The sequence below is a fragment of the Manis javanica genome, chromosome 10 (genome assembly GCF_040802235.1).
Source record: "Manis javanica isolate MJ-LG chromosome 10, MJ_LKY, whole genome shotgun sequence".
Classification (NCBI taxonomy): Eukaryota; Metazoa; Chordata; class Mammalia; order Pholidota; family Manidae; genus Manis; species Manis javanica.
In genome coordinates this window covers 88,992,796-89,064,884 of record NC_133165.1, presented here as the reverse complement: position 1 = coordinate 89,064,884, position 72,089 = coordinate 88,992,796, and the positions used below count along the sequence as shown (strand labels likewise).

General features: G+C 40.5%; 3 protein-coding genes and 1 pseudogene across 3 annotated transcripts; 3 read left to right on the top strand and 1 right to left on the bottom strand.

The window, feature by feature from the left end:
* Positions 1–35,766: 35,766 nt before the first annotated feature.
* Positions 35,767–38,749, top strand: LOC118969326 (olfactory receptor 5BS1-like). The gene is made up of 2 exons (XM_037003516.2): positions 35,767–36,539; positions 38,587–38,749. The coding sequence occupies exons 1-2, from the start codon at positions 35,767–35,769 to the stop codon at positions 38,747–38,749; spliced, it is 936 nt and encodes a 311-aa protein (XP_036859411.2).
* Positions 38,750–41,371: 2,622 nt separating this feature from the next.
* Positions 41,372–43,428, bottom strand: LALBA (lactalbumin alpha). The gene is made up of 4 exons (XM_017646542.3): positions 43,252–43,428; positions 42,755–42,913; positions 42,189–42,264; positions 41,372–41,672 (listed from the first exon to the last, which is right to left on the bottom strand). The coding sequence occupies exons 1-4, from the start codon at positions 43,382–43,384 to the stop codon at positions 41,612–41,614; spliced, it is 429 nt and encodes a 142-aa protein (XP_017502031.1). The 5' UTR covers positions 43,385–43,428; the 3' UTR covers positions 41,372–41,611.
* An 8,178-nt stretch (positions 43,429–51,606) lies between these two features.
* Positions 51,607–55,007, top strand: LOC108388125 (olfactory receptor 11A1-like; annotated as a pseudogene).
* Positions 55,008–67,789: 12,782 nt separating this feature from the next.
* LOC108383336 (lysozyme C, milk isozyme-like) lies at positions 67,790–70,226 on the top strand. The gene is made up of 4 exons (XM_073214227.1): positions 67,790–67,928; positions 68,974–69,135; positions 69,724–69,802; positions 70,160–70,226. The coding sequence occupies exons 1-4, from the start codon at positions 67,790–67,792 to the stop codon at positions 70,224–70,226; spliced, it is 447 nt and encodes a 148-aa protein (XP_073070328.1).
* Positions 70,227–72,089: the final 1,863 nt, after the last annotated feature.

Genomic DNA, 72,089 nt, shown 5'->3' with positions numbered 1-72,089 from the left:
ACATCCGTTTCTCTCTGCTGCCCTGGATGGACTTGTCTTGGGCCACTAATTCTTCACACATAAGATACTCAGTTCTTCTAAGAACAGCACAGAATATATTCTTCTCACAGAAAGTCAAAAATAGGCAAGAAAACACCATGGCCAGACTCTGGGTCTACTCAGGGAACTCTCCCTCCTCCTCATCCTCGCAAACCTCTCCACAGGCCAGTGTCCACCCTGGGAGTGCAGATTCCTCTCACCTGATCCCAGATCCTGCCTCGCAGACATCTCTGCATTTAATTCTCACTGTGAATCTAAGCACAGTACCGCAGCTCTCTGCAAATGGGTGACTTGGGATCTGGTCTTCTGGGATGGCATCTCTGTTTAGGATACCATGTGTTGGCCACTGGAGCCTGGCAGTTTCAAAGACACCTGGCCAGTGACCTTTATTCCCTAAAGTCACAGCCTGAAGCCAGATTTTAACTCGTTGCCTGAGTAAAGTTAACTTTCTAAGCCACAGGGAATTCTTTGGCATGAAGGAGTTTTGGAACTTTTGAGTTGACATCACATTTTTAACCTTGGGTAAATGCCTATTGCCCCCCAGAGAGGAGTCAGGGCTGGAAGAATTTCCCTGCGATACAGTATTTCATAGTTAGTAGCCGGACGCCTCATGTGTGAATTCCCTAGGAGCTGGCTGTGCACCCTCCTCGCATCCATACTACTGTCCTGTGGTCACACAAGCTGCATTTCTGAATATAAACAGCCTGATGCTGGAATGATGGAAGTAACTGAAACACAAAAATTTGTGTGTAGAGATTTTATGGGAGAAGTCTGTGAACCCCCAACTTACACTCTGGTGCTGAAAAGGGCTGGTGCAAAAATCACTCGTAAAGCTTACTCAACATTTCAGGTGACAGGCTTTATCTCTAGGAAAGAATTATCAACTATAAAATGCATGTACATGGACAGCGTAAGTTACATTTTTAGATTTTTTTTTACATGACTGCTTTGGCAGAAATGTCAAATATATTTTATATGATCCAAATATAATAATTAACACACATAGGACTAGGTGGTTGTATTGCTTAGGAAAGCAATGGAAGATTAATTTTAAAAACGTTATCAAAAGAAGAATATATTTCCTTCCCAATATATTCTTAGTACTGAGAAATAAATTGGAAATTCTCAGTAAAATAGATATCCTTGCACCTGGAAAATTTACATCTAGGCAGGGGGATTACTCACAGCACTAAAATGTTATTCTTCAGGAGAATAAATTCTGTCCCATTCATCCATTTTAATGTCAGACTTTATCTCTGGATTGACTGAATGAATTACTTCAAACATTTTGTATAGGTGGTCTTTCAAAAACTGCTACCTTGATATCAATTTATGTTATATGGTGAATATTAAGCTTTGAAGATAGGTACTACCATTGTTGGCTGCTATGCAAACAGGCTCTTTAACAATTTTGGAATCTTTCAAATGATTGAACTTGGTGATAGGGTTGTCCTAGTCTGGTTGAGCCTGGTGAGAGAAGCACTGGCTTATAGGACGTGTGAGGGATGTTCTGGAAAACTGATCCAATCACCTTCTGAGATGAGCCCATCCCACTTCCTGCTCAGGTCATTCAAACAAATATTGTGGACTAAGACAGAAAAAATTACTTATATAGTAATTTATGACCAAGCCAGGACAGCATTTTCTTACATGATTTTTCTAATTCTCATTATGTTCCCTATGTGTGAAGAGCCAGGTACAATTCCTAGCTGCCTCCAAGTATTTAGATGTATAAATCTCTAATACATTTACATTAGAAGCTAGTTGTCAAAAATTTATGTTTTATTTTTATTGGCAAATATCATACTGATTGACAATAGAGGAAAGAGGGAAATAGTAGGTAAATATTTGAAATAGAATAAAGAAACAACATGTATAAGATATATATAGATAGATATATACAGAAACATTTTTCAGTATATATATTACCTTCCTCACACAAAAGATTATCTTCATCACAATTAAGATACTAAATATTTATTGGAGCTGAAGAGTAAGAATAGAATGTGTGAAGTCTCTCTTAGAAAGTAGGTTTTTACAAAACTGTTTGATTCGGGGATTGAATAAGCTCCCAAGAAGCACAAAGTCTTCATGGTTTATAAGTATGCTAATGAGAATTTAGTCAGGGGCCATAAGTAAATATTTGGGACTACAGTTTTGTATTATAATAAAATGTTAAAATACTATATTAAAATAATCAAATTTTGATTATAGATGGCTTAACACTTTGCTTTAATAGCACTTGTTTTTAAAAGCATTTCTTAATTGCTATGCAATTTGTTTTAAAATTATAGAGTTTAACTTTAATTTAGAAACATAAGGAGTTATTTTCTGATACATCTATATAGCAAAGGGTATTTTAAGTATCCAAAATGAGCTACAAACATAATTATGACAATGATTAGGAAAGAGTCCCTGTCCTACAGAGATTGTGACAGTTCAGTGAGGATCATATGTGTGACAGGGCAGTAGTGGAGAAGCATGCTATGCACTGAAATGGCAGTGTGCAAAAGGCAGTGCTAATATAGACAGAGACACTGCTTTTCCAGCATGTTGAACATGAGTGGCCACGTGGGCAATTTTAACAAAGTTTAAATAGATGAAGAATAACATGGTTCATGAGTTTAGTGATTTAAAACTAAATCAATTAGAGAAGAGACTCTACAGGTAGATAGAGGTTGATTATCTTTGGTTTTATACGTCATGCTGTTAGAAATGGCCTAAAATTAAATGTGATGTATTCCCAGAGGAATTAACATTTAAACAAAAGTCTATTAACAAGAAGCCTACATGTCAGAATGTGTACCAGTCACTCCGGCTGAGAGGAGGAGGGACATTAAGAAAGAGCAGAACCTGCGTGACTTCAGAAAAAAAACGCAGAAAAGGTTTTAAACCAGACAATAAAATTAAGACAAATGTAAAAAAAAGCTTAATATAGATGATATAACTTGCTTAGACAGCGTCTGGGAAAGAATGTAAACCCTGTAGTTCTCAGCCAATGAGGAACCAGGGGAGGGACTTGCAGGCTAAGGAATAAACTGCTTGTTGTAACCACCCTGAGTGTTATCTACTCACCAGACACCCGATCTTGCAAGACGGCCATTAAAACCTTATTCCACTGTTCTGTTTGACTAAGTTCAGACCAGTGAGCACGTTTCTCACTATGCTAAATAAAGAAACCTGGTATTTTACTTCTCCAGCACTGGGCATAAGTTTTTAGGCTTTGAAGAACATGAGCATATAAGCATCTTTCTAGGAAATATTGTAACACAGTCATGGAAAATGGATTTGAGGGGAGCAGAGCTGTGGACAAGGAGATCGATTAGGAGGATGCCTATAATTTAATTCCGAAATAATGAAGCTCTGAACTAGGGCTTTGAAAAAAGAAGAGAAGACTAAAGGGTTGAGTTCTACTCATTTTTGGATGCTTATGGTAAATGAGAGACAGGAAAGGGTCCTATCCCAGTTTTAAACTGGAGGGATCTGATGGAGGCTAGAGTCACTGTGTGTTACAAAGATTGTGTCCAGCAACCTGGTGAACTTCAATCCCAAAACACTACTGCTACATAATTTCTAAATCTGCTCAATCAAATTAAAGCTGAAAAAGAAGATCTTAAATGAATTGTGTTAAAAAACAAAGTTCAACCAAGTACATTTAAAGATCTAACTGGCTTTATTAAGTGATTCATGAATGCGGCGGCATCCCATCCGGCAAATAGAGACAAGCTCTGAGGAGCTGAACAAAATGGAAGATTTTTACAGGAAGGTAGCTAGGGCAAGGCATTATTAGCAAAAGAAAAGAAGGTCTCGGGCAAGGTCACCTTCCCTTAGAAGAAACTGTGTAGATCGTGCGGATTACCTCATCTTTGTGGGGGTGGGGAATGCAGAGGGCCATATAACAGATTAACTTTATTGGTGCCAAAACTTCCTGAAAATAAATCAAAGATCTTAAACAAATTGATAAGGAAAGTGAAAGAAGTAATCTGAGGTCACAATTAATGTAAAAGGATCTATCCAGGGTGATAAGTGTGCAAAAGGCATCTGATATCCTGGCGCATCTATGGATCTGGATGGTTAGGGAGACACTGGCAGACTATGGCCATGGACCAAATCCAGGTCATTGCCTGTGGTTTGCGAATAAAGTTTTATAAGAATGCAGCCAAGCTCATTCATTTACCTATTGTCTGTGGTTGCTTTGGTGGAAAAATGGCAGAGCTGAGTAGTTGCAACAGGGCTGGTAAGACTCTCAAACTCTAAAATAGTTACTATATGGCCCTTTACAGAAGAAGTTTACCAACCTCTGGGCTTGAGCTGCATTGCCCAGTATGGTAGCTACTAGCCTCATGTTCACTTAATGAAAAATAATTAAAATTAAATAAAATGAAAAGTTCAACTCATTTGCATTAGATATACTTCAAATGCTCAGTAGGATGACAACTGGCTGTGACTTTACTGTACAGGCCTCAGGTAGAACACCTCCATGATTACAGAAAGTTCTACGGGATGACACTGGTCCAAAACTTAGATGGTCAAGTAGCACTGAGCACAGAACCTTGGGTCCACACAGGGAGACACGCAGGTGCCTTCTCCTCCCCTTTCTTGATGCCCCTTTTCCCCCCATGCACCCAGTACCCTTAAACCACGTTCTAGAGAATTAATTCCCTTTCCACCACCTCCTCGAATTTTCAGAAGGTGAACAAATCATCTAAGAACAATTCAACAAGGGGACATTTATGAAAGAAGAAAAGTTTTCTTAATGATCAGTTCCTTTAGTGACATTGATTTCCATAGCATACACACAGCCTCAGTTATGTGCACAGACCTATGAATGTGCATGAACTTCTAGAATCCAAGCAATACGTTGGGGCTTTTCAAAGCCCACTCTGGACATCTCCTTCCTCATCTCTTCTCTTCAGCTTTTTGATTAACCTATTGTTTTCCCCAGCTGTTATCTATTGTCTTAGGCAGCTGTGATGTTTCATAACTGACTGACTTTTATCAACAGACATTCCTGAGGAAAATACTGTTCACACTTGACCACAAAATGTTGCGAGTGGGGTCTTCCAGGGAATCACCAGTTATTATAATGACTATTCTCCAGAAGTGAATAGTCATTACTGTTCATTACATTACACTGATTCATCTTTCTAAGTTTCTTGGAAATAGCTTTAAATAAACAAAAAATTAATATAACCACACAGAGTTTCTGTGTACCACTCACCCAGCTTTCCCTAATGTAGACATATAACCATGGAACATTTCTCAAGAAGATAATATTAAAACAATATTATGACTATAATTCATACAGTCTTCATTCAGAATCACCAGTTTTTCCTACTAACATCCTTTTTTGTTCCAGTAAACGATTCAGGATACCAAATTTTATTGAGCCATCATGTCTCTTCAGCCTTCTCCAATCACGAGTGTTTCTCAGTCTTTCCTTGTTTTTCATCACTTTGATAGTTTCCAAGAGTACTGTTCGGGCATTTTGAGAATGTCCCACAATTGTGATTTGTCCAATGTTTTCTTGTGACTAGATTGAGGTGATGGGTTTGGGAAGAAAACCGCAGATGTGCAATACCCTTCAATCACATCATACAGGGAGTATTTGAAAAAAGCATGATTTATCACTGATAATGTTATTGATCACTGGATTAAAGTGGTATCTGCCAGGATTGCGCCCTGTAAAGTTATTGTTTTCCCTTTTCCATTCTCTGTTCTTTGGAAGTGAGTCACTACGTCCCACCCATGCTTAAATGGGGAGAATTAATCATCACCTCCTGGAAGTAAGATTATTTACATCTATTTGGAATTCTGTGAAAATTTGTCCCTACAATCTTTCTTTAAAAAATAGGTGAAATAGGGGGGGGAACCAAGATGGTGGTGTGAGTAGAGCAGCAGAAATCTCCTCCCAAAACCACATTTATCTATGAAAATTTAACAAAGACAACTCTTCCTAAAATAGAGACCAGAGGACACAGGACAACATCCAGACCACATCCACACCTGTGAGAACCCAGTGCTTCGCGAAGGGGGTGAGATACAAGCCCCGACCCGGCGGGTCCCAAGCGCCCTTCCCCCCAGCTCCCAGTGGGAGGAGAGAGGTCTGAGCGGGAGGGAGAAGGAACCCAGGACTGCTGAACACCCAGCCGCAGCCATCCAGACCAGAGTGCAGACACAGTGCATGCGTGGGGTCCTGGATACAAGGGAACAGGGCAGCAGGAAAACTGAGCGGGTGCCTGAGGCCGATGCCCGAGGACAGAGAAAATCGTGCGTTTTTCTTCTTTTTTTTTTTAAATTATTTATTTAATTTTTTTTTCCTCCTTTGTTGTTGCTGTTGTTGTTTTGGTTTGGAGAGTGCTTTTTGGAAGTCTTAAAGGGGCACGGCAGGACACTTAGTCCAGACGCAGGGAATCTGGGGATCTCTGGGCATTCTAACCCCCTGGGCAGCAGGGAGCACAGAGGCCCCTTACAGAGATAAACAGCCTCCCGGCCGCTCCCCCTCCAATGGGGCTCCACCATTTTGGAGCAGCAGCCTGAACCTAGGCCATGCCCACAGCAACAGCAGAGATAAACGCCATAGCAGCTGGGCAGGAAGCAGAAGCCCTGTCTGCACACAACTGCCCAACACAAGCCACTAGAGGTCGCTATTCTCCCAGGAGAGGAAGGCCACAAACCAACAGGAAGGAAAGCTCTTCCAGCTGTCACTCGTACCAGCTCTGCAAACTATCTCTATCACCATGAAAAGGCAAAACTACAGGCAGACAAAGATCACAGAGACAACACCTGAGAAGGAGACAGACCTAACCAGTCTTCCTGAAAAAGAATTCAAAATAAAAATCATGAACATGCTGACAGAGATGCAGAGAAAAATGCAAGAGCAATGGGATGAGATGCAGAGAAAAATGCAAGAGCAATGGGATGAAGTCCAGACGGAGATCACAGATGTCAGGAAGGAGATTACAGAGGTGAAACAAAACCTGGAAGGATTTATAAGCAGAATGGATAAGATGCAAGAGGCCATTGAAGGAATAGAAACCAGAGAACAGGAACGAATAGAAGCTGACAGAGAGAGATAAAAGGATCTCCAGGAACGAAACAATACTAAGAGAACTATGTGACCAATCCACAAGGAACAATATCCGCATTATAGGGGTAACAGAAGAAGAAATAAGAAAAGGGATAGAAAGTCTCTTTGAAGAAATAATTGCTGAAAACTTCCCCAAACTGGGGGAGGAAATAATCAAACAGACCACGGAATTACACAGAACCCCCAACAGAAAGGATCCAAGGAGGACAACACCAATACACATAATAATTAAAATGGCAAAGATCAAGGACAAGGAAAGAGTTTTAAAGGCAGCTAGAGAGAAAAAGGTCACCTATAAAAGAAAACCCATCAGGCTAACATCAGACTTCTTGACAGAAACCCTACAGGCCAGAAGAGAATGGCATGATATACTTAATGCAATGAAACAGAAGGGCCTTGAACCTAGGATACTGTATCCAGCACGACTATCATTTAAATATAATGGCAGGATTAAACAATTCCCAGACAAGCAAAAGCTGAGGGAATTTGCTTCCCACAAACCACCTCTACAGGGCATCCTACAGGGACTGCTCTAGATGGGAGCACTCCTAAAAAGAGCACAGAACAAAACACACAACATATGAAGAATAGAGGAGGAGGAATAAGAAGGGAGAGAAGAAAAGAATCTCCAGACAGTGTATATAACAGCTCAATAAGCGAGCTAAGTTAGGCAGTAAGATACTAAAGAAGCTAACCTTGAACCTTTGGTAACCATGAATCTAAAGCCTGCAATAGCAATAAGCACATATCTCTCAATACTCACCCTACATGTAAATGGACTTAATGCACCAATCAGAAGACACAGAGTAATACAATGGATAAAAAAGCCAGACCCATCTATATGCGGCTTACAAGAAACTCACCTTAAACCCAAAGACAAGCACAGACTAAAAGTCAAGGGATGGAAAAACATAATTCAGGCAAACAACAGTGAGAAGAAAGCAGGGGTTGCAGTACTAGAATCAGACAAAATAGACTTCAAAACAAAGAAACTAACAAGAGATAAAGAAGGACACTACATAATGATAAAGGGCTCAGTCCAACAAGAGGATATAACCATTCTAAATATATATGCACCCAATACAGGAGCACCAGCATATGTGAAGCAAATACTAACAGAACTAAAGAGGGAAATAGACTGCAATGCATTCATTGTAGGAGACTTCAACACACAACTAACCCCAAAGGATAGATCCACTGGGCAGAAAATAAGTAAGGACACACAGGCACTGAACAACACACTAGAACAGATGGACCTAATAGACATCTATAGAACTCTACATCCAAAAGCAACAGGATATACATTCTTCTCAAGTGCACATGGAACATTCTCCAGAATAGACCACATACTAGCTCACAAAAAGAGCCTCAGTAAATTCCAAAATATTGAAATTCTACCAACCAATTTTTCAGACTACAAAGGTATAAAAGTAGAAATAAATTCTACAAAGAAAACAAAAAGGCTCACAAACACATGGAGGCATAACAACATGCTACTAAATAATCAATGGATCAATGAAAAATCAAAATAGAGATCAAGGAATATATAGAAACAAATGACAACAACAACACAAAGCCCCAACTTCCGTGGGACGCAGCGAAAGCAGTCTTAAGAGGAACGTATATAGCGATACGGGCACACTTGAAGAAGGAAGAACAATCCCAAATGAATAGCCTAACATCACAATTATCGAAACTGGAAAAAGAAGAACAAATGAGGCCTAAAGATCAGAGAAAAAATAAACAAAATTGAGAATAATAAAACAACAGAAAAAATCAACGAAACCAAGAGCTGGTTCTTTGAGAAAATAAACAAAATAGATAAGCCCCTAGCCAAACTTATTAAGAGAAAAAGAGAATCAACACAAATCAACATAATCAGAAATGAGAATGGAAAAATCACGACAGACTCCACAGAAATACAAAGAATTATTAAAGACTACTATGAAAACCTATATGCCAACAAGCTGGAAAACCTAGAAGAAATGGACAACTTCCTAGAAAAATACAACCTCCCAAGACTGACCCAGAAAGAAACAGAAAATCTAAACAGACCAATTACAAGCAAAGAAATTGAAATGGTAATAAAAAAAACTACCCAAGAACAAAACCCCGGGACCGGACAGATTTACCTCGGAATTTTATCAGACACACAGAGAAGACATAAAACCCATTCTCCTTAAAGTGTTCTAAAAAATAGAAGAAGAGGGAATACTCCCAAACTCATTCTATGAAGTCAACATCACCCTAATACCAAAACCAGGCAAAAACCCCACCAAAAAAGAAAATTACAGACCAATATCCCTGATGAATGTAGATGCAAAAATACTCAATAAAATATTAGCAAACAGAATTCAACAGTATATCAAAAGGATCATACACCATGACCAAGTGGGATTCATCCCAGGGATGCAAGGATGGTACAACATTTGAAAATCCATCAACATCATCCACCACATCAACAAAAAGAAAGACAAAAACCACATGATCATCTCCATAGAAGCTGAAAAAGAATTTGACAAAATTCAACATCCATTCATGATAAAAACTCTCAGCAAAATGGGAATACAGGGCAAGTACCTCAACATAATAAAGGCCATATATGATAAACCCACAGCCAGCATTATACTGAACAGCGAGAAGCTGAAAGCATTTCCTCTGAGATCAAGAACCAGACAGGGATGCCCACTCTCCCCACTGTTATTTAACATAGTACTGGAGGTCCTAGCCACGGCAATCAGACAAAACAAAGAAATACAAGGAATCCAGATTGGTAAAGAAGAAGTTAAACTGTCACTATTTGCAGATGATATGATACTGTACATAAAAATCCTTAAAGACTCCACTCCAAAACTACTAGAACTGATATCGGAATACAGCAAAGTTGCAGGATACAAAATTAACACACAGAAATCTGTAGCTTTCCTATACACTAATAATGAACCAATAGAAAGAGAAATCAGGAAAACAATTCCATTCACCATTGCATCAAAAAGAATAAAATACCTAGGAATAAACCTAACCAAAGAAGTGAAAGACTTATACTCTGAAAACTACAAGTCACTCTTAAGAGAAATTAAAGGGGACACTATTAAATGGAAACTCATCCCATGCTCATGGCTAGGAAGAATTAATATCGTCAAAATGGCCATCCTCCCCAAAGCAATATACAGATTTGATGCAATCCCTCTCAAATTACCAGCAACATTCTTCAATGAATTGGAACAAATAATTCAAAAATTCATATGGAAACACCAAAGACCCCGAATAGCCAAAGCAATCCTGAAAAAGAAGAATAAAGTAGGGGGGATCTCACTCCCCAACTTCAAGCTCTACTACAAAGCCATAGTAATCAAGACAATTTGGTACTGGCACAAGAACAGAGCCACAGTCCAGTGGAACAGATTAGAGACTCCAGAAATTAACCCAAACGTATATGGTCAATTAATATTTGATAAAGGAGCCATGAACATACAATGGCAAAATGACAGTTCCTTCAACAGATGGTGCTGGCAAAACTGGACAGCTACATGTAGGAGAATGAAACTGGACCATTGTTTAACCCCATATACAAAGGTAAACTCAAAATGGATCAAAGACCTGAATGTAAGTCATGAAACCATTAAACTCTTGGGAAAAAACTTAGGCAAAAACCTCTTAGACATAAACATGAGTGACCTCTTTTTGAACATATCTCCCCGGGCAAGGAAAATAACAGCAAAAATGAGCAAGTGGGACTACATTAAGCTGAAAAGCTTCTGTACAGCGAAAGACACCATCAATAGAACAAAAAGGAACCCTACAGTATGGGAGAATATATTTGAAAATGACAGATCCGATAAAGGCTTGACGTTCAGAATTATAAAGAGCTCACATGCCTCAACAAACAAAAAACAAATAACCCAATTAAAAAATGGGCAGAGAAACTGAACAGACAGTTCTCTAAAAAAGAAATACAGATGGCCAACAGACACATGAAAAGATGCTCCACATCGCTAATTATCAGAGAAATGCAAATTAAAACTACAATGAGGTATCACCTCACACCAGTAAGGATAGCTGCCATCCAAAAGACAAACAACAACAAATGTTGGTGAGGCTGTGGAGAAAGGGGAACCCTCCTACACTGCTGGTGGGAATGTAAATTAGTTCAACCATTGTGGAAAGCAGTATGGGGGTTCATCAAAATGCTCAAAACACACCTACCATTTGACCCAGGAATTCCACTCCTAGGAGTTTACCCTAAGAACGCAGCAATCAAGTTTGAAAAAGACAGATGCACCCCTGTGTTTATCGCTGCATTATTTACAATAGCCAAGAATTGGAAGCAACCTAAATGTCCATCGGTAAATGAATGGATAAAGAAGATGTGGTACATATACACAATGGAATACTACTCAGCCATAAGAAGTGGAAAAATCCAACCATTTGCAGCAACATGGATGGAGCTGGAGAGTATTATGCTCAGTGAAATAAGCCAAGTGGAGAAAGAGAAATACCAAATAATTTCACTCATCTGAGGAGTATAAGAACAAAGGAAAAACTGAAGGAACAAAACAGCAGCGGAATTACAGAACCCAAAAATGGACTAACAGGTACCAAAGGGAAAGGAACTGGGGAGGATGGGTGGGCAGGGAGGGATAAGGTGGGGAAGAAGAAGGGGAGTATTAAGATTAGCATGCATAGGGGGGGAGGTAGAAAGGGGAGGACTGTGCAAGACAGAGAAGACAAGTAGTGATTCTACATTTTGCTATGCTGATGGACAGTGACTGTAAAGGGGTTTGTAGGGGGGACCTGGTATAGGGGAGAGCCTAGTAAATATAATATTCTTCATGTAAGTATAGATTAAAGATTAAAAAAAAGAAAGAAAGAAAAGGGGGATTACTCCTTGGTAGTATAAAACTAATGGTAAATCAACGATTAACGCATGCTTTAAATATCCTTAATTTTGATCACTTAAAGGGTGTCAGATGATCAGCTATGGAGGTACACTTTTCTAATAATATTCCTTTCTCTTAAAAAAAAAAAAGCAGTTCCTTTGTGGTGACCTCCAATGAGTTCTACACAATGGTATAAAGGGTATATCAAAGTGTGGGCAAAGGGTCTGTTTGTGTTTATACAGAGGATCAAAGCCTAATTTGGCTACCCAGAAAATGAACTAAGATACGATATGAAGAAGAACTTCCAACATCAGCACTCTCTGGAAGACTTATACCAGAAGATGATCATCAAAAAACCTCCACAAAGATCCAGGCGATGCTGCAGTTGTAGCTGCATCCATCCCACCATTTCCTGGACTTGCCATTGGAATGAAGAAGGAGATATCTAAACTGGCCTGTGCATACAGTAAAACAAATTTGACTGGATCTATACTGTTGGAACTCAACCAAGAATTAGGAGAAGTGCAAGTTGTAGCGCTTCAAAATCTTTTGACTACAGACTATCTATGGTTAAAAGAACATATGGGATGTGAACAGTTCCCAGAAATGGGTTGTTTTAATTTGTCTGATTTCTCTCAGACTGTTCAAGTACAGTTGGACAATATCCATCATATCATAGACAAATTTTCACAAATGCCTAGGGTGCCTAACTGGTTTTCTTGGCTTCACTGGAGATGGCTGGTAATTATAGATCTGCTTTGGTTATGTAACTATATTCCTATTATGTTAATGTGTGTGCGCAATTTAGTTAGTAGTTTAAAACCTATACATGGTTAAGTTACTCTACAAGAAGATATGTCAAAGAAATAATTTATCCTCCCATGTTTTCTTCCATCTGCTACCTCTATAGCTTTCCTTCTTCCTTCCTAATTACAACCCTTAAATAGAATTCATGCCTCATATCGAAATTACCAAGTATCATAATTCCTCCAAGTGGTAAAGATACCTCAAGACAAATGCTGGGCATAGAAGCCACAGGACATAAATCTGCAAAGTAAAAAGCTAACCTTTTCAAACAATATGGCTTCTCTCTCACTTACCAACTTTACATCTCCCTGTATGGCCCTGGAAGATGACTGGTTAGCCAGAGATGGGTAAGATTCCTCAGGGGAGGAACAACCTAAGACAGGCACAGTCGCAGGGGGGCCATCAGGTGAGAAATTGGGGATCAACAGTGGTGAAGCTTAGAACCTCACCCCCCCCCTGTTTTGAGAGAAATCTTCTGCATCCGTGGATGTTTTAATGCCCTTGTCTAGCTTGGATTAACACATAGTCTACAGGCATACACCTGATCATCTACAATTGCTCTCTTACAACACTAAACTATGTTTTCTACCTTTATCTTGCATCTACCTACCACTTCAGCATTTTATTAAAAATAAAAATAATAATAATAATAAAGGGAGAAATGTGGGATCCACATATAAATCAAGTATAAAAATCAAACGAATATTCATATTTGACCTGATTGTTTATAGTTCATAATGCGTGATCAAAACCGAAAGTTTCTGTGAAGACTGCCCTTGTACTGTTCACCATGTAAGAACTTATTCACTATGTAAGAATTTGTTCACCATGTAAGAACTTGTTCGTTATGCGTCAGAAGATTGGAGACTGATGAGAATAAGGCTTGAGATGGATTAATGATTGTGCATTGAGCATTGACTCCCCTATACAGAATTTTATTGTTGTTAACAACCATTTGATCAATAAATATGAGAGATGCCCTCTCAAAAAAAAAAAAGGTGAAATAGAGGTATGTGGGGGGGACTTGGTGATGGGGGAAGTCTAGTAAACATAATGTTCCTCATGTAATTGTAGATTAATGATACCAAAATAAAAATACATTTTAAAAAATAGGTGAAATAAAGTGATATTCCAGGTAAATTATCTGAACAATAATTGAGGACTGTTCATCACTAACTTCTGTCTCAGGATTCCTAAGACATCTGTGAAATTCAAGGTGTTACTCTTTTTAGGTGTGAGATGAACTGCACATACCATAAATTAACCATGTTAAAGTGAACAACTCAGCGGCATTTAACACATTCACATTGTTGTATAGCCACCACCTCTATCTAGAGCCAAATATTTTCATCACCTCAAAGAAAACCGCATGCACAGTAAGTGGTGGCCCTCTCCTCACGTGAGTGATGCGGTGCCTGAGACCAGCACACCATGGGCCCCCCGAACAGCGGCCAGTTGTATGACAGCTGAAAGATGAGAGACAAAGATGATTTCAGGTTCTAGTGGTGATGAGGCCAAACCAGATTATCTGTCTAGAGCACATAGCCCACACTCTGCAAGGAAAACAATACTGATAAAAATAGGCCAACTGGAGAATATTAGTGTGAAGTGAAGATCATTGTGTCTAGAGCCACAGAGCCTCCTTGCAGCCTCTCACACTGGAAATCTGGCCCCCACACTGCACATCCTGAGAAGGCCTTGGAAATTTTACATATCTGAACTCTGCCTCAATATGTTCATTGTCTCTCTGCAAAAATTGTGGCTTTTTATACCTGCCTTCATTAGCCACCCAGTTGGAATTCCTTATCTTTTCCCCTACCTACCCTTCTCTATGACTTCTCTCACTTACAGATCCAGGATGCACATTCTTATCAAATGCATGGCTTTTAGTGTATTCCCCAAAGCCAATAAAAAGTAATGATAGGTTCACAAAACTAATGATTTTGCTAAATGCAAAGCTAAAGGAGAATGTTTTAGAATGAGAAAAAGAATGAAACATTATGTTTCAAACAAAACTTTCTAGATTAAGGTGTTCCTATAATAATAAGATTTGCATTTTAAAATAATTAAAGTGAATTATCCCTCTTTTAATAACATTATGCCATGTTCTCATGCATTTCTAAATTAGGTTTCAGCCTCTGACTTTGTAAGTGGTCAGAAGCGCTCCTTACCACTGTAAACACACCAATGTCCTTTGAATGCAGATTTATCCCCATTCAACATCCTGTTTTTATTTCAGCACCTGACATGTCGCAAACTTCTCCAAAGTTCTTCTCAGAGCTGCCTTCACCTCCTTGTTTATCAGGCTGTAAATGAGGGTATTCGGCATGGGAATGACTACAGTACACTGCACAGAAATGATCAGCTCCCTGGGGGAGCCTGAATTTGGCATGAGATGGTGGCGCAGACCTGAGCCATAGTGAAGTGTCACTGCAGTGAGGTGGGAGGAGCAGGTGGAGGCCTTGCTCCTGCCTCAGGAGGCGATACTTAAGATGGCATTGATAATGTGGGCTTAGGATGAGAAACCCAAAAGAAAGGGTCCCAGCCATGCAGAAGCGTGGAGCAGAGCAAGGCAATGAGGTTTCTGGAGATATCAGAGCAGGAGATGGGGAGAAGAGAAGGCCTTTCACAGCTGTAGTGGGGGATGACATTGGCCTCACAGAACACCGTGTCCACAGCTAGGGAAATGTTCATGAGTGCGTCCAGAAAGCCCAGTTTCCGTGAGCCCCACACAAGCTGCATGTATGGTTATTTCCTCAGGACCTGGCCACAGAGCAGAGGGTGGCAGATGGTGGCACAGCAGTCCTAGGCCACCCCTGGGAGCAGACAGGCTTTAGTTCCTGCAGTGATAAACACAGAGACCCTCTACAGATATTGCTTTCTTTGGAGACAGGAAGTTCTCCAGGATATTGGCACCGAAGAGAAGCAGATTTCCACACAAGAAAGGTGACTCAGGAGGAATTAAAGGGCACGTGGAAGTGGGAATCAGCCCTGATCACCAGCAGCAGGGTCAGGTTCCCCACTATAGTCCAGAGGCAAATCCCCAGGAAGAGCACCAAGAGCAGAGACTGGGCTAGAGATTGGTATCAGGCTGAGCGGGACGAACTCAGGGACGGTGCCGTGGCTCCCCAAGTCCATTTACGAAGACCTTTCCCTAGAAATGATACAAAATGCTAGTATCCCCATTCAAAAGTCTAGTATCCCCCAAAGAATATTCTAATTACATTGCTTTTCTTTTCATATCATCAGTATTCATATTATTCATTTCACTACATAGTAAACACTTTTGTTTTCTTTTATGACCTAGGTTCTGTGTCAGCCACTTAAAAAGATGATTAAGATATTGTACCTTCTCTTAATATTGTGCATTGAAGAACATGGGAAAGAAGACAAAATATGCAAGTATAATGAATACATTGGCAGCACACTGAGATTTAGTGAGGGATACAACATTGAGTGCTTTTCATAAAATCTTTAAGAAAATGTATCACTGCTCTTGGAACCGTGTTTCTGAGAAATATCTATTCTATATGAATAATTGTGGATTAAAAACGTAATATTTCCAGAATCTCTCACCTGGCTTTAGTGCATCTGCATATCAATAATTATTTCCAAGGAGTGGAGAAAAGTAGTCCATCCACATATCGACAGGTAATTACAAGGATGTGCAGGGCTTATCTGGACCAGAGAGGTTGGGTGTAGCTCTCTTCTGCTGCAGCCTGGTCAAAAGAGAGACAGGACAACTGCTTTTAAGAAATAAACGGGTTTCTTAAACTTCATTTCTCACTTTGACTGATTTCAGTTTCACAGGTATTTTGTCCTGGGATTTTCCCCTTGGAGTTACAACAATGTGTTCAAAGGTTCCAGACTAAGAGAATCAAATTGGTAAAACATGGGTAGTTCAAGAAAGCTGATGCCTATGGAATAAGCAGGCATCAGAGGTCAGTGTTGAACACATGGGCTCTGCATCAGAGTAAGTTCAAACCCCAGGTCTACCACTAATTAGTTACATGACTTTGTCTAAGTTACATAAAGCTCTGCACTTTAATATCCTTATTTATTAAATCCAGATAATAACAGTACCATAGAGGGTTTTTAGGATTAAATATGAGATTATATGTAAAGCTCTTCAAAAGCACCTACTACTAACTATTATTATCATTATTATTACAAATTTTGACACTGTTACATCTAGGCAGAAGTCACCTATAATCTCACATGGGGTGAAGCACTGACAAAAACCAAAATCGGTGCTGCTAATCCTGCTGTTGATCTTTTTACTTTATGATTATATTTATTCAACTACTTAGAAGGAAGGTGACCTGGAGAATGAGGCTTCTAAGTCTTTTGTCAGGGTAGCATTTATAAAATCTTACTGATGTAATGTTTTACTGAATTCTGCACTAGTAAATTTATATGGCCATAGGGCAATTCCTTTTTTTAAGAAGTCTCAGATAGTCTTGGGCTTAGTAGTAAAGAAATTTTTCACCATGGATTCATATATGGATGTGTGGGACCTCTTGTGTGGCCTTTGGAACATCTGGGAGATTCAATGACCTAAGATAGTTTTTTTCTATACTCTTCTGAGTCTACTGGGAACTGAAACTAGACAGAGTTGCCAAAGTGGTATTTGCTTAACTCCCCATGCAGGAAAGGAATAGGTTTTGATTGATGCTTATAAGGACTATATCTTCTCCCTGGTACTTCTCAGGCAAAATGAATCCAGTTAAATTTGCTAGTATAAGAGATTTTTTTGATCAAATAAGTAGAAAGACTAAAGAAGTAAGCAAGAACAGTTTTTTGCCTGAACTATCTATTCAAATCTATTTCTTTATGGATCCCTTTAGATTCCAATTTGGGCCTACTTTGTGAGTGTTCCCAATTTAGGAGTAATAGGGAAGATTTTGTTTAAAAAGGTCATTGTAATATTAAGTACAGACTTGTTATATAAATTAAATTTCTATTTATTTAGTTATACAATGAGCTATTTGGTTTTCCACCAACTAGACTGTTATGGCATAATATTTTTCCTGACTTATGTGTCAATTAAAAAAATAACAAAAGGATTACAATTAAAGGATGTATTCTTCATTTGCAAAGCTTAAGTCCACTTATTTAGATTATTTGCCTTCTCTGTTAATCTATGTGGATTTTAAAGTATTTTATTTTTAATTATTTTATGATTATAATATTTATTCACTCATGTATCTTGGGCACATCCAAGGGCAAGGAACATCCAAGGGCAAGGAACAATAGGGTTTTTGGAAGGTTTATTGGAGTTTGTTCTCTGTCCCAGTTTGTGAACTCACTTTCTCGGCATCTTTGGTTCCTTTTCCCTGTGTCCAAGGTCCTCTCAGCTGAAGTTCATTCTCCTCCCATATGACCTGAAGTCTATCCCTGCTTTTACTCATCCATCCAGAACTTTTACTTAGTAGTGAAGTTATGGCTTTCATTGAATTTCCTAAATTCAATTATAAATAATGATTTAAGACACAAATAGTTCATATACTAAGAAGACTAAAGGGATTATTTCAGCAATAGTGAGAATCAACAATCTCATTTTAGCATTCTCTAAATTGAGATAGTAATTTATCCTGTTATTTTCTCTTTATTTTTACTAAGCTAACAGCTGTGTAATAGCTCTGTATTCATTTCTTATGTACTGTTAATTTACTAGCTAACATCTGACATTGTGTAGACCTAGGAACTTTTTCTTAATGTCATCTCACACAATGTCTGGCAGTATCATACATTTGGATATTTTTATCTTGTTGCATTATTTTTCCACCTGTCACAAGGAAAGTACATTCCCAGTGTACTTCTCCCAGCTGCCTTCACCTCCTTGCTCTCCAGGCTGTAGCTGAGGGAATCCAGCATGGGAGTGACCACATCTACTGCACAGAGAAGATCAGCTCCAGGGGGCATCCTGAGGTGGGCATGAGAGAAGAGAGAAAACCTGTGCCACAGAACAAAATCACTGCCTGAGGTATGTCTGATGCTCAGGATGGCAGACACAATGCGGTCATAGGGTGATATGACTGGGAAGAAGGTGCCAAGCCCATGCAGAGGGTGGGGCACAGCAGGACCATGAGGTTGGTGGAGACATCAGAGCAGGACAGGGGTGGGAGAGAGGGCACCTCACAGCTTTAGTGGCAGATGGCATGGTTCTCACAGAAGTCCAAGTTGGCAGCTAGGAGGATGTTGATAAGAGCGTTCAGAAAACCCAAGACCCATGAGCCCCACACAAGCTGCACACACAGCTGTTTCCTCATCACCTGGCCGTAGAGCAGAGGGTGGCAGATGGTGGCACAGCGGTCGCAGGCCATCACTGAGAGCAGGCAGGCTTCAATCCTGCAGTGATAAACGCAAAGAAGACTTGAGCCAGGCAGCCCCTCACTGAGATGGTTTTTATCTCAGACAGGAGATTCTCCTTCTTGGGCATGATGACTGAACATAAACAAAGATCCAGGAAGGAGAGGTGACTCAGGAAGAAGTACATGGGCGTGTGGAGGCAGGAATAAGTCCCGATCGGCAGCAGCATAAGGTTCTCCGTCATCGTCAGGAGGTAAATCTGCAGAAAGAGCCCAAAGTGCACAGCCTGCAAGGTGGGTAGGAAGAAGCCCAAGTAGGAGGAATTCAGTGGTCGTGCTGTGGGTCCCCAAGGCCATTTACAACAGTTGTTTCCTAAAAATTATGTGAAAAATCACGGCAGTGAAGTTGCTTCCATTAGCCAGTGAGTTTGCACTTTGCATCGATTCTCTTTTATCACAGCTAATCAGCAAATGAAATTTTCACTTCTACACTAGACCATCTTTTATGTCAGTCACTTTAAATATAACAGGAACAAGGCATGGTCTCTCATTTTAAAGGATGCCTTTCAGTGAATTAAAGACAGGCAATTAGAAATCATTGTCACAAATGCAATGGAAGTTCTATGGAAGAGTCAGTAATGACTTAATATTGAGGTGCTTGATCAAAGATTTTAAGTGTAAGCTTTGTCCAGAGAGACCTGTAGATTGAAGGAACAGGCACTCAAAGGTAAAGAATTAGGAAATGGGATAGTTCTTTATAGTTAACCCTAGAGTGTGAATAAGCCATATAGTGTAGTCACTCAGTTCAAATCCCAGCTCCAACTCTCATTAGCTGTAAGATTTTGTACAAGTGACTTAACTATTCTGTATCTGACTTTTCCTGTCTGTAAAATGAGGTGATAATAGCACCAACCTCATAAGGTTTTTGCAAGGATAAAATGTAATATGTAGAAAGTATTTAGAAAAATAACTACACTCATAAATCATTAATATTATTTTCATCACCATTATTACTTCAGGTTACAATTGGAAGCAGAAGTCAGATAATATATAAATTCTCTTGCAGGGTAATGCACTGTCAGAAATTAAAGTGTTTGCTGTGACAGTTACAACACTTGCTGCTTCCTGAAGGAGGCATAAGAAGATCATGTAGGGATCACCAAGGTAGCTGATGATTGGCATTTAGAAATTGCATTGGAGTGGTTCCCTCCCAAAGTTACAGCATTTCACAATCACAAGGGGAGGGGAGCACATGTGACTGATTTCCTGCTATTAATATTATTTTCATCACCATCATCCAGGCAGGAAGTATGAAGGGCTGTGGGTGTACCTTTGGCACTTGCCCTCACACTATTTTCTGGGATGGGTGCATATCTGAGTTGGGCAGAGAACTCTGGACAAGGAAGCAAGCAGAGGATGTGAATGAGAACCATGCCGGTGCTCAGACGAGCAGCCAGGGTGGAAGCCCCCCTCCAGAGCAACACGCTCTGGACAACTGCCTAAGACAGGCTAGAACAGGGAGAGTGGAAGAGAAGACCAGGGACTCAGCCTCGCAGTCCTGTGACAGCTTGTGCCCTGCCTTCAGTTGATACCGTCAGTTGCTGCTGACCCTTGCTCCAAAGGAAGTAATCTCACCTTTCTCCCCCAGTCTAGAAAGCTGCTCAAACACTCTGTGCAGTTGTGAATCTCTCTTGATCTTGATCCCTAAACATTTTCTCACAGTCCAAGTCCCAAGTCCCTTCCTCACGCCCAGATTGTTCCCGTCCTTGGTTTCTACTCATTTCTAAGACTCAATATCTAGTTTATAACATCAGGTCTGGTTGAATAATCTTACCCATAGTTTCCATACTGGCCTGACAGCCTAGCACCTGTTCTTTGATAACTTTCAGGATCCATGGGGCCGCAGCTTGATTCTTGGTTTCAGCTAATCCTGAGTTGCTTGGTACCTGATAATGCAACATCCAGCCCAGATTTCATTACCCAGCAAGGGTGACTCCTGAGCCCTTATTTATCTACATCCAATTTTTCATCCATGACCCCAGCTTCAAAGCCTTTCCCATACCCAATCCTGATCACCTGCAGATTCTGTCTAACAGGGCATTCTGATGCCCAGGAAGACCCGGAAGTGTGATTTAAGTCCAGTTTCTAAAAGGATAAATGAACTGAAACATGGTTAAGTTCATAAAATCCTATTGATAAGTAAATGTATTGCTGGATTCTACAGTAACAATTTGCAATAGCCACAGGAAAGTTCCTTCTTTCAAATGATCTCAAGTGTCTTCATCCAAGCATATCATCATTTTGATTTCCACATGATTCTTTATAACATGACTCATCCACTCATAGGATTATATGGCCTAACTAATCCTAAGAACAGCTGTGTTTAGACAGCCCGAACATTAATTCCCTGGCTTAGAAGCTCAGGGGAACGACAATTCTGCTATTTCCAATAGTCACAGTTTGAAGTCAATCTTGTACTCAAGAACTTTTGCAGCTGCACTCAAGAAAGTCAGCAAGTTTAAACTCGTGGAGCTAGCTTAGATGTGGCCTTTAGAACTACTGGGTTGACACAATGCCATGAAGCATGATATGTGAACCTTTGTTATTCTAGAGAGAGTTGACTGGAGACAAATTGGGCCAAGAGTATTTGGCTGATCTCCAAGAAGCAATGGGAATTTACCTGGAAGTGAGTTCCTGACTCACTTGGTTAATTACAACATAAGTTAAAAAAAAAAAAACAATGAATTCAATCATTTTTCTAAATAATTAGACTCTGATTGTATATGCATCTGTAGATTCATCCTATGCTAAGGGTCTGTTGAAGGGCTCACAGGTTGAGATGTCATGTGCAGAAATTATTTGATTAAGTTATCATGATCTTTATATAAAACAAGTTTCCATTTATTTATTATAATAAACCATAAGATAATCAAATTGGCTCTAGAATAAAAACAATCCTCAGTATTTATTAGAAAAGCAAACAGATAAAATTCCAAGAAGATTAGAAAATTCAAGTCCACTGGTCTAAACTATTGTTGTCCAATAGAAGTTTCTGTGATAATGAAATTGTTCTAAATCTGCACTGCTCAATAAAGTAGTCACTGGAACATGTGGTTATCAAGCCATAGAAATGCGGCCAGTGAAACCCGGGAACTAGATCTTTATTTTTATTCAAGTTTAATTAATACAAATTAAATTTAAATATTTTCGTGTGATTAGTAGCTACCACACTGGACAGTTAAGGTCTAGATCACTGTGTCTGTATAGGAAATTTATGCAAAAACAATATTATTTTCATTTCATTTATTTCCGTCATTATAAAAGTTATATATACATAACCTAAAAATGTTGTATAGGACTTATGTACATGCTTGTTCTTACATTTTTATATAAGCCTGGTGTTTGTGTGTGCTTGCCTATAAAGAACATGCAAAAGTATTCCTCCCCTCAGGAAGCAGCTCACACCCACTAGGTCATTTTTGTCTACATTTGGAGGGTTGCTTAAAACCATGACACTTACTCATCATCCATTGGATAATTTATCTACCATTTCATCCATTTATTTAGTCATCTAATATTTCATTTATCCCCTCCATTACCCATTCTGTCTGTCAATTCAGTCATCTCCATCTATGTTTCCATTCACTCATTCATTTATCCATTATTTCAATTCTCTCACTTCACTAATTATTCAAAATATTATGGATCTACTTTGTGCAAGATCACCTACCTAAATAGACTGGATAAATAACTTACTTAACCTTTGTGGAATTGTTGTGTGAACACATTTCTTTGTCCTCTTTTTCCAGTTGTACTTTTTCTGCATCTGGGGCTGAACTCTCATCTGGTGAAATTTTTCGTACCCAAATTGAAATCACAGACTCTGTTTCTTCTTCATGATCCTCCTTCCTGTTATGGTAACCGTTTACAGTCATCTTAACCTGAATTACCCAGAACTCTGATTTGTCTCTGAATTCCCCAGCTTTCCCCTGTACAGTTTCAACAGTTTCATGTTGTTCTTGCCTGAAAAATTCACCATGATTCCATTCCTGCTGGATCAGCCTATTTTTCTAACTTTCCTTCCTTTTCTTATTTCTTATAACTGCTCTTTCTAACTTTCCTTTCTTTTCTTATTTCTTATTTAGACAAGTTCCTATACTCCCACCGTTGAACAGATCCCATATTCAAATTACCTCTCTACCTGGTGAGTAATTTGCAGCCCAGTGTGCTGGCCCAAATTATTCTGATTCTGCAGCAAAGATGAATAACCAGATGGAAAAGTCAATCTTCCTGTCTTTGAATTCATCAAATCTTGTCAAAATAAACAATTTCTTTGTATACTTCAGTAGAAAGCAGTCAACTCAGTCCATTCATCTTAACTGGAAAATTTCCCAATTTACTCTATGATTTTGGTCAGACATTTGCTCCATATTTACTCTCTAGTTTTTCCACATTTACTGCCAGTGTAGAACTGCCTACATCTCATTTTTGTTTCCAGGTTTCAGTCTGAGAAAACTCCAGCACATCCAAAGGACTTTGGAGAAACTGGGTTAGAGATCCAATACTCAAAAACCTTTGTTCTATGTGAGAGTCCATACAACCTGTCAGCAAGGCTGATGGAAGCCCACATTGTGAGAGTCCATGGTTTACTGCCCCTGGCCTTCAACATGGACCCTCTGATTGTGACTAACTAAAACAGGGATTTATTTCAATCTTGCATTGAAAAGTAAGCACTAATTTCAAACTAGTAAATATTTAAATTGGTAAAATGTTCTGAGAGACAAAAACATCAATGTCATTATAAATTATTAACTTGCTTAGATCCAATGATCTTTTAGAATTTCCAGGAAAATATCCAAGAATAAATGTCTAAAAATGTATCTACTTAGTGCAATTACACAGAGAAAATAAATTACTTACTTGAAATGACTGACAGATAGATTAATGAAGACATGATAGGAACACATCTAGTACTGGCCAAAATGGTCTGGGTAATTATTACTGATAATATAAGAAACTCAGAAGAGTAAGAAGACCTTGGCTGCCCCATGAGAACCTGAAATGGGATAAAGGACCACAATGCTTGTGGTTTGTGTCATGGAAGCAAACTTCACTTACTTCAGTATTTCCCTTAGAATCTTATCTGGATCCAGCTACAATCATCTTCAATGTGGTACCAGTGGCTTAGGTACAGAATTCAGTGGACATTTCAGAAAAGTCATTCTTTTCCACCTGAATTCTGATTTCTGGGATTACACCCAGACCTCAAGTGGCTGGAAAAATATAAATATTTAAAATTAATTAATTTAGACATATTTCCCTCCACCCAGAAAGTATTTCCTCAACCCCTAAAGAGAAGAGGAAAAGGTTAAAAAGCTGAGATAACACGACCAGCAATTATGATATTTCTCTTGCGCCAACCCTTCCTAATCCCTAGCCTAGCCATCCACCTCATTCAGACTGGTCCCTCTAGAGGACATGAACAGAAAAAAGAAGAGGTGGAATCAGAAGAAAAATATGCATAGATGAGCTTACATGTCTAAAACCTGTCCATTCTCCTGCCAGTCTAAGGTCAGCTGGTCTCAGTTTCATTTGTTTTGGTTTGTACTAGTTTGGCTTGATTTGTATAACAAAACTGTCAACCAAAATCAACCCATTTCCCTTCCCAGCATAAATTAATCCATTCAAATAATTTGGAATGTAAACTAGTCTGAAGAGATAAATGTTTCCCAAAACATTAGAATTTTTGCCTATAAGAGACAGCAAGGTACTCTGAAAACCATAAGACACTCATGAGAAAAATTGAAGAAGACACCAGTAAATGGAAATCTATCCCATGCTCATGGATAGGAAAAATCAATATTGTCAAAATGGCCATCCTGCCCAAAGCAATTTACAGATTTAATGCAATCCTCATCAAAATACCAATGTATTTTTCAATGAACTAAAGAAAATAATCTTAAATCCATATGGAACCACAAAAGATCCTGAATAGCCAAAGCAATTCTGACAAAAAAGAATAAAGCTGGGGGTGTTATGTTCCCTGACTTTGAGCTATACTATAAAGCTACAGTAATCAGAACAGTATGGTTCTGGTAAAGAACAGACCCCTAGATCAATGGAACAGAATAGAGAGCCCAGATATAAACTCACACATATATGGTCAATTAATATATGATAAAGTAGCCATGAATATACAATGAGGAAAAGATAGCCTCTTCAATGACTGGTGTTGGGAAAACTGGACAGAAACATGCAAGAGAATGAAACTGGATTGCTGTCTAAATCCAGATACAAAGTAAACTTGAAATAGATCAAAGACCTAAATGTAAGACATGAAACCATAAAACTCTTAGAAGACAACATAGGCAAAAATCTCTTGAACATAAGCAGGAGCAACTTTTTCCTGGACACATCTCCTCAAGCAAGGGAAACAAAATCAAAAATGAACAGGTAGGACTACTTCAAACTAAAAAGCTTCTGTACAGCAAAAGACACTATCAGCAGAACAAAAAGGCAGTCTACAGTATGGGAGAATATATTTGTAAATGACATACATGATAAGGGGTTAATATCCAAAATATATTAAAAAACTCATATACCTCAACACCAAAAAAGAAAAATCCCAATTAAAAATGGGCAGAGGACCTGAAAAGACATTTTTCCAAAGAAATGCAGATGGCAAACAGGCACATGAAAAGATGCTCCACATTGCTAATCATCAGGGAGATACAAATCAAAACCACAGTGAGTTATCAGCTCACACCAGTTAGAATGGCCACTATCCAAAAGACAAGAAATAATAAGAATTGGCAAGGATGTGGAGAAAAGGGAACCCTCCTATGTTATTGGTGGGAATGCAAATTGCTACAACCACTGAGGAAAGCAGTATGGAGGTTCCTCAAAAAAGCAAAAATAGAAATATCATATGACCCAGTTATTCCACTTCTAGGAATTTATCTAAAGAAAACAAAATCCCTGATTTAAAAAGATATGTGCACCCCTATGTTTATTGCCACATTATTTACAATAGCCACGTTATGGAAGCAACCTAAATGTCCATTCATAGATGAATGGATAAAGGAGAGGTGGTACATATACACAAAGGAATATTATTCAGCCATTAAAAATAAAAATCCTGCCATTTGCAACAACATGGATAGAACTAGAGAGTATTATGGTCAGTGAAATAAGCCAGGTGTAGAAAGGCAAAAACCATATGATTTCACTTATTTGTAGAATATAAAAACAAAACAAAACAAAACAGCAGTAGACTCATAGACACTGAGAAGTGACTGGTAGTTACCAAATGGGAGGAGTTGAGGTACTTGGGTGGGGAGGATGAGGGGGATAAAAGGTCACAAAAATTCTCAATCATAATTTGAGTTGGTGATGAGGATTTAATTAACTGTTGAACCACTGTGTATGCTTGAAACCAATATAAGATTGTATATCAATGATAATTCTATTTTAAAAAGAAGAAATGGCAAGGTTGTAAAGAAAAAGATAGTATTATGTAAAAACAGAAGAGGTTCAGGGCTTCTCAATTTGTAAGTGGGTTTGTTAAAAAGAAAACTACAAGTCTAAAATGGAGTCACTTCTGCTAAGCCAAGTCACCAGACCGGGGCTTAATACCTAATCTAATTGCAGTTTCAATCTCCTCCAGAAATGTAGTCACTCAGGAATTTTCTAATCAGCACCGAGGGAATCTGCCACAAACCCTCTTCCTGCTCCCAAAAGAAGGTGAGGTAATCTGCACAAGGCCCCATTCTCTTCCCCCTAAGGTTAGTTGTCCTGGGCTGAAACTGTCCCTTCTTTTCTTTTGCTAATAACTTCTTGCCCCACTCTCCTGCCTATAAAAACCTTCCATTTTGTACAACTCCTCAGAGCACCTGTCTATTTACTAGAAGGATGCTGCTCAATTCATGAACTGCTTAATAAAGACATTTAGATATTCAAATTTACTCAGCTGAATTTTGTTAACATTCTTAAACATGTGAGGTGGAAATGAGTTTCAGAAACTACAAAGCTCAAGCAAGCCAATGATTAGAAAAGACCTAACTCACAGATTATTCAGAAGCCTGTGATGGGACATTAGGAGCTCAGAATAAGTCTCACCAAGATGTGCCACTTTGGTGTGCAGATTAATTCAAGCTGAAACAATCAAAATCCAAAAAACTCAGGAAGAAACTTTGACTTTCCCTTTAACTGCCTAAAAGAATTTAGAGGACCTGCTCCAGGAGGAGTTATCACCACAGATACTCATAGAATAATATGGACTAGGGGTGGTAGACAGGGAGGAACCTAGCACGGCCTATTTGATCAATTTGTCTCTATGTTCCATTGTTTCTGGATACCCAAGAAAACATTTGTTTACCAAACATTTATTCTTTCCAGTCTTCCTGTGAACTGCCTTCCTTGTGTTTACGTCCAGACCCCATCTACTTCTTAGTCCCAGATAACATATATACCTCGTTTTGCCTGACTGCTTTTGGAATCTCATGTCTGTGTAGATGCCCTGTATGTACACAATTAAATTTTATCTTTCCCTGTTAATCTGTCTCAGGTTAATCTGATTCTTATACCAGCCAAAAGAACCTTGAAGGGTAGACAAAAATCTTTCCTCCCCAACAGATCCTCATTCAAATTAAGTAAATATAATAGAACCTGAGTCAAACATACGCACCTTTTCTAGAGTTTAAACTGCAAGTCCTAGAATAATATTTCCCTGGGGAATGCTCAAGCAGTGAACCACTGCCATGGGAAATGCCTAAATGAATATGAACTGGTCCAGCTCTACTATAGGCTCTGTTCTTCATGTGTCCTGGCTTTCTAATACCTTTTTTTTTTTTAATGAGATCCAGTGTTTGGTTTTTCCTGGAATTCTGTTCACATGTATTCTTACAATAAACACACCATTACTTGAGTGTGGGTTATCCCCTGAAACCAAACTGAATGGCTAGAACAGGTCATATATCTTGCTTTTGGATTTGAGAGCGAGGAACTTAAAGTAAACTTCAATCTCCTTTCACTTGCATTTTACATTTCCACCCATTGGGTCAAGAAATAGAGAAAAGGAAGAAATACTGTTAAGTGTAGTTTCTCTAGTTACAAGGGAATGTTCTCTGGATGGATTCCCCTTCAGATCTGCCACTATAATTCTCTGTTGTCAGGACCTTGATTAAGTTAATGCAGGAGCATCCTCTGAGTTTGTCTCTTGTGCATGAATTCCATATAAGTGTTGATAACACTTTATCTAACTTACCAGACAAAAAAGAAAAAATGTTGACTTTAGCCATTTGAATAACACATAGCAGGAATTATTAATAATAATTCTTATATTCTCAAATTATTAACTCTTTAACAAATTATTTAAAGATTCATCATATGTTTGGAATGTAGAAATTCTACAAAATAAAGGCCCAATAATTTTCCCAGAATGGAGTTATGTCCTCACATTTAATCAATATAAAGAACAATTACATTGTATAAATTTAAAAATCTTTTGTCTATACTAGAAAACGACCTGGATCTCAGTAATGTGTCACAGCTCAGAGCCCCTGAAAATTCCTAAAGGGCATTCTCAGACCCATGTGGCCATGTGGAAACTGTCCTTCTACCAGTAGTTACGGTTTTTAATTCCCTTTCTTATTCTCCCATCCTAAGTCGCAACTAACCTAATAATAGTTTCTTCTGGGCTTTAAATAGTTGCCATAAAGGAGAACTTTCAAATACTGTCCTGGAGAAAATCCCATGTGCCTCCTACTAAGTTTACCTTCTAGTTAACTGGAAACTGTGAGGTAGGTGAGACCAGAGCTCAGCCTCAGGCAGGGACTTAAGGGAATACAGGGCAGTGGCTCAGCTTCCCCCGGGCGCCCGACCCAGCCCACGGCTGCCCAAGCACACACGGCCTTCTGATTGGTTCTGCTAGATTGTTCTTTCTTGAAATGAAGCACTCAGAATCATACTCAGAATCACAGATAAATGAATGAAGAGAAGGCATGTTACTGCACGTGATGTCATGTGAGAGGATTTTAAAGAAATAATATGCCAGTTGTGCAGAATATGAGCTTCTGCTTCTTTAGTGGAATCCAGCAAAGTGGATTAGCAGGAAATTTCAAACTGATGCAAGTCCTCTAAAACTCAGTTCCATGAGCAAACTGAATATAAGCAAAAATAAAAGTCAGAATCTCCTTCGGGTGAGCTTCACCCTCTCTGGCCAAGCTGGCAACCATACCTGAAATTAGCTGTACACCTGCTAGACGAGTTACTACTAAAAAGAAAATTCAGTGGGACAAGGGGACAATGTAGGGCAAGAAGCCGTGAAAGTAAAAGGCTGTTGAGTGAAAGACTTGAGACATTCTGTAGTGTGTTAAAAGCAGCTCCCTGATGAGCCCCTGCTGCAATGGCTACAGAGGATTTTAGACAAAGGGGCCGCGTCCCCACCCGTGGACACCGCTGAGTGGAGGAGACCTTGAGCGAGCTCCAGGGGGAATGTTTGGGCTCACCCTGGATCTTCCGGAGGCTGCTGCCCCTGCAGAGGTGCTTCGAGGGGCAGCAGCTAGTTTGCCAGACCAGTCAAGGAAGCAGCCTGTCCCACACACCCAGGTACGTGTGAGCTCCTGGTTCTGATGTGTCTCACTCAAGTCTTCGTGTTTTCTAACCAAGTTAGAAAGCAGGGGTGGGTGGCCCTGCAGAGGGAAGGCAGCTGAGCTCCCCCCAGTCCTCTCTGGACCTCTTGCTGTGAGGTAGCCTTTGGCTGTGGGGCATCTATATTTTAATGCTGTTGCTATATTGTATCCTTTTCCGGCAAATCACGGATTTGTGAAAATTGTCAGTTTGGAGCCTTTGAGTCTTCTTTATTAAAGGAAACCTGTGTGACTCTCACCATCCGCACCATAAAGCTTCTCGCTCTTAGGGATTTGCAGCTTAGTGGGAGTGGGATAGAGAGCACGGGGTCAGCAGGGAGGCCCGGCTCAGCGGGCAGGGATGTTTTCTCACAAGGCATTGGGAGGAATGATCGGGTGGTCATGCAGTAAAGTCTGAATGAGCAAGGATTATTTTGCCCTATACCCATAACCGAAGAGAAAACTGGTGGTTTTGGGAAGGAGGAAATTAGAAGGTATCTGGGTTTGGGAAAATTTTATCTGAAGGAAGAAGACATTATAAGTACTCGAGGACATGACTGAAGTTCCCACAAGAATTTGTAAGTGAAAGCAACAGGCTTCTCTCTCTGAGCATGCAACAATAAGATCAACACTTAATGGATCAGACCAGTGATGTGCAAAATCAACTGGAGGCACAGCACGGCTGACCATTAATATATCCAGTGTGTCACTGTATCTAAAAATGTACAGAGTTGGCAGCTTGAACATGTCTCCCCATACTCTCTAGTGCCAAATTCAAACACCCCGGCTTTCCTGAGCAGAACGGCAGCTGGAGACATCAGGCCCGGGGGGGTCCTGGTAGAAGGACAGCTTGCAGGCCCTTCTCTCGGGGGCTGCATGTGGATGTTCCTGGGAACATCAGCAGCAGGTGATGGACCTGTGGGTGAAAGCTTGGTATTACCCCATGCAAATGAATCTTTCCATCTGATTGCCAAGTATACGGGGCAGAACTGCTACAGAGCTGTCTTCCCTCCCGAGGGTAGGAAAGCATACAGAGACTGGAGGGCAGATGTCTGGGTCCAGAAGTGAGTTGGGCAACGTGCCTCTACACTACAGGTCCCCAGGTGGAGACCCCGTTCTCTCTTGAGACTCTTGTCACTGAAGGGACTCCAACAGCCAGGCTTCTGCCACAACGGGCCAACCAAAACAGTACAGAGAGACAGACAGATAAACATCAAATAGGAAAATCAGAACAATGCATAAAAATGTCGAAGGAGATAGACATGGACCTAAATAACCACCACAAGATAAACAAAACAAAACAAAACAGTGAGGGCATTTGAAGAGATTCAAGTACAGTGCAATATGACATTCTGGAGCCAAGAACCATGACTTTCCTATTTAAAAACTCAGACTTTTGGTTTCAGCCCAGAGATGCAGAGGGCTGGAGTGATATCACACCCACCCTTACAACAAAAAAACACTGGACAGACTAAAAATCAGCAACTTATACTGGACCATCAGAGAGCTGTTACATGGAAGATGGCCATTCAGAAATCTGGGGAAATTGGTGTCTTGTAGGCATGTGCTTACCTAGGACAGAAGCTGCCAGATGTCATATAAACCAGTAGGGAGATTAAACTGGAAATGTTGACAAGTGGATGGACACTGAATGTGCACGAGTGTGAGGCCGTGGGGCTTCTGAGGGCTGCAGTCACAGGGCGGGTCCCCCTTCTAGCAGTTCGTTCCTCCAGGGACCCCACCCGGCTCTCACAGGAGGACGGGGAAGAAGCCAAGGAAAGCCCTACCCTGGTGCCAGCTGGGACTGGGGAGCAGCCGCTGCCAAACCCTCCGGGGCCCAGTCCCCTCTCCCTGCAGAACAAAAGGCTCCCACTTAAGCAGGGGACTCACCAAAGCCAGCCAGAGGGGATGGGAGCTGTCCCCATGCAGCCGGGCAAGGGGTTCACAACCTTAGCCTGCAGAAACTGGCAACAGGTTGGAAAAACAAAGGTTCTAAAATAGCCAAAATAATTTCAGTGAAGAACCAAGGTGGTCGACTTACATTACCCAGTTTCAGAGCTGACTGTGTAAAGTTACACTGTTCAGCACACTGTTGTATCTGCAAAAGGATAACACAGGAAAAGATATGTGGGTCAGTGAATCAGAATAGAGAATCCATAATATAGCACATAAATATAGCCCAGGGAGTTTTTTAAGGTACAAAGGAAACCCAGTGGAGAAATGATAGTCTTTCCAACAAGAGGTGGTATGTTGGATGATGTAAGGGCAAATGCAAATTAAAAATAAGATACTCGTTCTCCCCATTGAAAAATAAAGGAAGAGACTTCTCTCCCCCATCCCTTTTTTTACAGCATTTACTTCAGAAAACTTGTCATTTTAACTTCTTTCCTTGTTGCTTTGAAATGCATATAAATCTTTTAAGAAGTTAAGTAAGCCTCTTTCCAGCTTTACTGCCCCGTAATGTCTTTTTTATGGACCTAAAAACCATCTCTTTAAAATATTAATCTCAGAAAAGACAATGCCCGTCTCTCCCAGTATCTGTAACCTCAGAGGCGCCTCACCCCAAGTTCCGAAACCATCTTCTTTCATAAACGTGTGAGATGCCTGGGCTTTTTGCACAAAGTCCATTAGCAAACACAATTGACCACCTCAATAACCAGGTGAATCTAGAATGAACAGATGTGTGACATACAGTGCTGCCATGTTCTCTTAGGTTATTGTTTATCAGTATCCTTTTTCAAGGGCTGTTTATTGTTTATCAAACATGTATGCATGGGTGCTTGGCTCATATGATATCACAGTAAATAACCCCTCCTAAATGCAGTGCTGGCCTGAGGGAGACAACATGTATGAATGGAGATTGACTATATTTGGTCCACCTGGGTCTGTACAGGAAGGTGGTGTGTTTTTTCTGGATGTCATGTTTTCATCTACTATCCATTTAAAACACTGAAGGTTATTTTCTGCACCAGAATCTCTCTGTGACATTAACATTCAGGGAGTCATCTAATTAAAGACACTGTTTCCACCACCCCAAAGTCTTCATCACCTATTGTGCCTTTTTCACAGACTGCAGGCAACCCTGCAGAATATCTGCTTGAAAGCAAAGCCTTTAACAGAGCAGAACATGGCTGGACAGCTAGGTGATGGGCCAAGAGACAGGCAAGATAATTCACATAATTTGTGCACAGTGTGAAGGAGCAGAAGGCATCTTTACACCTTTACAGCATGGCTTCTGTGTATGTTTACACTGAGTGTCCTCTCTGCTTTTATTCTTTAGAGAACTGGAAGATTCCCCCAAATGCTAGATTATGCAGATTAGTTGTGTTTGAAACACCAAGAAGTAAGGCTTGCTTCTTTGATACATCAAAATATATTTTGTGATGCACTAGAAATCCTGAAGTCTACCAAGCATCATAGTGCATATGAGCCTGTAACTGATAACCTGTGTGAAGTTACACAAAGAACCAAGGATGACTGGGAATTATGGTATTTCTATAACACGCAGATCTGTGTCTGAGTACGCAGTTCATGTTGCTGTGAATAATGTTTTACCTTCCCCCTTTGTCAGTGTACAATGAGAAGACTTCCTTTGACCCTTTGTAGGTCAGAGAGCACCTGATGTATAAACTCAAACACATGTTACTAAAGGCAAAAAAAAGAAGCTTATTGAAACCTTATTTTCAGAGGTGGGAAGTTGGAGGTAGTTTATGTCAGCTAAGAAGTCTATTTTAGGAAGATAAAAGCTAAGTTGTTAAAGAAGGGATCTCAACAAAAGAAAACAAACAAACAAAGATTGTTTTTCTCTAAGTCCAGAGATGTACGGATGGTCCAGAGTGCAAGGCTCAGAGTGCACAGCCAAGTTCCTTCTACATTGTTGCTTTGTTGTCTCCTAGGGACTTACTCAACCAACCACCATTCAGTCCTCATCCATGGCAAAGACTAATGATTGCTCTTCAGTACTGTCCTTCCCTTCTACCTTTCAGTATTAGAGTGTACCCATATTTTAGACACATGACTGTTCATGTAATGAAGAGACCACCTTTTTTCAACCCCAAGTGGTCCCTGAGGTGATAATTGTTGATGCTGGATGATGGATACAGAATGGTTATTACACTCTTCTTTCTATTTCTGTGTATGTTTAAATGTGTCCATAATAAAAGACTTTGCCACAATTTAAAATTTTTCTAAAGTTTTTAATCTATTTGCATTTTATTTGAATTGCAATGAATAAAAGGATTAATTTTGGATGACATGATCAATTTTTACTTTCTTTTATCATTAAAATATCTCTAAAAACTTGTTTCCATTTTTAAAGTTTACAATTTTCATATTCTATCTTTTGCCACTTTATTTTTATAATCATAAATGCAATTTAAAAAATAACAAAATGAGAAGGAAGCACATGATGGAGGGAGGAAATTCCAGGTTTTAGAACTAGGAATCCTTTAGAGCTCTATAGTGTTATCTTTAGAAATTATTGGCCACCCGAGGGCCCCTCTTGTATGATGCAACCAGCTGGAACATGACTGATACAGGGAGGAATAATTGGCCCTGGAGAATCATTCAGATTCAGAGCAGACCTCCTGTGTAGGGGCCTCTCCGGGGACCCCCTCTCACTCTCCACAGTCTGGAGTTGAGATCAAGTCCCTCTGTCCTTTGTTATTTGGGAGGCAGAGTCAAGAAGGCCTCCCCTTGGACAGAAAGACTGTAGGAATGGTTCCTTGCTCAGAAGTCCCACCTCGGCATCTTCTACTGGAAGGACAGAGCTGAGGGGAGCCCACACAGCCCTGGCCACACCTGTGGCTGTTGCTCCAGTGCTGGAAAGGATGCCACTCAGATATCCCCCACTGAGAACATCTCTTGTTGGCCAAGGGAGCCCAGGTGAAGACAAATCTCCTTCTCATTCATACCCTTCTGCTCCTAAAACTGTCCACTCTGGGAACCCGTGAGTGCACAAGCCATGCCTTGAGTTTAGATCCTGTTTATCACCCTCCTGAGTTACCCACCAAGGAGGGAGGGGTGACCATTTTCCCTTGCTCTGAACCCTATCAGTGTCCATTTTGCCAGGTGTCCTGGGCTTTTACCATCCTTGCGATGCACAGAAGATGGCCCAGGTCTTACTTGGCTTTATCCAAATCTGCTGGTACCAACTCAGAGAATAGCACAGTCTTCTTGGACTCTCTTGTTAAGTACTGAGATTGTAGTGCAAACAGTGGGCATTATAGATTCACAGAAGCCCCGAAATGGGAAGGCCTTGGAGGAACTGACCACCCTCCTCTCCACTCTGAGGGCTTCCTCCTGCCTGGCTTCCATGAAACCAGCCCGCTCATGTGCCACTTCTGCTTGGGCTTTTAGAGAAGAGAAGAAGGGGTTTCCATGTAGTTCCAGAGCTCCCCAAGGAAGATTCTCCCCCAGTCATTAGAATTTATAAGCTGGAGTGGACCTTGGAAAACATTTAGTTTTCCCAGATCGTTTTTTAGATGAGAAAATCAGGTGATGTCCTCGCAGGCTGACAGTGGCAGAGAAGGCTCTGTCCCATCACCAGGTCTCACAGCACCCTCACCAGTCATCAAACATCCATCACGGCCTGACCACCTGACAGTCAGCCAGAGGTTGTTTGCTGACTCAGCGTGCCAGTCACCCCTCCAGTGGTTTGAGCTCTGATCCTCTTGGAACTGAACACAGTGCTTCTCAGTGCTCTGGAGCCTGTCCCCAAACCCTCCTTTCCATGTCCAGTTGGAATCTCCTGCTCTCTTGCCTCCTTTCCAGGTCCGATTCTCTACGCTCTTCCTTCCCACCTCCCCCACTCGGCCGACAGGTCACTGCCTTGAGCTGGGAAGGGCTGCGGCGGTCTGACCTGGCTGGGGGGCCTCTGCTGCAGGAAGTGTCCTGGGTAAGCCAGGAAGCTTTACCCACGCTGCCTCACGCCCAGGCCTGCTCTGACACTCATCAGCCATCTGAGCGTTCCCTTCCACTCCTGTCCCTCTGAGAGGGAACCTGACGGCTCCATGGAACTTGGCAACGTGACCACCGTCCCCACGTTTGTTCTCCAAGGACTGTCCGACAACCCTCAGGTCCAGGCTGGGCTCTCCGTGCTCTTCCTGGCGGTTTACCTCCTGACCCTCACGGGGAACCTGACGCTGCTGCTGGTGATCAGGGCTGATTCCCACCTCCACACGCCCATGTACTTCTTCCTGAGTCACCTCTCCTTCCTGGATGCTTTCTATTCCTCAGTCATTGTACCTAAGCTGCTGCAGAACCTTCTGTTCAAGTGGAAGACTATATCCTTCATCGAGTGTTTCATGCAGATCTCCCTGGTCTTGTTTTCTGGGGCCACTGAAGCTTGCCTCCTTTCAGTCATGGCCTACGACCGGTTCCAGGCTGTGTGCCACCCGCTGCTGTATGTGGTGGCTATGAACAGAAAGGTATGTACTGGCCTGGTGGGAGCATCCTGGGCCATAGGAATGGGGACCAGCCTGGTGAACATCATCCTCCTGGCTCAGCAGCACTTCTGTGGCCCGAACCTCATCCGTAGTTTCGCCTGTGAGCTTCCCCCTGTGCTCGTGTTGGCCTGTTCAGACACCTCCATCAGTGTTGCCTCCATCCTGACCACCATGGCAGTCCTGGGCCTTGGCACCCTTGTCCTGTTGCTGGGTTCCTACACCCGCATCATCATGACAGCTCTGGGCACCAACTCTGCCGTGGGCTGGAGCAAGATCTTCTCCACCTGCTCTTCTCATTTTCTTGTGGTCGCCATCTTTTACGGTTCAGGAGTTTTCAGGTATGTACGTACTAACAACCTCCTGACTGTAAATGTAGGCTATTCCTTACCCTAAAGTAGCCTTGGTCTATAAAAAAGAGCATTTCAAAGTAGCAGGAAAGTAACTGAACTGGAATTCAGAAGGCCTGGGTTCCAGTTCTGGCTCTGCTGTGGTCTAATTATAACAATTTCATTTTCTTTCTGAGGCCTCAGGTGTCTAACTGAAAAAATGATTTGATGTGAGAACTAAAGCTTTGACCTACTTTATTAACCTATGATTTGAGGGTTCTCAAGAGGAAATCAGAGATCTTTGGTAGATTTTTATTCAGTGCTAAACAAAAAAATTTTTTTAATGTATCACCCATGAAACAGGTGCCACCTTTCTTTCCTACAGGAACATGATGTCTTCAAAGCTTATTTGTGCTGTATCTACTTATTAGGCACCTGCTCTATACCAGCCGCTTTACATGGTCAAGCCTAATTTCAGTAGGCAGCACACCAAAGGAGAAACAGTAGTAACCCCATTTTCAAATGTGGAACCTGAGTTTCAGGAGTAACAAGGTGATTTCTCAAAGGTCCCAGAACAAGCTACTAATGGGGACACAACATAAACCATGTCTCACTGATTTCAAACCTCATGCTCTTTCCTACCATGCTCTGTTGAACATAAACAGCTCTAGCTGACGAGGCCTCCCTTACCAGGAGACAGAATGATTAATGGTCTATTTCCTCTACTAGTGAACTGGCAATGGGTTTTCTCACTTGCTTGTGACTTAGAGAGAAGTGAGGGGTGGGAAAGGATGATAAGGGGTGGTCCAGGAGAGCTCTTCTCTCTCCATGTCAGTTTCCTCAGGCCATAGGGGGGCAATAAGATTTCTCCTACCAACTCCACAGAAATGCCAGGAGAGATAAATTAGATGAAAAACAATGACAGTAGAAAATGAATATCTTTTCTAACCAAGCACACCAGGATACACAGAGAACATTCAGTGATGATGGTAGCATTGCAATGCTTCTTTGGTAAATATTTCCAGTGATAGGTAACAAGATGTAGCCAAAAATTTTATCTCATTATTTTGGATTCATATATTGTGCTTAACACATTTTTAAAATTTTTCCCTTTGTTTGCCAAGTTTGGTCTCTTTTCTAAGCCAAAGAAAAATGCACTTAAAAGGGCAAATGTTTGTTCCACTAACCATTATAAAAATAATGTGCTGTAGCAGAATCACAGAACCCAAGAATGGACTAACAGTTACCAAAGGAAAAGGGACTGGGGATGATGGGTGGGAAGGGAGGGATAAGGGTGGGGAAAAAGAAAGGGGGCATTGCGATTAGCATGTATAGTGTTGTGGGGGATTACGGGAAGGGCTGTGCAACACAGAGAAGACAGGTGGTGATTATACAGCATCTTGCAACTCTGAAGGATAGTGACTGTAGTGGGGTGTGGGGGGGTGGACTCGGTGAGGGAGGGAGCCTGGTAAACATAGTGTTCTTCATGTAATTGTAGATTAATGATAGCAAAAATAAAAACAAATACAATAAAATAAAATAAATAATGTGCTGTGATTCTGAGGACAACTCCCAGAGCCATAAATGTGGGGAACTGTGACAGCATTATCGGCCTAAGCACACAGTTTGCAAGGACTGATCATCACAAGATGAGAATATGCCATTGTATCTATAAGGAAAATTAGAGAAAAATAGCCTCATAATATTATAACTAGTAAGGAAAGATGTTTGCAAGAGTATGCAGTGCTATGGAGATGCGCCACACCGCTGTTAGCTCTGTCCTAACCTGCCGCCCTTGAGACGCCACAGAGCTTCCTTCCTCCTCGGGGCAGCTCCTCTGAAGCTCTGCACAAGGCTCTGTTTGGAGGCATTTGAAGGCCGCAATGTGAGAAGGCCAACTGCTGTCCCTGACCATGCAGTCATCTCCTGGTCCTGCTGCCAGTGATAGTCATCTCAGCTCTCGTTGCAGAGTCCCTGGGATGGGATGGAGTGTGGCTGCCAGCAGTGCTTTGACCATTGGCCTGAGCTCAGTACAGTCCTCTGTATAATTCCTTTCAAGGTACATGACTCCTGCATCAGGCTCCGTCCTGGAGCAAGTGCTCTCCGTGCAGTACAGTGTGGTGACCCCACTGCTAAACCCCCTCATCTACAGTCTGAAGAACCGGGAGGTGAAGGCAGCTCTGAGGAAGATGCTGGCCAAGAGGCCCAGGCTTCCCTTCTAGCCCAGGCTCCGCTGCCACCTCCTGACGGAAGGAAAAGTTGTGAGAAGGGAGAGGAGACATGAAGAGCCATCGCCACTCTGTTATCCCTGCATTCATTCTTTTTGGAATCAAAGGAATTAGTTCCTGTGACCCCAGTGCCCTTCCTCAGTCAGGCTGGTTGGGGAAATCTCCACAGAGCAGAAGACACCCACCCAGGGGGCCTAGTCCCTGCACAGGAAGATCGTCACAGAGACAGTATGGAATGTCCTCAAAACAGTAACAATACAGCTTCCATCTTATCCAGCAGTTCCACTCTGGGGGAGTTTACCTTAGCAAGATAAAAACACTAATTCGAACTGCATGGCAGCCTTATTTACAAAAGCCAAGACACAGAAGCAACCTAAGTGTCCACTGACGGATGAATGGATAACAAAACTGTGGTGTATATATATGTGGTGGAATATTATTCAGACATAAAAAAATGAGGAAATCTTACCATTTGCAACAGCATGAGCAGACTTGAAGGCATTATGCTTAGTACAAGAAATCAGACAGAGAAAGACAAACAGTGTATGATCTCACCCCCAGGTGGAATCTAAAACAACAAGAACAAAGACCCAAGTTCGTAGAAAAGACCTCGGGGTACAGAGGGGCTGGGGGTGGGGAAGAGGGAAGTGGAGGAAGAGGGTCAAAAGGTGCGAATTTCCAGTTATAAGATAAATAAGTGCTAGGGATGCAATGTACCAGATAAGCCCAGCTACCACCGCTGTGTGATGCACAGGGAAGTTAACAGGGGTTTCTCATCACAAGGAGAAATGTTTTTTCTTTTCTTCTTTCCTTTCCTTATATTGCCTCATATGAGATGATGGGTCTTAGGTGAACCTATGGTGATAACCATTTCACAATGTATGTAAATCAAACCATCACACTGTCCACCTTAAACTTATGCAGTGATGTATGCCAGTTATTTCACAATAAGAAATATTTCTTGTCCTTTCTACCCCTCCCCTTTCTGCCTCTCCCTCTCTTGCTTTTGTCTTAGCACAAAGTGTAAGTCAACCTGTCTAGCCCAGCTTTAGTTACATTTCTGTTCTGGCCACCACCAAGAACGGGTCCCTTGTATTTGCTAGAGCATATGACATCCTGAGGGCATAACTGAGGCAGGGGTAAAAAGTAAGAAGTAGATTTGTGAGCTCACTGGGAGGAATGGCCCTCCAACCTGCACTCCCATACACAGGGGTTACTCCTAAAACCCTGTAGACTTGGGGGAAAACCTTTGTTCCATAATTAAGAAAGGGGTAACATGCAATAACCCTGGGAGATGCATCACATTGTGTTTTAATGCATGCCGCAATCATATGATGAATATTGTATTTCCTGCAAGTTTATCATTAAGCATAGGGGAGAGATGGCCTCTCCATCCCTTGCCTGGCCCTATACATCCCTAAACAGGCCATGAAGGTTTTATTTGGTAGCAGCTGTTGTCTCTGAGACAAAGGAAGTAAGGTTTGACTCCTAAACCCCCAGCAGGCATAGGAGGTGGTAGGAGTGTAATCAGTGTATTGGACATCTTGGGAAGGCAGAAGAACAGGCACTCAAGGAGACCTCAGTTAATCAGACATGTGAAGGTCATGCTGGACTTCGGGAATGCTAGATTGTCAAAGCCAGAAGGTAGCTCAGAAAAACCACTAGAGAAAACCTTCATTTTAAGACGAGGAAATTGGCTCCCAGAGGACTAAGCTGACTTGCCCAGGTGGGGACTGTCAGTGAGGAGCAGAAACAGGCTTGATGACCCAAAGCTCTTAATGTCCTTTCTGTCACATTCCCCATAATCATTAGAATAAATAATGTTCTGCAAACGTCCTCCTTAAAAGCAAGCGAAGCAGCAAGGAGTACGGCGTCCAAACCCAAAGGCCCCAGGTGTGCATGTTCTTCTGTTTCTGAGCTGACTGTGAGGGTCGTTCTTATCTCTGGTTCCCAGAGGGCGTCCCTCTCACAGCTCTTTGTGAAGGTATCTCCTTATTTCAAGGGCAAGAAGATCTCTCAACCTCCTCAAGTCATCCCGTTCAGATTCCTGGAGCCCCTCCCCTTGCTGTCCTTTTCCCGCCTCACATCTCCACCTATCAAAACCCACCCGAACTTCAACACCAGCTTACACACCATGCCTTTCATGAATCCTTCCTTGATCCCTTTCCCCACTGCCCCTCACCCCTATATAAATTATGTTTCCTCTTCTGGATGCTCAGGGAACATTTCTAACCTCTTTTATGAGGCTCATGACACTAGTCCTTGTATTATAATTATTAATGTTTTTAATTATCAATTCAATATCTTTTTTATTTAATTTAATTAATCTATTAATTGATTCTCTTTCCCACTAGCCCTTGAGGGCAGAGACCCTTCTAGTCAATGCTGGATCCCCTTTGTGGTTCTTTGAAGATGCTAGGTGATCAACTGTTTGTTAAATTGAGCTGGAACAGAAAATAAGCTCCATCTTTCTGTTATAAGTTCAGAGTATTTCCTCTTCTGTAGAGATGGAAGGCAGCTGTGACCTATGGCCTCAGTGTCTACCCACTCACACTATTTCCTCCTTTTCCCTCCAGGAAAAAAATACCACCAGCCACTTGAAATCAGGCCCTTTATTCAGGACAGAGATGGAATCTGTTGCTGTAGTCAAAGTTCCATCAGGGGCACTAAGCAAGAGTAAAAAGTCACACATCCCTGGAGCATAGTCCTCAAGTGTCCATTGGTGTCACTGCAGGGCCCAGGGCTCAGAGACAAATGAGCTTCAAGGGGGTGGAAAGAAGCAAACTGAGGTAGCTGTAGGGAAGAGGAGTTCCAGGGACACGAAGTGGGCAAAGAAGCAGCAAAGACAGCAGACACTCACAACTTCTCACAGAGCCACTGGTCCAGCTTCTCAGAGCAGAGTGGTTTATGGGCCAGCCTGATAATGGAAAAGGAGACAAGGCCATTGGCTCACTGGATTCCAGCTCAATCTTCCCTCTAGCTTCATCCCCAGAAGAGCTCAGCTGGAAGAGTGTGGATGGAAATTACAGAAAGGCTTTCCTAGCCAAATGGCAAGAGACACCAAGCCACCTAATGGGATAGGATCCACTATTTTTAAACTTCAAGAGAATTGTAGGGTAGAGAAGATGTACAATGGTTCCAAGGGCTTACTTTGGGGTCTAGGACTAAACAAGTAAAATTAGATGTCCTAGTCCAGGTGAGGGGAGGCCTGGGTCTCAGCCCTCTAATAAGGAAATTTTATTGGGAAAATCGCTCAACAGGAGTGGTCTGAAAGGCTTAAAATTTTGAGACCTGAGTTTGCTCAAAGAGTTTTGTGTTGGAGACTACATTCCAGATTAAATGACCAGGGGAAAGGGAGAGAGGGGAGTGGTGCTGGGCCTAAAGGGCTGAGAAGGTGGGGAAGGGGGAAATAGAAAATAGGAAAGGGATTCACCAGTAGTCAATGCCCTCGTTATCCAGGATCTTCTTGGCACACATCATGTCATCAGTAAGGTCATCATCCAGGAGCTCTGGCAAGAGTTACAGGAAAAGGAGTGAGACAGCTAAGTATTACCAAGAAAGGTAATGAGTTTCCCTCTTCCCTGGATCCCGTAGTCTGGCCCTTCTCTGAACTGGAGGCTTATGCCCGTTGCCTTTCTAAATGAGAAAGCTAATACAGTAATGCCTTCCCCTGGATAGGGACTCCCTTCGCTCTCTGGGGCATCTCAACTTCAAGAAACTGTCAACTCCATCAACCGATTTACTCTGAAAATGTATGGTATCAGCCTTCAAGATCCCCAGACAGCAAAGATCAACTACCTGTTAACTTCAGGGGACTGCTAACTGGATTTGGTGATCATGAAAAATTCTAACAACTCCTTACTTGGTACTATCAATCCAAGTCCCACAGTTGATGTGGCATCCAAAGCAGTGAAGCTAGAGGTTTGACACCGAAAAGGAAGTTATCCCAGGGGTAAGCTCCAGAAAAACAGAGAAACAGGGTAAAAAAAGGCTACTCACTGTCACAGGAGATATCACAGATGTTCCTTGACTGAGGGTTCTGATTATCTCTGCACCAAAGTTTATTATTGATCTGGAAGACTCCGTATTCTGTGCTGCCACTATTATTGACTATGGTTTGTGTGTCATAACCACTGATGTGAAATATTGTGCAGATCCCTGAGGGAAAGATGAGAAAGAGGTGTCACAAAGATGTCTAGGCACAGCATAAATGGGGACCTGTATTCCCAGACAGGAAAAGGCTCTCCAGCCAACCTCCAAATATGGTATATCACAGAGCATTTTGATGAGATGGAAAGAAGAGTTCCGAAAAGGATCAGACCGTGGTAGAAAGGAAAGATATATGAATAAATGTGATAAAAAAGTAAACAGATAGGCAAAGAATATGAGGAGTATTCGATAATTGAGTGAAAGAGGAGAGGAAAAGGGGAGGGAAAGGAGGGTGAAGTCAGAAGCAGATGGAGAATGGGAAGAAGCAAAGCAGAGGAGGAACTCACATTCAGGGAGAGTGATGCTTCCATAGCCGTCCATGTCCCTCAGCACCTGGGACAGCTCGCATTTTGTAAATTGTTTGGCCTGGAGGGCAGGGAACATGATGCCCACCAAAAGCAGAGAGACAAAGGACACCATTTTGGCTTCCCTCAAGAATCTGAAATGGGGCAACCACACTGCTTCACCACCTCTTATTTGTAGAGAAAACTTCAGGGGCACTGGCACCTTTATCCAGGAAGGGGATGAAGAAAGACTGGACATGCCAACACAGAAACCATGAGCCTGCCAGCTTCCTTAAATATTCTTACCCCATTTTGCCTTCCCTTCCCCTAATCTGTAATCTATACCAGGTATTGTTCTCTGTCCAGAGTGAGTTCCAAGCATGATCCTGTTCCCCATCTGGCTTTGTTCATACCTTTGTTTCTTGTAGGGCTGGTTCTTAGAAGCAGGATGTCCCCAGCGTACTTCAGGAACAAAGGAGGCCTCAGGGGTAATACAAGTGAGGCAGTCAGAAAATACAGTAAGGGTCCATTGCCAACTCCCTCTTCCTCCTAGAGACAATCGGAGTATGGAAAAAGAGTGCATGTTATCATTTTTTATCATATTGTCTTCTTACTAAGTTGGAAGAGTTTTTTGTATGTACGAGATACAATTTCTTTTCCAGATATATTTATAGTTAATATTTTCTCTTAATCTATAGCTTGCCTTCTCATTTTCTTAATAGTATCACTTGAAGAGTGCAAGTTTACTTTGATAAAGTCCAATTTATCATTTTTCTCTTTTACATCTAGTGTCTTCTGTGTCCCAGCTAAGAAATTTTTGCCTACATACTCCAAGTCATCTCCCTTATGTTTTCCTCTAGAAACATTATCGCTTTAGATTTGTCATTTAGAGGTATAATATATTTTGAGTTAGTTTTTGTGTGTGGTCAGCATTTGGTTTGAGTTTTTTTTTTCTATATGGACAGTTGTTCAGTAAGTTTTTTATATCTACCCAGTTGTCCCAGAACATTTGCTGAAAAGACTCCCTTCATCCTATTGAATTACTTTTGGCATCTTTGCCAAAAAGCAACTGAAAATGTTATGTTCATCAATTTCTATACTCCTACTTTGTTCCATATATAATATATCTTTTGCTAATACTACACTATTTTGATTACTATAGCTTGATGATAAACCTTGAGGTTTTCTTTTACAAAATTGTCCTAGCCATTTCAGATCCTTTGATTTCCATGTATTTTTTAATTTCCTAGTTTTATTTGTCTCTTCTAATTTCTAACAAAAAATCCTGGTGGAATTTTTTATTTGAGATTGCATTAAATCTATAGATAAATTTGGGAAGAGCTGACATATTAACAATATCGAATCTTCTAATCCATGAATATGGTATATTTCTCATTATACTAAATAATTTCTGTTTTCTCATTTTCTCTGTGTACATCTTGCTCACATTTTGTTATATTTACCATGTGTTTGATGTTATTTTAAAAGGCATGCTAAATTTCATTTTCTGATTGTTTATTGCTAGTTAATAGACACAAAGTTAGCTTTTGTATATTAACCCTGTATTCTGCAAAATTGTCAAACCCACTCATTAGTTCTGGTATTTGTAGTTTCTCTAGTATTTTCTGTATACATAATCATGTCATTTTATGCATCAAAATAAAGATGGTAATGTACTCAGAGTTTTTATTACTATGAAATTTTTCACATTTTTTTCTGCATTTATTTTTCTCTTTTGTTCTTTAACATGGTGAATACATTGATTCATTTTCTAATATTAAACTAATCTTACATTCCTGAAATAAGCCACACTTGATCATGATATATGAGCACATTTATATACTGCTGGAATTAATTTGCTAAAATTTTGTTAAGGATATTTTTCTGTCTGTATTCATGAGGGATACTGATCTGTGATTTTCTTTTTCTATAATGCCTTTGTTAGATTTTAATATTATTCTGGATTTTTCTGGCCCACAAAACAAATTAGGAAATGTTCCCTTCTCCTCTAGCTTCTGAGAGAGTTTCTTAAGGGTCTGTATTATTTCTTAACTTATAATTTTAAATAATTTGCCAGTGAAGCCATCTGGGTCTGGAGTTTTCATAGTGGGAAAGTTTTAACTTGTGAATTTAATTTATTTTGTAGATATATGGTTATCCAGATTTTTATTAATTCTTGTGCCAGTTTTGGTAATTGGTATCTTTCAAATAATTTGTCCATTTCACTTAAATTATCAAGTTTATTGGCATATGATTGTTCACAACATTGCCTTTTTATTCTGTTAATATCTATAGTGTCTGTAGTAGTGTCTCCTATTTCATATTGATAATTTGCGCTTAATCTGGGTTAACCTAGCTGAATATCAATTTTATTGATTTTTTCAAAGAGGTTATTTTTTTGTTTTATTGATTTTTCTCTATTGTTGGTTCCTTCTGTATTTCATTGATGTCCACTCTTTATTTCCTTTGTTCTATTTCTTCAAGTTTGTCTAGCTATTCTTTAGGTAGCCTCTTAAGGTGGAAGCTTAGATTATTGATTTTAAATTTTTATCTTTTCCAATGTAAGTATTTAAAATTCCTGCTAAGCACTGCTTTAGCTGCAATGCCCAAATCTTTCAATTGAATTAATATTGATATACAATCTTTTTTACCGAAGTATCATTGGTATACAATCTTATATTGTTTTTCAAGTATGCAACAAAGTAGTTCAACAATTACCTATTTATTAAATCCTCACCCCCACTAGTACAGTTGCTATCTGTCAACACAGGAAGATGTTATAAAATCATTGACTATATTCTCCATGCTGTACTGCCATCACTGTGATGAACTTATATTATGATTGAGAACTTTTGTGCCCCTTTATCCCCTCAACCTTTATACCTCAATCCCTCCTTGGTAACCACCAGTCACTTCTCAGTGTCTATGAGTCTATTGCTATTTTGTTAATTTTGTTTTGTTTTTTAAATTCTACAAATAAGTGAAATATATGGTATTTGTCTTTTACTGCCTGCCTTATTTCACTTAGCATGATACCTTTAGGTCTATCCATGTTGTTTCAAATGCAATGCCCAAATTTTTATACGCCATGTAATTCTTATCATTTAATTAAAAATATTTCCTAATTTCCCCTGTGATTTCTTTCTTTACACTAGAGTTACTTAGAAGTATATTGCTGGTGGTGATAGTTAATACTGTATTGTATATTTGAAAGTTGCTGAGAGAATAGATCTTAAAAGTTCTCATCACAAGAAAAAAATTCACAGCTGTATGTGGTGATGGATGCTAATTAGACTTATTGTGGTGATCATTTCACAACATATACAAATATTGAATCATTATGTTCAATATTTAATATTTAACATTATGCTCAGCATATAGCATTATATTATAACTAACATAATGTTACATGTCAATTATATATTGACATATATACTCAGATACTATGAATTTCTAATTTACTCCTACTGTGCCCAGAGAAAATGATTCTTTCTATATGTGTATTCACTAACAAAGATTTGTAACTACTAACATAAATTTAAAACTACTTTTTATGCTTTTGTGTTTTAAATTCTGTATCATATTTAAAAGTATGTTGTGTTATTTTCTTTTGGGATTTCATTTAAATTCAGCTACCTTTCCCAGTCTTTGCGGTCTGGTTTCATTCAAGAAAGACTTTCTCCATCAGCCCAAGCAGAGAATCTAGAGACCTCTAAAGCCTTTTCTGGGGATGTATCCTGTCTGGGTTTGTACACATAATCTCCTAAAGAGGTATGCCAGTTCCTACTAAAGATCCCCTTGTGTCTATCTGCAATACTTCAGCTTCTCTGATGCTGTAGAAAGCTGTGGTACTGTAGTGCCACTTAGTGTCTGTCTGTGGTACTGCAAACTCTGGTACTAGACGAAGCCACGTTGATTCCTTTGTTCTCAGTGGCCCCCAACCTGACATCCCATTCCCGTCCGGGCTTAGATTCAGGCAAGACAGAAACCAGTCCCTTGGTAGCATCCAAAAAATCAGAACATTGGAAATGCATTTTATTCCTTTCCCTCTCAAGGAAGAAGTCAGGATTTGGGGGGTTTCCTCCCAGTCATGCCATGCTAAGCCCAGAGAAGGTGAATGAATGCCAGAAATTTTCCCACTGGGCTTCAGTGTGTTTGGCTTTGTACTTGCCTAGAGTGCAGGAATCTTTTTTTGTCTGTTACAAAAATAGCCTTTACCATTTTCAGGAAAAAAATATGAGCATTTATTTTCTGTTTATCCATGTTTGCAGTCTGCTGGCTTCAAAAGATTAGGCATAAATTTGTACTCAGTCTCAGGAATACACCTAAACAACATAAGCTTTCAAATCTGAGGTGATCACTTTCGCAAAACCACAGATGGCTTATTCCAACAAGTGTCCACTCTTCTTCCTCCAATATAAGCAATGGAAGATACACTTCTTCATAATCACTTGAAGAGCAGACTGATGTCACTGCACCCAGACTCAGGGCAGTTGAATCTCCAGCAGGGATGGAAGAAGCTCTAAGCTAGTCCCTGAGTCACCAGCAGGAGAGGTGAGGTAGGATATTACATCTATTCACTGAACTGGGAGTAGGAGGGTCTCCCATTCCATTGGGTCCTATTAGGTTTTAATAAAGTAAAGCATGAATTTTCCCTGTTTACATTGTTTCAGATTTGTCTTTGTATTGATGACAAAGAAGGCACCCAATGAGTAGATGAAGCAGAAAAACATGAAGTCCCCAAGTCTAACAATGATATCCCTATCTAGAAATCTCAACTGGTTCCTGGATTTCTTACAAAGGTAACTGATTCATATATTGTTGTTAAATCTTTGTCTCCACGTTGGAAGGAATGTCTGGAGTTTCCTGTTCTGCCATCTTGTTGATGTCCTGTACTGCCTCATGATATCCTTTCTCTGCCTAGTGGTCACATTTCTCTGCTTCTTAACGTTTCTACTAATTGTTTTATGGATGTTCTGTTGTTGAGTGTCTGAATTGTATTGCCTTTCTTTACAAAGTTTTGGCTGTGTATTGATAGACAGTTAAGATAATTGATGTTCAATCTTTTCAAGACTTGTCCTTAAATTTTGTTAGAGTGGGTCTAGACTAGCCTTTGTTCTTGGGTTAGTTTAATACTATTCCTAAGGTGTGGACTTTCTGAAGCATCTACTAAATGCTCCCGATTTCCAATGAGGTTTCTGCATTCTGGTTGATTGGAACTCAAATATCTCCCACTTTGTATGAATTCCAGTAGTTACTAATTTACAGCTTCTAGTAATATTCAGTTAGTCTTGCAGGGAATCCATTTACAGGCTTCTAGAATCTTTCTCTGCATGCCTCCCTCCTTTTCCACCCCACAAATTCGAAGAGTCTCTGCCTCCCCAAACTGATCTCTGTCCCTTCTACTCGGCAAGACAATCATGCTCTGATCCTCCTAAGTCTAGGATCTTGAAAGGCAAAAGGTGAAGGCAAAAAGCTGGGTGACAGTAGGGCTCTTTAATTGTTTCCCTTCTCACTTTGTTTCCCTTCTCTTGGCAATTACAGTCCTGTGCTGTATGTTTTCCAATAGCTGAAACAAATATTTCATGTATATTGTCCATTATGTAGTTGTTTACACCAGCAGAGCTAATCTGGCTCCAGTTACTCCTTCACAGGAAGAAGCTAAAGACCCTTAACCTTCACTTTTAACTTTCTAAAACTTTGGTACCCTTTTAATTCTAGTTGATATTATACCCTCTCCATTAACTTCCCTTACTCCATTCTCTGAAATCCCAACAAACTGTGCTCTTTTCTGGCAGTTATCACCTCCCATATTGTACCATAGTTATTGGCAGAAAAATTCTATGTCTTAACCATCCAATTATGCTGATTATGTTATGGTGTTCAAAAACATATGTGTTGAATAAGTTAGAAACCCTAAAATACACTGTCTTCTTATCGGTAGAAATATGTAAGAAGAGGATAAATGACCCTCCCACCTAGTTGAATGTTGGAATACACATGGTCTAGGGTTCCTCCAAGTCAAAGCTTCAGTGGTTAGGCAAACTGTGCTACATCTACATAATGAATATTACAAGATTATTTTAAATGGAGGGATATATGAAGTACTCACAATAAAATGTTAGGTGTAATACCAGTATTACAATTGGATATATTACAATAATCACAACTATGTAAAAATGCAAATAATAAACTAGAAGCAAATATATTTTTAACTAATGGAGTTGTTTTAACGCATATGTGCTGTTCACTTGTTTTAATTGCCATAATCCAAAATTAGTCTTGAAAGACATTTGGCCTGCCTATCTAATTACCTCAATGAAGATTAACACAGGATGATCAGTTATTCCAAAAGTCAAACTTTATTTTTATTGAACATTCTCCAACATTTTGCTGTATTAAACTAACAGCTTTATTGAGAATATTAGTTCACGTATAATCTGCAAACATATTTTGCAACAAGTTCATCCTGCAGGACTCACCAGGAAGTTTTACTGCTCATAGTGAGGTATTGTAAGAGTGCTTTATTGAGACTTTGTTTGTTAATGACTAAGGCCATTGTTTGATAACATCCACTTTATACTTTTTCCAGGATGTAATTTTGACAATCAGTAGGAGCCAAGTTGGGGTACATTTTGTGTATGTCTGTACATCTATGTGTCTCTTCCACAATACTTATCGTCAGGAGGCAGCAAACATCTGAAGATAGTTTTCATGGACCAACTAAATCTTATTTCCAGGCCAACCAAGCACAGTTTTCTTCTTTTCTTAATATCTTCTACTCACCCATATGCTCTGCTATCCAAAGGCAAAACTATGTCATGTCAGGTTTTAATTCTGTTCCACCACTTACTAACTGTACAATCCTGGTAATAGTTGCAGATAAATTATAGATAATAATAACAACTACCTCCTATAAATCTTGTGAGGTTTCAATGAGATAATTTTGTAAAACTTATCAGAGTACCTAGCACATAGGGACTATTCAATAAAGGTTCTCTTTTATTTAATATTGTTATTTTGCAATCTGATTTTGCCACATCCTTCTCTTCACATTCTCTCCATTCACTCTTGATGTTTATATCAGTGAATTGAAATGAAGGATACAAGAAGCTAGTCCTACGAAAGTGAATTTGTCCCAGACAGGATTTCTGCATCAGGAAAGCCAGCTAAGGACAAAGAGGGTGTCTTTTGATGATGGAGCCATCATCAAAGCATGGGTGACTGAAACTAGTAAATAGATAACAAGCCAAACTTCATATTGTTTACTGTTACATAATTCAAGTCTAGAATAGTGCCTGACAGATCTTAAATACTCAATAAATATTTATTGAACTAATTAATGCCTGACATACTTTTATACAAAAAAACATAACCTAATACCTAGAAAACAGCATATATATCTTTCATTTTGATTTTAAAATTCACAGATAACCCCTCATAAAAATAGCTGAAATTAAAACAACCTTTTAAACACAAGTTGGATATTTTTGTTACTATTATCATAGATTCTAAGTCAATAAACACTGGCTTTCCTTTCTACCTACAAAAAGCCCTATTCTCTTTTTCATCTGACCTCTGTCAGGTTCTTTCCACAACCCAAGACTTAGGCACCCATATTTTATTCTTAACTACTCCCTCAAAGAAAATAAGCTAATTACTTCCCTGTTGGTCACATTTTCCTCCCCCAGGTCTCCACTCTGCCTTTCACCTATTGAGGTAAGACACTTGTCCAGTTTTTTCCAGGAAGTGCCATCCTAGTCTATTATTAGGAAAACCCAGTCCCTGTCTTGTTCCTGTGCTAGATCTGTTCTCTGTATTCATATGGAAGGAACTCAGTGCTATATTTCTGCAGCATATTTCTGCTATATTTCCTCACATTGCCATTCTGCATTTTACTATCTGCTTCCACTATCTTGAAGGGGCCTGACCTAGCTTTATATTAAACCATGAAACTAAACTAAAAAAATTATCTACAGAATTATATGACAGTTTCTTCTTGCCTCCTCCCTGCTAAAAGATTAAAACAATTAAAGTCCTAAACCATGCCAGAGTAGAAAGACTGCTAATCTAGCCCTTGTAGGTCATACTCAAGATAATCCATCCCATTGCTGCAAGAACAAATCACAGCATACTGTATTTCACCTTGAGGTTCATTCTGAGCATTAGGTATTTATTAAGTAAGTTAAAATTTGCTTTATGAATTATGAAGTATTATGTAACTGTTGATTTTAATTGTGGCTATTCTTGTCTTCCCAATCATTCCCTATTTCATAATGATGAGGTCATTAGATTTGAGTGAAACACCTGGATGTTGTCCCTGGTGAACTAGAACATTCCCCTGGGAGCATAACATAGATGCAGGAGCTCCGGTTGGCTCCGAGCTACATCTCCTGTCCAGGGAGGCTGTTCTTCGACCCCACAAGGGAAGGAGGCTGTCCTGCTCTAGAAATGGCTGTAGTGTCCATAGCAGCACATATAGAACAGCAGTTCTCTGTAACCACCCTGGGGTAAGGAGAAGCCCATAACATGGAGCTTCCACAGAAAAGGAAAAGAAAGTCCACAGAGCTCTCAGATGGCAGAAGAATTTAGTCCAGGGGAAAACAGTCAGGAGGGAAGGAGCTGACTCCAAGCCTAAAGCAGGTCAGGCCGCCTTTCCCCTGAGTCTGAATATTTAGAATTCATCTGGGCCAACCCTACTCTGCCTACAGAGAGGACCACCTCTAATCCAACCTAAGCAAATTCAGGAGAGTTTGCTATTTTTTTTAAATGTCTTGTGTTTGTTCTAAGAGGTTCCAATGAATAGGGCCTTTATTTGCCAACAAACTTCTGGAGGCTCTAGGAAGAAACTCCATTTTCCCCACTCTGAACCTGCCCAGTGAGCCTCACACCTTATTTTCATACCTCAAAATCATGCTGTAAATAACAACAGTTAGCCCCATAAGAATCACTTCTGTGAAAGCAGTGCAGGTAGGTGGGTATGGGTTTTCCATTCCCTTGGTCCTTATTCTGTCCTCTGAGTTTCTACAGGTCAACTATAATCCTTGTCTTCATAAGAATCCATCCAATTTTTAAAACAGCTATTAGTTTTGTCTTTTGCAGATTAAACATCTCCACATTATTGTATGTTCCTCATACTTCACAGCTCCCAAGTCCTACTTCATAACAGTCAACAAGAATCTCAACTTTTCACATGGCTACTAAGTCAGGTCTTACCCTTCCCAGCTTACTTTTCAGCTTATTGTTACAGTCTACATGCAGATTTGATAAGTGTCCCTGCTAAATTTCATCTTGTTTTTAGTCTAGCATTCCAAAAAATGGAATTATTTTGAATTATAATTCCATCACTTCTAATATTGGTTTCTCCTCTTTGCTTCATGTCACCTGAAGTTTGATGAGCCATGCCTGTTTGCTACATCTGTCAAAGACACTGCTGAAATAAGATCCCCAAAACCACTCATTTTCACTTGACATCTTTCTCCAGATTTTCAGTTATGAATGAATAATTTTAGTGTATAGTAGCCAAACTACGAGTATTATCCTTAAGCTCACAGTCATCATCTTTTCATGAAACTTTGTTGAAATGAAGGTCCTTTTTCTTTCCTTTCTCCTAATCCACTAAATTATTGATCCTATTAATAAAGGACACTCTGTGAAGCTTCACATTATAATTAGCATTACATAGCTCCTAACAATGTCTCCTTATGAGACTTTCAAGGGCTCTGAAAAACATCTATTTGAGAATTTTATCAGGTACCAAGGTCAAATTTACTGGTTAGCCTGAGCAATAATAACGTTTTGATAAGCACTGAGTGATCCAGACTTGAGAAGTTTTGGGTCAGCTGACTGGTTAGTTGGTTCAGTTAGTTTCACTAGTTTCTTCCCTTGCTCAATCTTTCTGCTAAACCCAGGGTCCTATTCCACCTTCAATTCAAGTCTCTCCCTGGCTCACTAAGAAGTCACTAATATATAGAAGACAAATTATGTTCAAATACATATGAAAGTTATTCTATTCACTCTACATAAACACACCCCCATGTGACCAAATGTGTGACCCAAAATATTCCCACCTTCCAACAAACTGATGAAAGACTAAGCAAAGTTTGAAGACTGCTTTACCCACTGGTCACCAGAGCACTTGTCCACAGAAAAGGAACGTCTTCCCAGGGAAGTGGGATCTGAGTTAATTCAGATCTTTCTACATTTTTTTTCTCTTACAGAGTAAATGATCTAGACTGCTTATTGGGGTTTCCAAGTCTCATTTTCTTGGAAAGGGAAAATAGTCTGAAAAGAGTGGCTGCTTCAGGAATGTGCCTAGCCTCAGAGTAGGACCACCTCCCTGTAAAGTCATGGGCACCCTTCTCACCCTCCCAAAAGAGCTCACCAGGAGTGGTTCTCCTGTTGATGCTCAACCAGGATTGCTAGGCAACAGCTCACTGATGATTGCAAGAGCCCTAAGCTGCTCTTTGATACTGACATTTCTACCACTAAGGAAGGACTGGAGAAAGCACTTTAGGATAGAAGACTGTGCAGAAGGTTTAGAGTCAAGCAAATCTGGGTTCAGATCATGACTCCGCCATAATGTCATTGAATAATTGACTTATTCTCTCTCAGTCTCAGACTATCTTCCATAAGAAATGAGACAATAAAGCCTGTCTTCAGTACTTGCTATGATGAATAAATGAATAAGCCAAGCGTAGTTTGTGTTCATAGTAGAATTTTGGTCAATATTACCCTCTTCTTTTCTCTTGGATCCAGATCTAGATGAGAAAGCAGCCAGAGGTGACAGAATCAGCCCACCTGGCTGATCCTAGTCGGCTTCAAGGAGCTGCAACACCTGGGCTTCCTCCCCTTCACCCTCTTTATGGCCATCTACGTGGTAACAGGCGGGGGCAACACACTCATTGTGCTGGCCGTGGCCTCCAGTAAGACTCTTCACACAGCCATGTACTTCTTCCTCTGCCACTTCTCCCTACTGGAGATTGGCTAGACTTCCAACATTGTGCCTCAGTTGTTGCACAGCTTCCCAGCAGGGAGAGAAACCATCTTGCTGGTCAGCTGTCTGGTCCAGTTCTACATGTCTGCCTCGCTGGCTGCAGTCAAGTGCCTCCTGCTCTCTGCATGTCCTATGCCCCTTACCTGGCCATCTGCCACCCCTTCACTACCCTGCCCTTAGGAGCACCTGGTTGTGTGGCTGCCTGGCCACTGGAGCCTGGTTCAGTGACTTCTCCTTCTCTGCCTTTACTTTGGCCCTGCCAGCCCCTCTGCTGTTTGCCCAGCAACAGGGCAATTGACCACTACTTCTGTGACTTTGCTCCAGTTGTAGGACTGTTCTGTGGGGAAGTGGGGGTCGTGTGTGAAGTTGGAGTGAGCATCTCAGGTTTCCGGACACTGGCTCTATTCCTGTTGATTGTGGCATCCTATTCCTTCATTTGAGGACTGTGCTGTGGATACCTTCAGGCCATGGCAGGCAGAAAGCCTTCTCCACATGTTCCTCTCACCTCAGTGTAGTTGGAGTGTTTTATGGCACCCTCATTGTGGTTTATGAAGCCCCAACAGACCACATGGCCCTCCTGCTCCAAAAGGCCATTTCTGTCCTCTACACTGTGCTCACCCCTATCGTCAACCCCATCATCTACAGCCTCAAGAACCAAGAGGGAAAGGGGGCCCTACAGAGGCTCTGGGCAAAGCTCATCCCAGGACAGAACCCACTGAGGGGCACAGGACAGCTATTGACATCTTCATGGATTTCAGCGTAGCCCCTTCCTCAAAGGCCTGAAGATCACTGTGAAGAAAAGAGGGAGACTGTGGGATAGAAATCAGATGTCTCAAGGAGGGGTTTGAAGATGGTGGCATGAGAGGTGAGAGAGAAACCTCCTCCCAAAACCACATATAATATGAAAATATAGCAAATGCAACAAATCCTGAAAGAGCAACAGGAAAGATGGCTGCAGCAGACAGCCTCACATGGTGAAAAGAGCAGACCTCATGGAAAAGGGTTAAGTACCAAAGCCGTGATCCAGCAGGACCCAAGCCCCTCCCCAACCCCAGCTCACCAGCGGTAAAAAGAGAGATGGAGCAGGGAGGGGGTAGGGGCCTAAGAGTGCCGAACACCCTGCCCTGGATATCTGCTCTGGGAGTACAAACCTGCCCTACATAGTGCTCTGGAGATTAGTGGGGTTGGAAAGCTAATACAGGTAGACTACTTGGAGAGACTGAGATTCCAGCCATTTGTGGAGAACAGGGACCCACAACAGGCCACTATAGAGCAAAAGAAAAGTGGACACTCTGAGAGACTTACCAACAGTGAGAGGGCTGCTAAAGGGGCAAGGATTGCACAGAGCTTGCTGCTCAGGAGAAAAGACAGGTGGACAAAATTGTCCTGGTACACTCAGCCCAGCAGGATGAGAACTTTCAGGAGCTTCAGGTGATCCATCCCCCTGGCTGGCAATGCAGCTCTGAGGCTCCCCACTGCCACACCTTCCTCCCAGCCAGCACTGGCTCGCAAACCGTCAGCCCATGCCAATGCACCACGCCAGCCAGAGGGTGGTCCCACCTATGGCAGCTACAAGTTCATAACATAGAGGCTCCTCCCTGCATGCTCAGCCCACTGGCCATGGCAGGAGAAGAAGGCACTGCAGGCAGGAAGCAGGAAAGACCTCTATCCTCCCTGGCAAGCACCAGCACCACTAGCCTACAACCCCTACCATCACTCCATGGGCTGAGCAGCTCCAGAGAGTAGAGCTTCTGGGCACTAGGGGGGCACTGCCTACACCAAGTTATTTTTACAACTATGAAACATCAAAAGAACCTGGTACAAACCAAAATCCCACAAACCCAAGAAAAATGGCCAAGTGAAACTGAACTCACCAATCTTCCTGAAAATCATTTCAAAATAAAAATCATAAACATGCTCACAGTGCTACAGAAAAATATTCAAGACCTCAGGGAGGAATTCAAGAAAGAGATAGAACCTTTGAAAAATACAGTATCTGAAATGAAACTTACAATGGAGGGATTTAAAAGCAGATTAGATGAAGTAAAGGAGACTGTAAATGAAATAGAAATTAGAGTAAAGGAATACAAAGAAGCTGAGGCACAGATGGAAAAAATGATCTCTAGGAATGAAAGAATATTAAGAGAACTCTGTGACCAATCCAAACAGAACAATATTCTCATTATAGGGGTACCAGAATAAGAAGAGAGAGAAAAAGGGATAGAAAGTGTCTTTGAGGAAGTAATTGCTAAAAACTTCCACAATCTGGGGAAGGAGATAGTCCCTCAGGCCATGGAGGTGTGCAGATCTCCCAACACAAGGGACATAAGGAAGACAACACCAAGACATATAATAATTAAAATAGCAAAGATCAAGGATAAAGACAGAGTATTAAAAGTAGGCAGAGAGAGAAAAAAAGATCACATACAGAAGAACACCCATCAGTCTATCATCAGACTTCTCAACAGAAACCTTAAAGGCCAGAAGGGAATGGCATGATATATTTAATGCAATGAAGCAGAAGGGCCTCAAACCAAGAACACTCTACCCGGAAAGATTATTATTTATATTTGAAGGAGGGATTTAACAATTTCCACATAAGCAAAAGCTGATAGAATTTACCACCCACAAACCATCTCTACAGTGTATTTTGGAGGGAATGCTATAAATGGAAGTGCTTCTAAAGCTAAAGAGCTGTAACCAGAGGAAATAAACCCACAGTAAAGAAAGAATACCAATTACTAAGCAAATGCAAAATTTAATTAGCTACCCCCAAAGTCAGTCAAGGAATAGACAAAGAGTACAGAATATGATACCTAATATACAAAGAATGGAGGAGAAAGAAAAAGAAGTGAGGGAAAAAAAGAACCTTTAGATTGTGTTTGTAATAGTGTACAGAGTGAAGTTATACTGTTAGATAGTAAAGAAACTATCCTTGAACCTTCGGTAACCATGAATATAAACCCTGCAATGGCAATAAGTACTTATCTATTCATAATCACCCTAAATGTAAATGGTCTGAATGCACCAGTCAAAAGATATAGAGTTACAGAATAGATAAACAATGTGGCCCATCTACATGCTGCCTGCAAAAGACTCACTTCAAACCCAGAGACATACACAGACTAAAAGTCAAGGGATGGAAAAATATATTTCATCCAACTAATAGGGAGAAAATGGCAGGTGTTGCAGTACTTGTATCAGACAAGATAGACTTAAAAACAAAGAAAGTAACATGAGACAAATATGGACATTACATAATGATAAAGGGGTCAGTCCAACAGGAGGATATAACCATTATAAATATCTATGTACCCAACACAGGAGCACCTACATATGTGAAACAAATACTAACAGAATTAAAGGGGGAAATTGAATGCAATGCATTCATTTTAGGAGACTTCAACACACCACTCACTCCAAAGGACAGATAAACCAGACATAAAATAAGTAAGGAGACAGAGGCACTGAACAACACATTAGAACAGATGGACCTAAGGGACAACTACAGAGCACTCCACCCAAAAGCAGCAGGATAGACATTCTTCTCAATTGCACATGGGACATTTTCAAGAATAGGTCATATACTAGACATATACCACAATAAGAGCCTCAGTAAACTCTGAAGGATTGAAATTGTACCAACCAGCTTTTCAGACCACAAAGGTATGAAACTAGAAATAAATTATGCAAAGAAAACAAAAAAGCCCACAAACACATGGAGGTTTCACAACATGCTCTTAAATAATCAATGGGTAAGTGACCAAATAAAAACAGAGATCAAGCAATATACATAGACAAATGAAAACAATAACTCAACACCACAAAATGTGTGAGACAAAGCAAAGGCTGTGCTAAGAGGGAAGTATATTACAATACAGTCTTACCTCAATAAATAGAACAATCACATATGATCAGTTTAAACTTACAATTGATGAAACTAGAAAAAGAAAAACAAATGAGGCCCAAAGTCAGTAGAAGGAGGGACATAGTAAAGATCAAAACAGATATAAACAGACATAAATAAAATCGAGAAGAATAAAACAATAGAAAGAATCAGTGAAACCAGGAGATGGTTCTTTGAGAAAATAAACAAAGTAGATAAACCTCTAACCAGACTTACCAAGAAAAAAAGAGTCTACACACATAAACAGAATCAGAAATGAGTAAGGAAAAATCACTATGGACACCACAGAAACATAAATAATTACTAGAGAATGTGAAAAATTATATGCTAACAAATTGGATAACCTAGAAGAAATGGACCACTTTCTAGAAAAATACAACCTTCCAAGACTGACCCAGGAAGAAACAGAAAATCTGAACAGACCAATTAGCAGCAAGGAAATTGAACTGGTAATCAAAAAACTACCTAAGAACAAAATTCCTGGACCAGATGACTTCACCACAGAATTTTATCAAATGTTTAGTGAAGACATAATACCCAGAATAGGAGGGAATACTTCCAAACTCATACTAATAGGCCAACATCACTCTAATACCAAAAACAAACACACCACAAAAATAGAAAATTACAGACCAATATCCCTGATGAACATAGATGCAAAAATACTCAACAAAATATTAGCAAATGGAATTCAAAAATACATCAAAAAGATCACCCATCATGATCAAGTGGGATTTATTCCAAGGATGCAAGGATGACACAATATTCAAAAATCCAGCAACATCCTATACCACATCAACAAAAAGGACAAAAATCACATGATCATCTCCATAGACGCTGAAAAACCATTCAACAAAATTCAACATCCATTCATGATAAAAACTGTCAACAAAATGCATATAGAGGGCAAGACGTAATAAAGGCCATATACGACAAACCCACAGCCAGCATCATACTTAACAGTGAGAAGCTGAAAGCTTTTCCTTTAAGATCAGGAAAAAGACAAGGATGCCCACTCTCACCACTTTTACCCAATGTAGTACTGGAGATCCTAACCACAGAAATTAGATAACACAAAGAAATAAAAGGCATCCAGATTGGTAAGGAAGAAATTAAACTGTCACTGTTTGCAGATGACCTGATATTGTACATAAAAAACCCTAAAGAATCCACCCCAAAAATACTAGAACTAATAACTGAACTCAGCAAAGTTGCAGGATACAAAATCAGTACAGAGAAATATGTTGCATTCCTATACACTAATGATGAACTAGCAGCAAGAGAAATCAGGAAAACAATTCCATTCACAATTACATCACAAAGAATTAAATACCTAGGAATAAACCTAACCAAGGAGGTGAAACACCTATATACCCTGAAAACTATAAGACATTCATGAGAGGAATTATAGAAGACACCAATAAATGGAAATATATCCCATGCTCATGGGTAGGAAGAATTAATATTGCCCAAATGGCCATCCTGCCTAAAGCAATCTACAGATTCAATACAATCCCTATCAAAATACCAACAGCATTCTTCAACGAACTAGAGAAAATAGTTCTAAAATTCATATGGAACCACAAAAGACCCCAAATAGCCAAAGCAACCCTAAGAAGGAAGAATAAAGCTGGGGTGATTATGCTCTCGACTTCAAGCTCTACTACAAGGCCATAGTAATCAAGACAATTTGATACTGGCACAAGAACAGACCCATAGATCAATGGAACACAATAGAAAACCCAGATATAAACCCAAGCATATATGGTCAATTAATATATGATAAAGGAGCCATGAATATACAATGGGGAAATGACAGTCTCTTCAACAGCTGGTATTGGCAAAACTGGACAGCTACATGTAAGAGAATGAAACTGGATTATTGTCTAACTCCATACACAAAAGTAAACTCAAGATGGATCAAAGACCTGAATGTAAGTCATGAAACCATAAAACTCTTAGATTAAAACATAGGCAAAAATCTCTTGAATATAAACACGAGCAACTTTCTCCTGAACACATCTCCTCAGGCAAGGGAACCAAAAGCAAAAATGAACAAATGGAACTACATCAGACGAAAAATCTTCTGTACAGCAAAAGATACAATCAGTAGAACAAAAAAGCATCCTACAATATGGGAGAATATATTCGTAAACAACGTATCTGACAGGGGGTTAACATCCAAAATATATTTTAAAACTCCCATGCCTCAACATCCAAAAAGCAAATAACCCAATAAAAAATGGGCACAGGATCTGAACAGACACTTCTTCAAATAAGAAATTCAGACGGCCAACAGGCACATGAAAAGATGCTCCACATCACTAATTATCAGGGAAATGCAACTTAAAACCATCATGAGGTATCACCTCACACCAGTTAGGATGGTCAACATGTAGGATGGTAACATCCAGCATGTAGGATGGCCAACATCAAAAAGACAAGGAACAAAACAAATGCTGGCAAGGATGTGGAGAAAGGGGAACCCTCCTATGCTGCTGTTGGGAATGTAAATTAGTTCAGCCATTGTGGAAAGAAATATGGAGGTTCCTCAAAAAACTAAAAATAAAAATACCATTTGACCCAATAATTCCACTCCTAGGAATTTACCCAATAAAAGAAGATCTCAGATTCAAAAAGACATATGCACTCCCATGTTTATCACAGCACTATTTACAACAGCCAAGATATGGTAGCCACCTAAGTGTCCATCAGTAGATGAATGGATAAAGAAGATGTGGTACATATACACAATGGAATATTATTTAGCCATAAGAAGAAAACAAATCCTACCATTTGCAACAACATGGATGGAGCTAGAGGGTATTATGCTCAGTGAAATAAGTCAGGCAGAGAAAGACTAGTACCAAATGATTTCCCTCATTTGTGAAGTATAACAAAGACGGAAAACTGAAGGAACAAAACAGCAGAGTACTCACAGACTCCAATAAGGAATTAGTGGTTACCAAACGGGTGGTGTGGGGAAGGGTGGGTGGGTAGGGAGGAAGAAGGGGATTGAGGATATTATTATTGGCACACATGGTGTGTGGGGGGTCACGGGGAAGACAGTGTAGCACAATGAAGACAAGCAGTGACTCTGTGGCATCTTACTATGCTGATGGACAGTGACTTCTGTGGGGTGTGGGGGGGGACTTGATAATATGGGTGAATGTAGTAACTACCATTTTTTCATGTGAAACCTTAATTTTAAAAAAAAGAAAATACATGTCTAACAAAATGAGATAACTTCATTTTTCCTGTTGAAATGGAGTAAGAATCAAAACCTCATGCCTGCTGTGGTTTGGTACATGATTTTGGTACAGGGCCTAAGTACTACAGATGCTCCAAAAACACTAGTTGAGAAATGAACTGGTTAATACTGAAAAGAATGCAAGAGAGGGCAGAGCATAATACCAAGAGGGAAACATCTGCTGATTATTAATCTAAGGTGGCAACTAAGGTTGGCAGATAGAGAAGGGAGGGTTAGGGAGATGGTAATGAGAACTGGAATGAAGATAAGCTCTCATGACCTGCCTCAAATGAAATCTGAGAAATACAGAAACACAACTCTTGGGCCTAAAGTCTGCAGAGCCATGATGTAGGTTGCGATGGCACGAGACTCATCATTGCACACAGATGGAGCTCCACCTTAGGAAAGTCACTTAGAGGTGAGGAAGGAGCTCTATGCATCCATGCTTATAAGTCCAGGAAGACAATTACGCAGGGCTCTGGGAGTCCGTCTTAGCCTTTTGTCATTGGCATTGGACCAATAGGCAATAAGGCAAAGGAAGGAGATAATTAAATGAGAAAAGGAGGAAATAAAACCCAATGAGAGGATTCTGACATTTTGACTCCATCAGAGAATGTTTGAAGGCTTTAAAAATAACACAAAAACATTTCTAACTTTTTTATTTGAAATACATTGCATTTTTCAAGGTATAGTCCCTGGAGTGGTTGTTCACAAATGCAGATTTCTAGGCTCTCACCAGCTTCACAAAACCAGAATCTCTAGAAATGAGGCCCAGGGATCTGCATTTTTTTAATGTCACAAGTGATTTTCAGTGCAAGGGGAGGACATAGTTTCCAGGGGTGAGAGGGTGACAATAGGAAACAAGGGAATATACTCATGAATGTAAAGGGATGTAAACCTAAGAGATGGGAATAAGATACACAGGTAGACATACAAAAAGGGCCAATGAGGTTCTGGAAAAAAGTGGAAAATCCAGAACAGACAAACACCTGTCTGGGTGGAGTGGGAACACGGAGCAAGAAAAAAAGAATAGGAAATCTCCCTGTCTGAAATGTTGCTTGGGAAGTGGGCAGGACCTAGGCTGTATCTGAGTATTAAAAATGTCCCTGATGTATATTCTTTGCATAAAAGTCACAAGTGAAATTGTGTGTTGTGTGTGACAGTACCTTGGCTGGAGGGCCAGGATGGAGTGAATAGGGAGCACACCAGGTTCCCCCAGCACGGAACCCAGCTTCCTCCTCAGGATGCATGATGCACACCAAGCTCAGAGGCATTTGTGTACTCCCTGAATGAGGTACATTGAGAACACAGCCTAGAGGCAGGTAAGGAATGGTCCAACAGCCACAGGAGCTATGGGTCCAAGGCATGTATATGGCATGGGGACATCTTTATGGTATTACTTCAAAGGTTTTGAAAAATTCTAAGTTCCCCTCACAGTAGCCACCACTTGATCCCCCACAAGCAGTTCCCTGCACACTCCTGAAGCCATAAATTCCCATTCAAATGGATATCCTTTCACTTAGTAGTCAAATATACATGGTACTGTGGTAAAGAGGAAAGAAGACCTGCTGTGTTTTGATTCCTGCTCTACCACACAGTTGCTTAGGCAAATTACTTACTTAACTTCTTTGAGTTTCAGAGGCCTCATCTGCAATATGAAAGGAATAATAATCATACATACATACACACACACATACATACATACTTCAAGGGCTGTTGTGAAAATTATATGAAATACATACAATAACTTCCTCTATCTCTGTGTTTTGCTTGGCCTATGACACATTTTCACATATATTAGTTTCTGCCCTCACCCTACCCCTCCTCAAGGGAATTAGGGAGACACTTGGCTCTTGGTTCACAACATCATTGAGAACCAACCCTTTCCTTTAGCAGAACCCTGGTTACATATAAACAAGAAGTACGGCAGGTCCTTCCTCTTACCTGGGATTAAGGACTGAAATGATACTGTGAGGTGACTTATCAAAAGACAACTGGACCTAAGTAGAGGAGAAATCCTTGGAGAAAGAGTCAAAGAAGGAAAGTAAAAAGAAGAAAAGGGAAGGGAAGGAGGAAGAGGGAAACAGGGAACAGGGAAGTAGAAAGAGAGAGAAGCAAAGGGATAATGGAAAGGACAAGAAAAAGAACAAATGGGAGATGAGGAAGGAAAGAAGCAAAGAGGAAAGGAGAGAGTCAAGAAACCTTTCCCAGATTCCTCCACTTGGACCACATGTTCATTTTCCTAATGAAAAGGAACACATTTTTAATGGATTGCATTAAAATTTTTATTAATAGGACTTCTCAATACTGCATTGTAAACCCATGTTTTGAGATACTCTATATACAGTAAGCAAAATTTTTAAGAAATACAGTGCTTCAAAAGCAAGACAAATGAAGATTAAAGCAGGGCAATATCGCTCCCCAACTTCAAGCTCTACTACAAAGCCACAGTAATCAAGACAATTTGGTGCTGGCACAAGAACAGACACATAGACCAGTGGAACAGAATAAAGAGTCCAGATATTAACCAAAGCATATATGGTCAATTAATATATGATAGAGGAGCCATGGACATACAATGGGGAAATGACAGCCTCTTCAGCTCCTGGTGTTAGCAAAACTGGACAGCTACATGTAAGAGAATGAAACTGCATTATTGTCTAACACCATACACGTAAGTAAACTCCAGATGGATCAAAGACATGAATATAAGTCATGAACCCATAAAACTCTTAGAAAAAACATAGGCAAAAATCCCTTGGATATAAATATTAGCAACTGCTTCATGAACATATCTCCCCAGGCAAGGGAAACAAAGGCAAAAATGAATAAGTGGGACTATATCAAACTAAAAAGCTTCTGTACAGCAAAAGACACCATCAGTAGAACAAAAAGGTATCCTACAGTATGGGAGAATATATTCATAAATGACAGATCCAATAAGGGGTTGACATCCAAATTATATAAAGAGCTCATGCACCTCAACAAACAAAAAGCAAATTAGCCAATTAAAAAATGGGCAGAGGAGCTGAACAGACACTTCTCCAAAGAAGAAACTCAGGTGGCCAACAGGCACATGAAAAGATGTTCCACATCGCTTATCATCAGAGAAATGAAAATTAAAACCACAATGAGATATCACCTCACACCAGTAAGGATAGCCAACATCCAAAAGACAAATAACAACAAATGCTGGTGAGGATGTGGAGAAAGGGGAACCCTCCCACACTGCTGGTGAGAATGTAAATTAGTTCAACCATTGTGGAAAGCAGTATGGAAATTCCTCAAAAAACTCAAAATAGAAATTTGACCCAGGAATTCCAGTCCTAGGAATTTACCCTAAGAATGCAGCAGCCCAATTTGAAAAAGACATATGCACCCCTATGTTTATCGCAGCACTATTTACAATAGCCAAGAAATGGAAGCAACCTAAGTGTCCATCAGTAAATGAATGGATAATGAAAATGTGGTACATATACACAATGGAATATTATTAAGCCATAAGAAGAACACAAATCCTACCATTTGCAACAACATGGATGGAGCTGGAGGGTATTATGCTCAGTGAAATAAGCCAGATGGAGAAAGACAACTATCAAACGATTTCACTCATCCGTGGAGTATAAGAACAAGGCAAAAACTGAAGGAACAAAACAGCAGCAGAATCACAGAACCCAAGAATAGACTAACAGTTCCAAAGGGAAAGGGACTGGGGAGGATGGGTGGGAAGGGAGGAATAAGGGGGAAAAGGGGGCATTACGATTAGCACACACAATGTAGTGGAGGGGGGCATGGGGAAGGCAGTGTAACACAGAGAGGATAAGTAGTAATTCTATAGCATCTTCCCACACTGATGGACAGTGACTGTAATGGGGTATGTGGTGGGGACTTGATAATGGTGGGAGTCTAGTAACCATAATGTTGCTCATGCAATTGTATATTAATGATACCAAAAAAATTTTTTAATGTTTAAAATGGTAAATTTTACATTATGTACATTTTTCCACCATATAGAGGAAAATATTCATCATTATCTGGACTACCTTCTGTTTTAATACCAGTTTCTACTATTACAGTCACCAGCACCACGTGGTATATTAGGATGAGCCATGGTTTGTTTCAAGGCAATGTCTACATTCTCTTTAGTTTCCTCCTGATTAATGTCCAGGACTTTCCATTTGTTTTTTATTGTTTTTGTTTGTTTTTCCCTTTTGATTTTTGTTTTTATTGGTCAGTGCATGGTGCTGCCTCAAACTACTTTTTATTCTTTAGAGAACAGAAAATTGTTCTCACCTTCCTTCCTTGCAACTTATAATAAGAACTAAAAGCCATCTTCCTATAAACACAAATTCAGCAATTTCTCCATATTTTTGCTAGTACCCAAGCTTGTTGGTCATTTACCTGCACCCTCCCACAGTCATTTAAGATCTTCCTAAAATTTCTTCTGCATCAGACTCATTTATTTTACTTTATCCCAGAAAGTTCAAAATTGTCTGGACTCATAAAGATTTTGATGTATTTTTCATTTAGCTCCAAACCCTAGATTTAAGAATATTGACAGTCTAGGCTGGAAATGAGCAAGAGATGAAGAAACTCTGTTAGACAAGAAATGGTTACTAGAAATAAATACTTGGTGTGGGAGCATGACGAGAATCTTGAGGGACATGAAGACCGGTGTTGGGAGTACCCTTTGAGTGGTGACTAAAAGACTGATCTCTAGATTCAGCCTTCCTTAGTGCAAATTTCAACTCTACCATTTATTCTTCAACAACAGGAAGCTAATTATTCCCTTAAAAGTTTTAGTTCCTCATTCACAAATGTACTCAATGTATGTAAAAATACATATCAGTTCCTCCTCATAGAGTTGGTATGGGGATTGAATGGTTTAAAAAAACAGGCAATGTAGTCCAGCATGGAGAAGACAAGTAATGACTATAGCATCCTACTATGCTGATAGACAGTGACTGCAATGGGAGGGTGGAGGGTGGTAAAGACTTGATAATATGGGTGAATGTTGAAAACACAATTTTGTTCATGTGAAACCTTCATAAGATTATATATCAATGATACTTAATTTTTAAAAAGTATGCAATGTGCTTAATAGTTTATCTGACTCACAGTTGATGCTTAATAACTACAATTATGTAAAAAGAGACTTGTATCTTGTGGCCTGAGACCAGTGGAAAGAGGATATAAGGAGGCACATTCTGGCTCAATAAAGAAATGTTTTAATAATTTACACCATATCTGGCACTCAGTACATGCCCAATAAATACTGAATGAATGCAAGAAAAATAATCAAGAAATATTTCAGAGAATGGAATGGTGGTCTTCAGGATATCACACGTCTCATCACTGTACCAACTCAACAAATACGTGATAGTTAATTTTATGCATAAACTTGACTGGACCACAGGGTGCCCAGATAATTGGTTAAACATTATTTCTGGGTATGTTTCTTAGAGTGTTTCCAGATGAGATTAACATTGAATTGTTAGATAAGTAAAGTACATTGCCCTCTCCAATGTGAATGGGCCCCATCCAGTCTGCTAAATGCCTGAATAGAATAAAAGGCTAGATAAGAATTATTTCTCTGTCTGATTGTATTTGATCGGGGATATTGGTCTTCTCCTGCCTTCAGATTCAGACTCATCAAACTGGAATTTACACAATCAGTTCTACTTCTCAGCCTCCATAATCACATGAGCCAATAACTTATTTTATATGTATATAAATGTCCTACTGGTTCTGTTTCTCTGGATAACCCTGACAAATACAAACTGTTTGATGATCAGTGATCACAGACATTAGAGGGAATTCAAGTATGGTTGGGGATTCAGATCTGATGACTTCTTTCAGACACCACGATATTATGGATTTAGGTTCTAGTGGTCTGTTCAACATTTACTGATTTTAGACACCAGAAGGTCTTCAATCCCTCCAAACCCAGTGATAGTCATCATGGATGCCCCACTAGATTAAGAAGGAAAAGACCTTCAGCCAAGCACAGATAATGAGTCAAAGTTCAGCAAAGCATAGATGGACAATGCCCTTTGGGAACCTTCCAACAAAAGCACAAGCCCTTGAAAATCACTTTTTTGCTGCTACCAACTCCCTTCTCTCCCCATTTCCCCCCATGCACTTGCCTAAATCCAGGACAGCACCCCTCTTCACACCAAGACTTTATTCCTGGTACCATTCTCGGTTACATTCCCTTCCCTGAAGTTCACACTGACTGAGCAGTTTGGAGAATTTGTCTTGGGCAGTCAAGTCCTTCCTGGCATAGATGCCAGCACGACTGCACACTTAGAGACACCTTTGTGCCTGGAGGGTATAAGAGACGTCAGCGTCCTGGACACAGCAGTCTTGGATTCCACCAGCTACAGAAATGAGGTCCATTTTGATCCTCTCCCTCCTCAGCTGCTTCTTTGCAGCTTATGAGGCCAAAATCTTCTCCAAGTGTGAGCTGGCCCATGTGCTGAAAGCCGCGGGAATGGATGGCTACTACGGCTACAGCCTGGAAGACTGTGAGTATAAACTACTCGTCCATCCTTTCTGTCTCTGCCCAAAGAGGTCGTCCTCCCTAGCCAAGCAATCCCACCCTTTGCACTTGTCATTCACTCCTTTGTTAAGGCTCTCTCCCACTCCCCTGACTGCTCTTCCTGTCTCTGCCCCCTCTGCCCTGTAATTACATCTGGTTCTCCTTTTCTCTCTTTCCACCAGAAATTATCTTACCTACAAGAGATTTTCTTGTGCTTCTCCCCCAAATCACCTTCGCACCCAACGGCCTAGAATATTTCCTTGGACATACCCAGAGGCTAACCTAACGACTTCTGGCTCTGCTGCCATCACCTTTGCCTTCCCCTGCCTTCTTGCAGTCCAGGTCTCCAGAACAATAGGTGCTGCCCGCCATTCTCTCCCCTGCCCTTTTGTCTGTCAAACAATAGCCTACATCTGCTATGTTCTTCTAAAGGCTTTTTTACTAGTGTCACAAGGGAGTTAGATGGGGACTGTGAGATCAGAAGGTGAGGCAATGACAAGGGTGCAAGAAGGGTCAAGAACCCCAGTCACCTGCCTCGCTGGTAAGAACATGTGAAACTATTTCAATTTTCCTTGAGTATCTTCATTTTTCTCCATGCCAAACACACTCACTCTTGTCACTCTCAAGGATGGTTTTATTGGACTTCCTAGGATTCTCCTCCACTACTTGTCCACTTCTTCTGTTGTGTATACTTTGGGATATAGAGCAAAGTGAATATACACGGAAACTGTTGGATATTGTACTGGGAGAGAAGGCTGGAAAGGAAAACTGAGGAGCAGACTGTGATCGATTGATCATTGGACATTCCAAATGCATTTATTTAATAAATGGTTATTATGTACTTACCGTGGGCTAATTATTGCTTGTGACGGGGGAATACATAAATGAACTCTGACACTGAGGACCCAATTGTCTTTTCATTTCACTCTTAACAAACTTTCTTTTCTGGTAGTTCTAGTACAGCAAAAGTTGTGTCTCACCATGGAGCACTCTCCCTTTTCTGTCCACACCTTTTGCTCTCTCTGACACAGGGGTCTGCCTGGCTCAGTATGAGAGCAACTTCAACACCCGGGCCTTTAATGGAGATAATGCCAATGGAAGTAGTGACTATGGGCTCTTCCAGCTGAACAACAAGTGGTGGTGCAAAGACAGCAAGCATTCCTCAGCAAATGCCTGCAACACGTTATGCAGCAGTAAGGACTCTATCTCCTCCGAGGACTGGGCGAGGTGGGGGTGGTTCAATAGGTGCAAAACTGAATACACTATTCCCTAACACCAACACTCAGCCTGTGCTGGGAAGCTGAGTGCAGGGAATAAAGGGACCCTAAATAGTCCTAACACTAAAACAGGGTTCCACAGAGATCCTCCTGCCAAAATGGAGGAAGAAAGACACACTGACCCCTAACTAAGCCTCACCTTCCTAGGTTCCCATCCCTGAAGATGTGTTGTCGTGTTTCTAGTACACACACCACTGCATCACTATTCCACACACCCACACACAATACTCTGCACGCACTAAGCAGTTTCCTAAAAACAAAGGCTGTCCCTGGTCCATCGGGTCCTGGATGCCCACTGGAAGGAACAATGCTCAGAGACAGAGTCTAACAAAAGGCAAGAAAACCAATGCAGGATGGAAGGTAAACACACAGAAGGGCTCCAGAGATGAAAAGTTTCTGAACCTCAAGGCTCCATTTCCTCTAGGAATTCCCCTCAAAAAAGGACTGGTTATTAAAGCATGAAAAGGGATTTTTCTCTCCACACTCATTTGCTTTTCCTTTCAGAATTTATGGATGATAACATCAGTGATGACATCTCCTGTGCCAAGAGGGTTGTGAAAGATCCTAATGGGATGTCTGCCTGGTAAGGAGAACATGAAGGGCAGAGACCAGCCACTCTGGCAGGGATAGGCCCAGGCAGTATCTGGGATGCTAATATAAGTAGCATCTATGCTGTAGGATTTTCCCTGAGTTTTGTAAGGAGTGGAGACTGTCCTCCTGATGTGAAGTGAGGCAGAATAATATTGTGACACCTTCACCCCAGACATCACTGCAGCCCCCATCCAGATGTGTTTTAGATGGGCAAGCCCTTCCTGTCTGGGACTCTCCTACAGCATACACTGACTCCAGCTTGCAGATCCTACATTCCCTCTCAGCTGAGTGAGTCCCTTACAAACTCCTGCCCCTGCATCTGATCTATACTTTATTTCTCTATCCTTAGGGTGGCCTGGGTAAAACACTGCAAAGGCAAGGATTTGTCCACATACCTGGCCAGCTGTAAGCTGTGAGACTGTCCTTGAATATGGCTCCTAGAAAAGATGGCCCAGAAGGCAGAGTAATTCCTCAAGATTATTGGAAGCTCTGAATCCTCCCCCATCTCTGCCTCCAAAATAAATGTTACTCAAGTTAAACTGTCTCAAGTCACATGTTTAAGGGCTGGGTTTTGAGCGAGACTTGCTACATGATATAGAAAGGAGAAAGCCCATCACTTAAGTTTCCCATATCTCCATGGGAAAGATAGTGAAGGCAAATCCTTGCTTGAGAACAGCTTGAGGCTAAAATCGACACTTGAATATGGCATTCCAGAGGCCAGCTCTTAAGACTTTCATTTAGTAGAGGTGGATAATATTATTCACTATCAGGAAGAAGAGTTCAAAATGAAACAGAAGAAAATTGTGGGAGAGATTTGGTTTAGACAGAGGGAAAGATTGGCAGAATGTTAGGATGATCATGTTGGCTAGGATAAATGACTAAGCCCTGTAACAAAGTCTCAAAAATATGGTGCTTTCACAAAGCAATCCAAGGTTCATAGACAGGCTCCCTTGTCCCCCACAGACATTCAGAAACTCAGATTCTTTCCATCCTACATCTCCATCATCCTCTACAGCACTGCTACTGGAAGTGTGGTCCACAGACCAGCAGCATCAGCCTCACCGGGGAACTTGTTAGAAATGCAAATTCTTGAATTTCTTGCAGACCCACTGAATCCTCGTTTTAATCTGTTTTAACCTAATCTTTTAATAAGGATCACTCTCCAGGTGATCCTTATGCACAGAGAAATTTGAGAAGCACTGCCACAGGGTGTTGTCCTCAACTACATGGACAGAGCTGGCCTGAAGGCACTCCATACTCCAATTTTTAGGAAGGGGAATAAATTTGGAGAAACACACATAAAATGTTTAAAGGTGCAGGCCTGAAAGAGATACCATCACTTCCATTTATACTCCAAAGATGTAATTTAACCACATGCCATCCTTAGCTGCAAGGCAGCCTGGGAAATATAGTCCTTAGCTAGGCAACCGATGTCCTGTTACAATACTATTGTAAACAAGGGTAAAGTAAAGAGAAAATAGAGGCCAGCCTGTACTCTGGCACCAGTACTATACAGCTCCTTATCAGGACTAATTCTCCCCCAATTTTTCTGGAAGACGTCTTCTGCCAGTCCACATTCCCAGAGGCAGCAGGGTAGGTTCTCTCAGCTCAAGAACACTGTCCCTTCCTGTGGTAGGTGAATAATGATTCCCAATTTCTCACCCGCCACTCACCCACCGTCACGTGATCATCCAGAGCACTGCAATGGACAGAGTATATTCCTCCATCACGCAGATGTTGAGCTTGGTCATGTGACTTGCTTTGCCAATGCAATGTTAGCAGATGCAACACAAGCAAAAACTAAGAATGTACTTGTGTGGTTCTGTTTGGCCTCCTGTGCTCCTGTGATTGCCAGAAGAAAGCACGCCCCAGGTGTCCACTGTCCCCCTACTACCACCTGGGCCCCAGGATAAAACATGTGGAACAGACTTGATTTCAGCCCAAATCCTGGCTTCTAAAATAGAGTCCCCTCCCCACTCCATTCCAAGAGCAAGAAAAATAAATGTTCCATAAGTCACTGAATTTTGGGTGGTTTATGACACAACAAAAAGTCTGACCACTACCCTTCCCCACCCACATAATGTCTCAGAGCCATCTCCTTCACTCTCCACCACACACCTACTCTGACTTAAATTACTAGCAAGACTTTTATGTGAGGACATGGATTCTGTACCTCCCTTCATGGATTTGCATTACGTTTAGTTAAAATGTTTTTACTGAGCCCTTAATTTGTGGTTAGTTGCCCAGAAAAGGGATTTAGATAGGGACCCTGCCATTTG

Excerpts from the sequence above, each read along its gene's own strand:
- LOC118969326 (XM_037003516.2), top strand. The coding sequence starts at position 35,767 with ATGGAACTTGGCAACGTGACCACCGTCCCCACGTTTGTTCTCCAAGGA. Across the intron at positions 36,540-38,586 it reads TACGGTTCAGGAGTTTTCAG|GTACATGACTCCTGCATCAG; the intron begins GTATGTACGTAC and ends ATTCCTTTCAAG.
- LALBA (XM_017646542.3), bottom strand. The coding sequence starts at position 43,384 with ATGGTGTCCTTTGTCTCTCTGCTTTTGGTGGGCATCATGTTCCCTGCC. Across the intron at positions 42,914-43,251 it reads AAGCATCACTCTCCCTGAAT|GGATCTGCACAATATTTCAC; the intron begins GTGAGTTCCTCC and ends TCTTTCCCTCAG. Across the intron at positions 42,265-42,754 it reads CTGTGATATCTCCTGTGACA|AGCTCCTGGATGATGACCTT; the intron begins GTGAGTAGCCTT and ends AACTCTTGCCAG.
- LOC108383336 (XM_073214227.1), top strand. The coding sequence starts at position 67,790 with ATGAGGTCCATTTTGATCCTCTCCCTCCTCAGCTGCTTCTTTGCAGCT. Across the intron at positions 69,136-69,723 it reads CTGCAACACGTTATGCAGCA|AATTTATGGATGATAACATC; the intron begins GTAAGGACTCTA and ends TTTTCCTTTCAG. Across the intron at positions 69,803-70,159 it reads CCTAATGGGATGTCTGCCTG|GGTGGCCTGGGTAAAACACT; the intron begins GTAAGGAGAACA and ends CTCTATCCTTAG.